This window comes from Oryza sativa, chromosome 11, assembly GCF_034140825.1.
Source record: "Oryza sativa Japonica Group chromosome 11, ASM3414082v1".
NCBI classification, from domain to species: domain Eukaryota; kingdom Viridiplantae; phylum Streptophyta; class Magnoliopsida; order Poales; family Poaceae; genus Oryza; species Oryza sativa.
This window is the reverse complement of record NC_089045.1, coordinates 17,552,497-17,624,410: the sequence shown is the minus strand read 5'-3', so window position 1 is coordinate 17,624,410 and position 71,914 is coordinate 17,552,497. Positions and strand designations below refer to the sequence as shown.

General features: G+C 43.1%; 4 protein-coding genes and 1 long non-coding RNA gene across 11 annotated transcripts; 1 reads left to right on the top strand and 4 right to left on the bottom strand.

The window, feature by feature from the left end:
- Positions 1-1,254: 1,254 nt before the first annotated feature.
- LOC4350476 (nod factor hydrolase protein 1) lies at positions 1,255-2,939 on the bottom strand. The gene is made up of 2 exons (XM_015761035.3): positions 1,615-2,939; positions 1,255-1,540 (listed from the first exon to the last, which is right to left on the bottom strand). Exons 1-2 carry the CDS (start codon positions 2,789-2,791, stop codon positions 1,362-1,364), a joined length of 1,356 nt encoding a protein of 451 aa, XP_015616521.1. The 5' UTR covers positions 2,792-2,939; the 3' UTR covers positions 1,255-1,361.
- A 12,786-nt stretch (positions 2,940-15,725) lies between these two features.
- On the top strand, positions 15,726-16,981 carry LOC112936987 (uncharacterized). Its single transcript, XR_010737808.1, has 2 exons — positions 15,726-16,342; positions 16,431-16,981. It is a non-coding gene; the product is annotated as an uncharacterized lncRNA (long non-coding RNA).
- A 2,303-nt stretch (positions 16,982-19,284) lies between these two features.
- LOC136351106 (anthocyanidin-3-O-glucoside rhamnosyltransferase-like) lies at positions 19,285-27,988 on the bottom strand. Its single transcript, XM_066305340.1, has 2 exons — positions 27,741-27,988; positions 19,285-21,009 (listed from the first exon to the last, which is right to left on the bottom strand). The coding sequence occupies exons 1-2, from the start codon at positions 27,854-27,856 to the stop codon at positions 19,593-19,595; spliced, it is 1,533 nt and encodes a 510-aa protein (XP_066161437.1). The 5' UTR covers positions 27,857-27,988; the 3' UTR covers positions 19,285-19,592.
- A 1,229-nt stretch (positions 27,989-29,217) lies between these two features.
- Positions 29,218-60,904, bottom strand: LOC4350473 (serine carboxypeptidase-like 7). 7 transcript variants are annotated; one of them, XM_066305339.1, is made up of 16 exons: positions 60,586-60,793; positions 60,088-60,496; positions 59,834-59,913; positions 54,450-54,595; positions 54,220-54,299; positions 53,975-54,097; positions 46,449-46,551; positions 45,576-45,613; positions 45,310-45,411; positions 32,813-32,893; positions 32,091-32,249; positions 31,898-31,969; positions 31,468-31,586; positions 31,034-31,147; positions 29,965-30,013; positions 29,218-29,773 (listed from the first exon to the last, which is right to left on the bottom strand). In XM_066305339.1, exons 3-16 carry the CDS (start codon positions 59,848-59,850, stop codon positions 29,690-29,692), a joined length of 1,287 nt encoding a protein of 428 aa, XP_066161436.1. In that variant the 5' UTR covers positions 59,851-59,913; positions 60,088-60,496; positions 60,586-60,793; the 3' UTR covers positions 29,218-29,689. The 7 variants fall into 7 exon arrangements, with proteins under 7 accessions (XP_066161436.1, XP_066161435.1, XP_015615663.1 ...); XM_066305338.1 differs by lacking the exon at positions 60,586-60,793 and adding an exon at positions 46,280-46,366 and having other exon boundaries at positions 60,088-60,304; XM_015760177.3 differs by lacking the exons at positions 59,834-59,913; positions 60,088-60,496 and adding an exon at positions 46,280-46,366 and having other exon boundaries at positions 53,975-54,034; positions 60,586-60,878.
- A 4,912-nt stretch (positions 60,905-65,816) lies between these two features.
- On the bottom strand, positions 65,817-66,688 carry LOC107276801 (uncharacterized). Its single transcript, XM_066305602.1, has 2 exons — positions 66,567-66,688; positions 65,817-66,460 (listed from the first exon to the last, which is right to left on the bottom strand). The coding sequence occupies exon 2, from the start codon at positions 66,381-66,383 to the stop codon at positions 66,003-66,005; it is 381 nt and encodes a 126-aa protein (XP_066161699.1). The 5' UTR covers positions 66,384-66,460; positions 66,567-66,688; the 3' UTR covers positions 65,817-66,002.
- Between the last annotated feature and the right edge of the window lie 5,226 nt (positions 66,689-71,914).

Below are 71,914 nucleotides of genomic sequence, written 5' to 3'. Positions count from 1 at the left end.
TGGAAAAAAGAGTAGGGGACATGGTGAGTTCTAGTAGCAGTGTCATGATGAGGATCTTCTTAACCAATCAACACCATGATCTTTTGCTTTAGGCCATCTCGGCTATCTATGACACAATCTCTTGCACATTTCAATAGCTTTGTAGATATATATATCTTTTAGAATTGGTGCTTGCTAAAAAGTCAACAATATTTTTTTTGACGGGTCACTAGGGGGGAATTGCCCACCTGAATATATTGCATCAAACGAACTTACATAGGGGAAAACTCCGATTGCGCAAGCGCATGAGCCTTGGAGAATAAGAGAGTGAGTACACGAGGGAATACAATGAAGAGAAACCAAAAGGGGAACACAACCACCCCCAAGGGCACTAAGGGCCACTATGAATCACAGGAATGAAAAAAAAAAATAGAGGAATAAAAAAAACATAGAATTCCGACATGAAAAACGTAGGAATGATTGTTTGATTGGACCACTGGAAAAACACAGGAATTTGAGGAGAGATAAAGACAGGATTTTTTTCCATGAGTTCTACCTCTTGTTAAATTTCCTCCAAAATTTATATGGGAAGAGACATTCCGTAGAAATTTCATAAAATTCCATAGGGTTCATTCCTTAATTCAAAGAGCTTTGTAGGAAAAATTCCTATATGAATGAAATCCTCTAAAATTCCTATGAATTTCTTTTGAATCAAAGGGGGCATAAAAGAAATGAGAGAGAGAGGGGGGGAGGTGCCTGATGTTTTCCACCAACAAGATCACATAACCAAACTCCTAATGAGAACTAAACCAGCTCGCTAGCTTAACACCATTTACTTCACATGCAACCTCGAAGCACTAGGAGTCGAGAATGTCAGAAGGTCTTCTTCCACACAAGCTGGCTCAGCTTCCGGAGATCAGAGGTTGTGATTGTCGAAGACCACCCACATAAGCCATCAAAAATCGTATTGCAAATTTTGATCAATGCCCATCAACGCCCTATGAGGGATGAAACCCCCATAGGACATTAAACAGGTTGCACAGGACATGTACATTAACAGGGCTTTTCAAGTCTTACCAACAAGTGGGGTTTCGGAAAAAATCTGTTTGATTTTACTTTTATGAGAAGAAGAAGTCAACAACATAAGCCGGAAAGTAAAATCAAATAGCTCTTTTCAAAACCTCACTTGTTGGTAAAACTTGAAAAGTCCTGGTAATGTACATGATCTGTGCAACCTGTTTATTTGAACTTCAGATAATGTCTCTGAACCACATGGAAGGCATAAAACAGAGCATCTGTTCATAAATGTAGTGTTATAAGCCTTATCATCTGAAACTATTTGTGCAATCTGGCCTGTTTACAAATTACGGCTGTTCTTGGTATTATAGAACCTCCAATACAAGTATTATTGACAATAACAAGTAGCTGAGAGTTTTTGAATACCAACTACTTGGTGACCCTGTTGATGCATGCAGATCTTGGATTATAGCTCCTTCTTGCATAATTCCAAAACTACCTTGCGCATATGAAGAAACATGATATTGATTCCAGGACTGTGATGCTGCATTACAAAATTTGGAAGGATTAGCTGAGGCATTTAATTACATCTGTGATGAGAATTTGACAATCACTAACCTTGCTTGGACAATGTGTAGTTTGAGTCATCAAAGCTGATGGTCGAGAGGAAGTACCCAAGCAACTGAGACTTCGCCACAAACTCCACCTTCTCCTGCACAACCACGGCACTGTCGAAGCTGACCCAGAGATCACCGCTGTAGAAGTAGTCTGCCACTGACTGGTTGTCATGAGTAACAAAAACACTCTGAGACTTCAGGTACTCTTCGATCTCTGCGTACGCGATTACGCCGATCTGGTTGCTCTTTCTCTGCTTTGTTCCAGCAGCTGCAGTTGGTGCTCCTAGCCCGTTCTTGTCCTTGTTTCTGAGGAACCAAGACCTTCCAAACAGAGGTATCCCCATCACAAGCTTGCATGGAGGGAGCCCTGCATCCAGCCACGAGATGACACCATAGCTAGCCGAGAAGTGAGAATCCTTGTCGTAGAGAGGCGCGTCAGCCGTGGTGACGTTGCTGTTCTTGTGCAGGCTGAACGTGATAATGTTCACCCAATCGAGGCTGCTCGACATGTCGTCTATCGGGTAGTTGAGGTTAGTGTCGGCCATGCCGAACAGGTGGTTCGAGAAGTAAACAGTAGCCGTCAGCAGGAGAGGCTCGGTCGATCTGGTCGTCGAATCCTCCATGATCTCGGCTCGCCATTCCGCGAGAAGATCTCCGAGGTTCTCCATGTCCAGCTGCGTTGCGGGAAACCTCCACGCCAAGTCGAGGCCATCGAAGCCATTGGCACGAGCCAATTCGATCGACGAGTTGATGAACGCTCTCCGAAGGTTCTTCTCCGAGGCCATCCTGGAGAAGGCGGCATTGGACACATCCTCCCTGAACTCATCCGTGCCAATGGACAAGATGGTCTTGACAGCGAAACCCCCACCGGAGGACTTGATGCTGCTCGAGAAATTGGAAAGAATGGAGCTCTCTTCACCGGAGGACGGCGGCGCGACGGCGCAGCGGGTCTCGTCGATGGAGAGCGAGCTGTAGTAGAGATGGCTGTACAGCGAGGTGTCGATGCTGCCGAGAGGCGAGTAGTGGCTCGAGGATGGCAGCCAGAAGCCAGCTCTCACTCCTGCAGACGATGCACCACCGCATTGCTGCTGCTGCTGCTGCGATATGGATGCAGAAACCTCTGACAGGAAAGCGAGGAGTAGGAAGATCATGGCTGAGCCAACGCGTGCCTGCTCCATCGGCGAGAGATGGTGGAGTGGTTGCGAATGCAATGTGGCTGTGATGAGGATGAAGTGGAGAAGGTGAGCATCTCCTTGCTGAAGCAGGGGTTAGGAGAGGGGGAGGAGAACAAGAATGAAGAATCTTCTGAGTTGTTGGGAGCAGATGGATTGTGATAATGCGTTTTGCATTGCAGGACTGCATGGTTGTCTGTCATGCATCCAGCTTCTGTAGACTGGTACAGTAGAGGTAATGTGCACTAAGCAAACCTCTGCTTTGGAGTGGTTAGCTTGTATAGGTAAAGTTTTATGGAGTAAAATTCTATTCTGGGATCTTAATCATCCTTTCTTTGACTCTGTGTGAGCAGTGCATGGACTTTCAGATGGTAGGGCATGCTTGGCTGCATCCCTCTGCTTGCAGTTTTTTCGAATTCTCACTGAATGCTTCTGGTTTAACCTATTGCTCTTTGTTCAAGCTCTGCTTTGGGTTCTGTGAACACCAGCCTGGTCCTTGTTAGGTAACAGTGGTAAACATTTGTCACACCGTAATTCCTATGCCTCTTGCTTCTTAATGAAGGTATTAGTGTTGGGACCATTTGTTGACTGTTTTTGGGGTACTACTACATAATGGAGTCGTTATTTATGAAAAAATACATAATGGAGTTGTTAAGTGGGGCTGTTACTGTTATGTGTTCCTAAAAAACAGAAAAAGTAGCTGGGATATTATATGATTGGTTCAAACGTTGACAACATGTACATAATTTTTTTTTCTTTGTAGGATCATTTAACTGCTCCACACATTATATTGCTACTTCTTGTACTAACTTTGACAACATAAATAAATTGTCCTCTTTGTAGGATCATTTAACTGCTTAACTACTCCACACATTGCTGCACCCCTGTGCTGGAGATCGGGTATCTGCAAACAGCCCATGTGCTGCCAGAGTTGAATTATGGTATCAGGGTGTTGAGGCTGTGTCTTCTTGTGCCTGGCTACTATTAGGAGGAGGAACATTTTTCTTGTAGAGAGATTAGATTCTGATGAAATGAATGGAGTTTACTATGGATCCACGGATACATGTCGGCCACAGTGCTGTAGAAGCTGCTGGCCATGTAATAGTTTCTTGCAGTTGCATTTTCAGCTCCTTTAGATAATGAAAAAACAAATATTCGCCGCAAATACTACGGAGATGACATTGACTAAAAAGGTTTATCTGTACTCTGAACTTTTTAAATTTTAACTGGTCTTTTATTGTAGGTCTGCAGCCAATTTTCCTCCAGGTGCTCCATGGAGATCACACGCTGGAGCTGAAAACAGTCATGAGGCAGGAAACTGTGTGCTGCGTTGCTGCTATCATACTAGCTAGATGGCTAAGGTTCTGTGTTTGAGATCTCAAGGAGTTCCCGGTGCCTACCAATCCTATGTTTTGAGGGAAGACTTGCATATGTCACACTGTCTCCAACTGAAGAAAGAGGTCCATATGATATTTGCCGTGCCTATCCGGAGCGTTTCCAGCTAGCTCTGCATTCCTGTTATATATAGGTGTCTGTTTCTCTTCTGTTTATGTACTGCGATGAAAATACTAAAGTTTTGTTTGGAATTGGACTTCAACAGGCTCACGTGAGAGTTTAATGTTCTCTTCCAAATGGGATCTAAGCATTTGGTGCACTCGATTTCTCTGCTCTTACTGTACAAATTATCTAAGTGGTCTTTAAAAAGCGATTCCTCCGTTTATATTTTTGTAAATGTGATTTTAATTCTGACCTTAGACATGACAAAGCCGAAAAACTTGAAACATTTGGCCTTGGCCATCGGTAGTATGTTCTGACAAAGTTCAAATTCTTATATTTGTCACTGCTGTCCAAATGTTTTAGTAGTACTCATGCGTATTTTTGGTGGACTTCATGGACTGGGTTGTTAGTGTCTCACAATTTCAGGCATGTGTAAAGGACTTGTACACAGGCTTGATTGCTGTCTCAAATGCCAGGAAAATTCAGATAATTCAGTTTCTACTTTAGTTCTGTTCGAACATTAGCATTCGGCAGTAGCCCATTGGGAGAAAAACTTCTTATTTTCTACGCACTCACTTTCCGACTTGCTAAACTGTATGTTTTTGAAAAAAAATGTTATATAAAATTTATTTTTAAAAAAGTCATATTAATCCTTTTTAAAATCTGAAATAATTAATACTCAATTAATCATATATTACTGTGCTCTCTATTTACACTATTATCATATTAACATGAATGATGATTTTGTAAATTTGCATATCAGTTAGAAACCCTGGGATTTTTGGGCCGAGCGTACATGATGCTGGCGTAGACGCGGGCGATGGCGGCGGCTGATCACCTATCGATGGTAGCTTATGTCTACGGTCGGCAATCTCCTGCCTGCGGAAAGAATCAGGGCTGAACATTATGCATGAAATTTACTAAGCCAACGACTAGGCTACAGTTGCTGACCAACAATTTATATCTTCTAGGAGTACTTCCTGTCTGAAACGGTGCAACGAATGGAGGATAAGAAGTGAAAAAGAACGGCCGTGTGAGCGTGACCACCGGAGCCGCCGCAATAGATTGCAGACCTATCATAAGTGCCCGTGTTTGAAAAAATTCGGTCCCCTATTTTCACATACGACTCCTTGAGAGAACTGCACGCGAAAATTTATTTTCGCAGACGGCCCTCCTAGGGAGCCATATGCAAAAAAACCGGGTAACTTTTCCATACGGGCCTCTTAAAGGTCCATCCAAATGTCTGAGTTACCTCCTCCTTTTTTTCATCTTTAACAATTCAATTTTTTCAATCATCCCCTCTCACCTTACCTCATACTTGTACTTATCTAGTTATCTCATCTCCTCTCCTCTCCTCATACTCCTCTCTCTCTCTCTCAAACTCTCTCCTAGACGAGTGGCGGCAGCCGACTGGAAAGCAACAAAGGCAGCGGCGGTGGCGGGAGGAGCACGGCGGCGTACATGCGGTGGCGGGTGGGCGGCAACGAATTCGGCAGGAGTCGACAGCCATCCTCCACACAGATCCGGCGGTGGCAGGAGGAGAACGGCCGCTGCGACGGGTGGAGACTGGCGGCGGCGGACAGACAGGGTCACCCGGATCCGGTGGCGAGGATGCGACTTTTATTTCTTTTTGGGTTTTTGTCTTCGCGTGCGGATGACATAATCATCTGCATGAAAAAATTGGATTTTCGTAGATGGGCCGGAGGTCCGCACACGAAAACTAATTTTGGCCCATCTGAACAAATAATTTTTTTTACTAGTGCGAGTACCCAAGCGATACTATCTAAGTAGATAAAAACTTTTTCTTAAGGATGTATAATATCCTAAATACCAACCTTACCACTAATCACTAGATGAATAAAATAAATGCCCTTACAAAACATCGGTTCAGATCGATTATACTGGTAATATAATACTCTCTCAATCCAATAACGTAGCACACGCGCGTATTTTAGATTTAACTTTGAAAACATTTGACGAAAAATTATTATAATATAAGGTGAATTTATATTTGCTAAAAAAACTATCAGTTAGATTGACATTTAAATTTATTTTCATATGGTTGTTGTTTTGTTGTTAGAGAACTTATTGTATATGGAAAATTATAAGTTAAACATTAGTTTTGGATACCGTGCCGAGTATAACTAGACCTATAATATATATAGGATAGAAAGAGTACTACCAATAAAGTACCGTAGTGATGCTCATAGTTTTTTGTCATGCTTAGACTCTGAGATGATATATGACAACTAGTGCAATAGGTTGTATGTATAATTATTTGTTTTAGGTTTGCATTTAATGATTGTACGACTGTCTGTTAACAAACCAACAAACTATCTATGTCTTATAAAAACTTAAACCATATTCTCCCCATCCTAAAATGTAAGAAATTTTAGATGGATTTTAGATGGTTTCATTGGAACTAAGCAAGCAGGTAAAATTGAATGGGGGTGGAAGATGAATGGTGGTGGAAGATTGTGAATGACTGAGATGAGAAAGCTGTGAAGAATTAAATAGGAGATATCTCGTGCGGTCCACTTAATCTGACTGATCCCGTGCGGTTGGGCCGCCCGCACGAGATAAAGTTGATTTTTCGCAGACATATGGGTGCAGACGGGCGCTACCTCCGTATGGAAAAATCGATTTTGATCGCACAGGAAAATGTTTTCTGTACTAGTGGATGACTCTCGTTAGTTGAGATGAGGGGTGGATGGAGAAATAAACTTGAACTTCATAAATAGCTCTATTTTTGGGATGGAGGGAGTATAATAGAACAATGTAGAATAGCAAACCGTGGTAAAAGCAGGAGTATTAACTATTTGTCCCCTATAGAGTAGTCTAACAATTCTTGGTCCAGATCCTGTCAAAATTCATTATTTTGCCGTATGTGCATTAGGCCTTCTGCTCCTGTCAAAAATTTTGTACATTTTTTCCTGTAGTTCTTCCTATGCTTAGTTGCAACTTTAAAAAAAAACAAGGGAAAATACAAAAACCACCTCATAAGTCGCTTGAGGTTTCATATTCCACCTTATAAGTCATTTTGTCAGTGAGAGCTTAAACATTATGATACTTAGTTTCGCTATATGCGCAAAAATAAAGTTCAACCAAACATGAAAAATAAATCTAATTCAAGCACTTGGACAAAATTAACTCAACTAACTTAGCTAGTGGTATAACTCTACATCAACGATAACGGGCTGATTCAGTTAAGCATGTGTGCGGTTTTTCAACAAAACTAAGTTGAGATAGATAACTAGGTATTTACAATAAAATGACTTATAGGATGAAATATGAAACTTCAAGTTTTACAATTTTTCGTAAACCAAAATGTCCAGGTTCTTTAGTATCTCCAGCTCTATGCTCATTTTGATGGTATGTCCCAACCGTAGCGTGCCATGCTTTACCGGATGAAGATTGAACTATAGGTACTCTTCGGGGCTTCCTAGTTGGCGTGTGCGTGCCGGCAACGCGCACGCAGCCCTAGGTAGGTTTTCTTTTTTTTTTCTTTCTATTACTTTTATTTCACTTTTGGATTTTCATTTTTTTCGTGGTTTTTTTTATCGCGTATGCCGGTGGATTTTTTTCCGTAGAATTTTTTTCGACGAGTATATCTAACGTAACTAACATGTTAGTTTTAGATAACGACGGTAATTAAGATAAGACTTTTTTTCTAGAACATATTTGTAAGTAACAGATTGAAAACAAATCTATATGTGAAGTCAAATTTTGAAAACATTCAGTCTAGATTTAAAAGCTTTTCAACTCGAAAATTGAATTTTTGAAGCCAAAATTTGAAAATTTTCAACTTTTCATCTCAAATTTGAAAAAACTTTCCACTATGGTTTAAAAACTTTCAACTCGAGATTTTGAAAACTTTTAACTCGGGTTTGAAAACTTTCAATTCGAGATTTTGAACACTTTCAACTCAAGATTTTGAAAACTTTTAACTCAGGTTTGAAAACTTTCAACTCGGATTTAAAAACTTTCAACTCAGATTTGAAAACTTTCAACCTAGATATGGAAACTTTCAATTCAAATTTAAAATTTTCAACCCAGATTTGAAAACTTTCAACATAAAATTTTAAAACTTTCAAGTCAAATTTGAAAACTTTCATGTTTGAGTTGGAAGTTTTTAAATTTGAGTTGAAAGTTTAAAGTTTTGACTTGAATGTTTTAAAAATTCGGGTTGAAAGTTTTTGAAATTCGGGTTGAAAGTTTTCAAAACTGAAGTTAAAAGTTTCAAATTTTACGTAGAGATTTTTAAACTTTTAGTAAAAGAAGAAAAAACCTCCTGAAAAAAAGTTAACTAATATGTGATTATCGGAAGAAAAGATTAAACTAATCACGTTTTCTCTTAATCCTCTTCACGATTTTTTTCTCTTAGTCATCATGCATGCGCGCGTGCCGCGAAAAAAAAGACCCGCTTCCTCGCTGGTGCGCTGGTGGGCCGGAACAACATGGGCCAAAAACGCTCGCTAGATCGCTAGCTAGCGCGTCTGCGCTAATTAGCGTTTCCGGTACTCATCAATCTACTATAGTTCATTTAGCGTTTCGAAAAAAAATGATTCATTTAGCGTGCCATGCTTTACCTAAAAGATATTACATGTTTTTCAGTTGAAAACATGCATCTTAGAAGGACATGAGGATGGTCATCGGAATGGGCAGCAGCGAGCTAGAGGAAGATTAGGAAAAGGAAGAGAAGCAACATCATGAGGGATGGAGAAAAAATGGACTAAAGAATGAAAGAGAAACATGAAGGAAAAGAACTCAAACTCCCTTATCAAAATAATGAAGAAGTGTAAAAACTAATTGTGAGAACTCCAATTTTGTACCTGAGGGCAAACAAATGAGGGGAGAGGCCGCCACTACCTGTTTTCTCCTCTATTATCTTTTCTACTTCTCTTCTCTTCTCTTCTCTTTAGCGATGGCACAGAGGGGAGAGGCGGCCCGCAAGCCCGGCCAAGGTCACTACAAGAAAACGGAGTGCCTCCGCCACCACCGCCGTCTCGAGCGCCTCCCAACTGGAGGAGGGAAAGTGTCACGACCGAGAAAATTTGCATTTTCCCGAACGCTAGTGTATTAATCCCTGTCCCAAGAAAAGCCGGGGTACACCACACAAACATGATATAAAAAACACATCTTTATTCCATCGATAATATTTACATTATTACAAAGGCGCTTCAGGCCTGACAATCAAAAATAAACAGCAGCAGACTAGCGGGCCTACGGCTCCATCTTCACAGGTGCTCAACTGGGGTATAAGCCAGGGCTCTACCTAGGACTTCTTCTCCAAAGCTTCTGTTACTAAAGGGGGGAGAGATAGAGCAAAAATGATTACAACCATAGTACTCAGCAAGCCACACCGGGAGATGCATGATTAATGCAATGGGGTACAAGGGGTAATAATATAAGGGTTAAGTTTTGCAGTAAACAACATTTAAAAGTCACTTAGTTGCCCAAAGCTATTTTATAAAGACGATCCTAGAGCTACACAGTATTATTAATCAAGGCCGTGAACCCACACGGACCTGCCTTAATCCAAGGCCTACGATGATTCAGACCGAACTGGCAACCTGACCTGGGTCCCAGCTCGTCCCAAGCAAACCCAGGCCAACCATTCCACATTTTAGTTGTTAAGCAAGTTTTAAGAATTAAACCACTAACTTGGGTACATTGCTAGGCTTGCCCATAACCGAGGGCGTGGCTATTCGAATAGATTATACTCTGATCAGAGGTGTACATCTTTACCCACAAGACACATCTTTACTCCGCATTCCACGGCCGTGGAACCCCGTCGTAAAGGATGTGACATAACCCCTTTACCCATCCTAGTCGTGACAAAAGCACTGACCCAACCTCGCCTACGGCCGGAATCCCGAGATAGGTAGGTAAGATTGAGCCCCTAGCAGCAGGACACCGGCCCTATGCCATGACATCTCGACTACCGAGCCGCAGCCCGTGTAGCCTTCATTTGCCCTAGAGATGTCCATCGAGCCCCGACTTCGTCCATCTCCATCCGTGTACTCTTGCTAGGACTAGACTGAGCACTGAGTTAAGCCTTACCCATTAGACATGTGGTTAGTACGGTAGTGTTTTGCAACAGAGGCCCGAAGACCGGTCCTTATAGTGGCCGAGGTGCTACTAGCAGAACCATGCACCTCGAGCCTAGCCTAAAACCATTTTGGGAGTTTTGAATAAAGGGGGGGGGAAGGTGTGTGTTCAATTCCATCACAAGCCAACCATTCCACAATGTCCAAATGATATGAGAACTCCCAAAGTCTAAAGTTATAAAACCACCTAGTGTTGCCTAATTAATCAGCGAAGCATCTACCTAAATTCATACTAGTGGAACCATTAATAGAGTACCCACTAGTTGGGATTTTGTTTATCCTAGGGTGAACAAGGTAATAATAACAATAGCAATAATAATAAGGTCATAACAAAGGTAAATAGGCATGGCTAAATAAAATAGTGATAACGCGGAAATTTAAGTAAAGCGGTAATGCAATAATTTAAATCAAAATAATTTTATAAACTGGGATTCAATATGCTTAAGGGTGATGCGACTTGCCTTGCTCAGAGAGAACGGCCTTCCGAACCTTCGGCGATGACAGCGAAGCACGCTTCAGAAACCTCCAGAACAATAGAAGCTACGCGAAGTACACAAGCAAAGCTACAAGCCTAAAAAGAAGCAATAACAATACATAAAAAGAAAGCACACGGTTCTTTAGGTTATAACAAACATTAAGAGACTTGAATGGGTCGATTCAGAGTTCGTATGACCAAGATATGGTCATCCGAAGTTTAATGCTGTTACATGGAGATTTACGAATTATTGTAATTAGGCTTTGCAACTATAAAACATGTGTAAGCGCTAGCCCGGAAAAGACAGGAAGGCTGCGCTATTGACATGCGGACCCCACATGTCAACCTAAGGGACCACGGTAGACCGAGTACACAGAGACGGTCCACGGGTCGACGGAAGCGGATCCCGTGTGTCAACCGAGGCAAGTGGCTGACAAACGGACTCCACTAGACACCACGCGGGATGCACACGTGGAAACCACACGGCTACCGAGCGGGCACACTAACAGGTCACCACACGCACACATGAACGACTGCCCACACCGATACACGGGTACCGGGGCCGACAACCGCACAACGGGCATGGGCGACACCGAAAGGACGAGGACGGGGCAACGAGGGAGAGGGATCCTTACCACCACGCGACGAGGCGTGGGAACGGAGACAGCTCAGGGACGACAGAAGCAAACGGCGAGGGAACGACTTCGGCGGCTATCCTTGGACGAAGGCGAGACGCGGCCGGCGCAACGCTTGACGATGCGGAGCTGAGGACGAAGACGACGACGGGGCTGCAGCAACCTTGACGAAAGGCGGGCGACGAACAGCACGGCTTGACGGAGGGACGAATACCACGACTACCAGGAACAACGGGAGGACGACGACGAAGACCGGCGGGGTTCGGATGGAGGGGAGGCGAGGCCGAGGACGACCTTGCCACTGCGATGCCGAAGGTGGAGACGGCGACGTCGGCTGGCGCATTGGCACGGTGGAAGGGGCTGCCGGAGTGGGTGCCGACGTGACCGAAGGAGGGGCGGCGCGGACGACGGTGTTCCGACGAATCTGAGGGCAGGCCGGGGCGGAGGGCGACGCTACGACGTCGACGAAGGAGACAACGGCGTTGATCGGCGTACCGGCGATGAACAGCAGCCGGCCGGAGATGGTGCAGTGGCGGCAACGCCACTGGACGCCGGCAGGAACGCGCCTCCGGTGCTCTCGGGTGGCGACGGCACGGCCGGCACACGGGCGAGGCGGTAGAGGCGGCTGGAGGTGGCCGGCGGCACGGGAGAGAGAGGTGGAAGGCAGGGAGAGGCGGGGTGGCCACGGGGGAGCTCGGGAAGAGGCAAAAACGAGAGAACGCACAGAGGGGGTTCCATTTTATAGCGGAGGGAAGAGAGCCGGCCACGGGATAGGGCGGAACGGCACCGAGAATGGCGGCCGGGGATGGCACGGCTGTTCCGGGCAATTAATGGTGCTATTCAAGGGGGTAATTAGGGGGAAAGAGAGAGGAATCAATGGGGTTTAATTCCCCCTAATCAATTTTGTAATTAGCCATTTGAATCGAGCGGATTGGAGGGAGGAACGGCGCTAGGGTTCACAGGAGAGAGAGGAAGGAGGCCGGCGGCTGGAGGTCGGGGACGCCTGAAGGGCGGGACCCACGCGGAAGGCGCGCGGTCAACGCGCGTGCGCGGGAGGGCTGCGGCTCGGCTTGGGCCGGGGCAGGCCCAGGCGGGAGGAGGAGAGGAGGGAGCTGGGCCGAGGGGAGGGGAGGCCCGGGAGAGGAGGGAAAAGGGAGGGAGGAGAGAGGGACTTCAGCCGCGGGCTGAGGGAGAGAGAGAGAGGGGAAGACTTTGGGCTAGACTCGGCCCAAAGGAGGAAGGAGGATTATTTTTAGTTTTCTTTTTTTAAAAACTCTGATAATTGTTGTTGTTGCTTAATATTTATTTCCGGTGTTCTAAAAATTAAAGTAAAATTTGAGGGCTCCTTTTAGACCAAGGAGAATTTAACAAAAATTCTTCGGGCCACATTCGAATTTTTCTTGTACGCATTTTAATGTTTGCTAATTTCTTTTTAAATTTTAATTAATTCTATTATTCCTTTTAGAGAATGATTTTTATTTCGGGATGAATTTATCAGGACGTGACAGAAAGTAGGAGACAGGAGGCGCCCGGCGGGAGATGGGGGAGGGGAGAGGCGTGGCGACGGCGCCACAACCGGCATCGCGGCCTATGCGTCTGCAGCATAGGGAGCGCATCCGCCGCCACTCCTGCCGCCTCCGGATGACGACTTGGACTGCCCCGACGAGGCGCCTCCCGACGCCCTCGCCTTCCTCGTCGTGCCGCACGAGGTCCCTTCCGCGAGTTGAGGGCACGACAGGCAGAGAAAGCCAGTGTCTCTGCCATTGCCGTCACCGCGATCAGGTACCTCCTCGTCGACAAGGGCCTCGACGAGGACCTGCTAGTGTCGGTCAACTCTGGCAAGAGCTCGCCTACATGTGCGACGAGTACGACCACCTCAGGGCGACACGGCCATCCACGAGCTTCCAGGTGTTCGTCTCGACCATCGTTGCTGTCATTGGCATCCAGCAGCGGGACCGCCCACACCCACCCGTCGTCGTGCCCCCGGTGATGTGGCGCGCGTGGAGCGAGCTTGAGCTTGCTGGGCTCCTGTTAACGACCAAGTTTGGTAAATCATAAATTAGATTTGAAGTCAAAACCAAAGCGGATTTGGGAGGAAATCGTTATTCACGGAAACAGAGTGCGCATTGGCTATTGTCTGCATCGGCTGACACCGAATTGGATACGGGGAAGCCGATGTAGCCGATTTCGGCAAGATAATCATAGAATCATTGTCGGTATCGGTCGAAGTGTTGTACAATTATTGCCAAGTATGGATTGAGTCTGAAGAAGGCAATTGTATATATTAATTAGGATATTTTGGTAGTTTCCTTATAGATATTTTCAGTAAGAGTCTGCCTAAGGGACTTGTTCGTATTTTCAAGTTGTAATAGAAGTGGAGTCATCTCTGGCAAGGACATTCTATGTATTTTGGGTATAAATATGATCCGAGACCGTGTAAACAAAAAACATCAAGTTTAGTACACTCTCGGCGCATCGCCACCATTTACTTTTCTTTGTTTTTGATGAGTACTTGCTTTCGAGTTGGGCTGCATTAGTTTCGATCTCCGGCAAGAGGTAAAGCTTGTTATGGTGGCTTGTGTTCTTGGGACTAGTGCTTACATCGTTACGACACTCTAGTCCTGATTACACAAATCGTCGAGTTATCATGTATGCTTATCGACTTTTCTATGTGACATTGTCAGCCCGCCTCTATCATCAAAAACAGTCAACGGGACCTCATATCATCGTTGAATTAGATTATATAGGATACCTACCATCCCAAAAAGGCTCTCATTAACTTATTTAGATTTTGTGTTTCTCTTTATGCTTAATGTTAAATCAGTTGAGTTTGATCTATTAAGTAATATCTAGAACCATAATATATAGCTTGTTCCATGATAGCTAATAAGGATAGCATTGGGGTTTCAGCCGATCTTACATGGTTTAGTTGTCTTGTTTTCTTGATATACTGAATCTGCCTTTTATATTAGGATCTCACTTGGATAAAATATATTAAGCTCGATGTCAGTCTATTAGGCTATCCTAACACTGGATTGACTCTTGATTAGAATATTTGATATATATTGATATATTAGTATAAAGTAGTATCGGAGCACTAGTAGTTACACGTCAGATTTGCCTATCGACTATGCTGTGAATATATATAATCTTCGCTTTGAAGTATCTCTAAACTTGAGTGGTTTATAATGTCTCTCGGTATCCTGACCGATCTATCCTAATCACTTGGTTTAAACGTACTCTGAAGTGTAGATTACATATTATTGATATCTACAGCCCATAGAGCAGGTTTAACTCCTCCTTTGCTGCATACTTCGTTGCTGATCTGATCCATATCACATCGGCCTAGGATAAACGATACGTCATCGGCAACCCATCCGATCGGCTATCATTTACGGATTTAACTTTGTTTGCGATGTTTCTTGTTGGTTGTAGGATCAAACCAACTGGCACGCCCTGAACCCAAAAGTAAGATTTAGGACCTGCACTAAAGTATGCAAATCTCTAAGGCCAGTGTGTGTTTTTCGCATCGACAGCTCCCTACCACGCCACCGCCCATGCAGCAAGTACATAGCACGCAGGAGCTCGCCACCATGGGCACCACTCGCGATGCCCGCCCGCTCCGCTCCACATCCCCCATTGCCTCACTGTCCCCATCACCACACCTCTCCCCTCCCTCATTTCATGCCGGTTGCCCCACCTCTCCCCCTTTCCCTCCTCCCATCAGGGCAGCGACGGCGGAGCTTGGTCGGGATCACCAGCCGCCTCTTCCCTCTCTGAAATCGCTGAAGAGAAGAGGAGAAGAAAAGAGGAAAAGAGATGAGAGGAGAGAAGAAAGAAGAGATGTGGGTGTCACACTTTTTCTTTCCACTTATATTTGGGTCCCACAACTTTTTTATTTTTTTTCACTAACTACGATGCCACGTAAGCAAATGCAGAGATCCATACTACCATAGGACCAAAATTGCACGGTTTTATATAGGTTACGGGTGAAGATTTTGGTATAGGGGATCAGGGATATAATGCAAACTCGATGTAAAGTTGATGGACTACTGGTAAACTTATTCCTTTCTTTTATTTTCTATCGCCTCCCAGTATACCGAATGTCCCTCAACTTGACATCGAGTTACAAAATCGTCCCCCAACCGTAAAACCGATACAGCGCATCCTACAACTTACAAAACCAATGCAAACTAAGTTCCTTAGTGGTTTTGACCCCGATTTTATCCGACGTGACGACTAAGTCAGCGTGGGACCTACGTGGGCCTCACATGTCAGGATGCCACGTCAGCACGCCGGCCTATCTGTTCCTCTCCTTTCTCCCCTCTCTCTCTCTCACACACTCTTCTCTCTAGACTAGACAGGCCGGCCAGCCCGCGGTGGGGAGGAGGTCACCGGCGCGAGGAGGTCCGACGGCCAGCCGGCGATACGGCGGCGGCGACGCGGCAGGGCAGAGACACGGGACAGGGGAGGGCAGCGCCACGGCCGCAGCTGGTTCAAGCTGCCGATGCTGTCGTCGCAGCAGGCTTCGTATGTGAGCAAGGACCAACAGGGCGAAGAAGACGACGGCCACGACGAGGAGGTCCTCATCCCCGGGTTGCCGGCGAGGTTCACGTACGCGCGCGGAGCTTGAGGTTCACGAACTGTTCTCTCTATAAGAAAATCTAACAAGTCACTGTTAGATCTGGTACTGCCAATATATAAACACTCTTCAGCTTAGCTCACAAAAGGGCACATCCAATCCAAAAAGTCCAAATAGATGGAGTTCTTCAAGCCTTTGACGACAATGGCTGCTGACAGATTCTTGCACTTCGCCTCGCTCGTTTCCATGGTGGTCTTGGTACGTGCATTTTCTTTTCGGATCGTCTCTCTGCTCTGCTGTGACCTGTGAGTTGATCTGACCATGTTAATTGCATACGCGCGCGCAGGCCGCCGGATCGAGATCGCTGGACGGCATGGCAGCGCTGCCGCGCCGTGGCCAGCTGGTTGCCGGTGGGGACAACGACAAGAACGAGTGCGTGTACACGCTGTACGTGGAGACCGGGTGGATCTGGATGGCCGGCACGGACGCGGCGATTGGCGTGGAGCTCGCAGCGGTGGACAGCAGCGGCTTCGCTGTTGGGGACCTGGAGCGGTGGGGTAGGCTCATGGGCGCCGGGCACGACTAGTACGAGCGCGCCGCCGCCGCATCGCCTGCCGACCGTCGGACCTCCTTACGCCGGTGACCTCCTCCCCACCGCCAGCCGGCCTGCGTCCAGAGAGAAGAGTGTGAGAGAGAGAGGAGAAAAGGAGAGGAAGGGATATGCCGGCGTGCTGATGTGGCATCCTGACATGCGGGGCCAATGTGGATTCTACGCTGACTCAGCTACCACGTCAGAAAAAATCGGGGTGAAAACCGCTGAGGGAGCTAGTTTGCACAGGTTTTGTATGTTGGGAGATACGCTGTATGTGGTTTTACAGTTGAGGGACAATTCTTTAACTCGATAACAAGTTGAGGTACCTTCGGCGTACTTTTTCCAATTTTCCTCCTCTTCTTCCCTCGGCTAGGCGGCCCAACCAGCCAACCGGCCGATATCGCGGTCGAGCCCACCAGGCAGGACGCACGCGCCGATGCGCGTCGCCTGCTCCCACCCGCTGCTCGCGCAGCCCAATCGCGAGCCACGCCACGCCGCGGGCACCAGCACGCCAAGACAAAGCGAGTCGCGCTGTGCCAACTCGTGTGCCGCTCCGCTTCACACAATCCTTGAAACATGACCGGCAAGATCATCATGCCATCGTTTCATGCAACGCTCTGTACATCTCGATGCCCAACTGCCTACTCCGACTGAGCTGCAGCGACGCCACCGCACACAAAGACTTCATCGTCTTCTCGTACCGTTGCACAGCGCAACAAAGGGTTCACGTACTCGTGGCTGCAATTCGCGACGACCGCGCTTGACTTCCCGCGCGGTAACACATCGACGCCTCACGCACCGCCCAAGAAACCGCAGCACTACACTTAGGCAAGCCGTGTGCCATACCACCAAAACGATGGGCTCAGCAAGCAAGCAAGCCGGCCACCACCACCATCACCACCACCTCCAATGGCACCTCACGCGCGACGCATCGTGCGTGCCAGGAGGGGTCATCACCCCTTCACACCGCGCCGGGTCGCCACAACCGCAAATACGAGGGAATCAAAAGTACACGCCCTGTGTGCCTACACGGAGACTTACGTGCCGACGATATTATTTTGCGCGCATCGCAACTTCGCCTGTGCCCGTTTACCATGGGGGAATTTAACTATTTACCACTTTTAGGTTGGACAATTATCCAAATGCCCCTTTTAGGTTTGGACATAATTTTTTGCCACTTTTACGAGATGCCTTCTTAACTATTTGCCACTTTTGCTCACATGGCATGCCAACATGGCAATGGAAGGTAGAAACCAGTGTGGGTCACACTTGTCAGCCTCTCCTCTCTCTCCTTCTTCTCTCCCTCCGGTCCGATGTGGCGAAGGACGAGGCAGAGCGACGGCGCCGGCGGAGAACGAGGCAGAGCGGCGGCGGACGGGCTCCTCGCAGTCGCCGGCTAGGATGAGCCCCCGGCGAGATGCGCCGGTCGTCATGGGAGCGAAGACGGCAACGAGGTGGGAGCGTGTGACGGCGGCGTGGACGGGCAGTGGGGGCGAGCGGAGGAGGAGGCAGCAGCGCACAGCACCTGCGGTTGCAGACGAGGGCGGCGCAAATGAGGTCGGGCGGAGGGAGGCGGCAGAGAATGTCGTGGAGGGCATGGTTGGCGAGCACTGTGGTGGGGGAAATTTAACCGCTGCCACGCCTCCTCCTCCATCGGCGCCGCCGCCACGCCTCCTCCTCCGGTGGCGCTCCTCCGTCGGCGCCGCCGCTATGCCTCCTAGGCCGTCGCGAGGAGCCCATCCGCTGCCGCTATGCCTTCTCCTCCACCAGTGCCGCTGCTACTACTCCTTCTCCACCGACGCCGCCGTTCCGCCTTCTCCGTTTCCGCGAGAAGCCCGTCCACCGTCGCTACACCTCCTCTTCCGCCGCCGCCGCTGCTCGCCTCCGCGAGGAGCCTGTCCGCCGCCGCTCTGCTTCGACCTCCGCCGGCACCGCCGCTCTACCTCGTCCGCTGCCACATCGGACCGAAGGGAGAGAGGAAGGAGAGAGAGGAGAGGCTGACTAGTGGGTCCCACACCGGTTTCTACCCTCCGTTGCCATGTTGGCATGCCACGTGGGCAAAAGTGGCAAATAGTTAAGAAGTCATCTCGTAAAAGTGGCAAAAAATTATGTGTAAATCTAAAAGGAGTATTTGGATAATTGCCCAACCTAAAAATAGCAAATAGTTAAATTCCCCGTTTACCATGCGGTACCTAACGGACATGCCGAGCTCTCCCGACGATCCTTCACGCGCGCGACCAAAGCCGTGTACGCCGCTTCCTTCCATCGTCAATCAGCCCACGCGTGCACGTTGCCGCGCCCACACCCCCGTTGCTCCCGTGCCCATAATTAACCTGCTCGATCGACACCGTGTCCTTCGGCACAAGTGGCGCCACGTCGCGTCGCGTTTAAGTGATGACACGACTTATCTTCTTCTCCACTCCACGTTGGGACCACTACCACTGGTCAGTGACATACACGACTGAAGGCCGTGCTCGAGGGCTCGCCCATGAACGCCACGCCGCCACCACACCAGAACTCACCTTATAAATATATACCACCTAAAATATGAAGATTAATAGCTAAAAATACTTACATTTTTTATATGAAGATTCATAACTAAATATACTTACGTTTTAAGCTGTGTGTACAGATTTATAACTAAGTACTTATATTTTAGGACAAGGAGTACTTTGATACGAAGTATCAACAAAGACTTAGAAAAAAAAAAGAGACTAAAATCAAACAATAACATGACACCATATTTTTACACGCCTTATTTCACGACAGACTTTTAGGTGTGTTTAGTTTACATTAAAATTGGAACGATGTGACAGAAAAGTTGAAAATTTATGTGTAAGAAAAGTTTTGATGTGATGGAAAGTTACAAGTTTGAAAAAAAAGTTTGTAACTAAACTCGGCCAAAGTTGATTTTCTTCAGAGGACGAGTTTTCTCAGCTCCCTGACGAACTCCTCCACGAATCTCCTTTGCACGGCGTCATCCGTCAAGAACTCCCGCCACTTCCTCTCGTCGTCGTCCCCTCCACCGGCGTCGGCGACCGCCGCGTTCACCGCGTCACGCACCGCGTCATGGCCAAACCATCCGTCGCCATCTCGCCGCGCAACCTCGGTACCCACGCGGAGCTCGCGCGCGAGCAGCGCGGCGTTGAAGAACTGGTCGCTCTTCATCGGCAGCAGAACCAGCCGGCAGCCGGCGACGAGCCCCTCCACGACGGAGCTGAAACCGGCGTGGTTGACGTAGCAGCCGACGCTGCGGTGCCGCAGGATGTGCTGCTGCTGCACCCACCCCGAGTGGACGACACCCCTCCCCTTCACCCTCTCCTCGAACCCCGGCGCCATGCACTTCTTCACCTCCGCCTCGGCGTCCACGCTCCTAGGGAAGTTGAGCACGGCGACGAACGGCTGGCCGGTGGCCTCCAGTCCGAGGAGGAGCTCCGTCGCGGCGGCGGTTGGAAGGAACGTCTCGCTGCCGAAGGAGGCGAAGACGACGGCGTTGTCCGGGAAGGAGGAGAGCCATGTCTCCCACCGCTCCTCCAGCTCGCCATGCGGCGGCTCCGGCACGAGGGGACCCGTGACGAGAATGGGCTTGTCGTATTGCGTGGCGACGTATTCGATGTAGGGGCCTTCCATCTCGGCGCAGGTCTTGAAGACGAGGACGTCGCTGGCCTTGTCGCAGGCGGCGACGCGGTCGTACGCGCTGGGCATGCCGTGGAAGCTGGTGAACACGTAGGTGAAGTCGGCGGCCTGGTAGGTCGGCACGGTGGCCAGCGACGACGACGGCGGGAACCCCACGGGCGCCGTGGCGAGGTCGTCGACGGTCGGGCACGACGCCGCCCCGTGGTGGAGACGACGGCGCGCGGGGACCGTCAGGTACGCGCTGGTGACCGCGGTGAAGACGGAGAAGTGCGCCGCCCTAGCGCCGAGCTGCCTGGCGACGTCGGCGACCCACGGCGTGGCGAAGTCGAAGAGCACGACGTCCGGGCGGAGCCTCGCGAGCAGCGCCTCCACCTGAGGCCGTGTGCCGTCGAGGGCGAGCTTGAGCAGCTCGGCGCCGTCCGCGTCGACCTCCGCCGTGCTCTCGGCGCCCACGGGGAGCCCCGGCACGCGCGGCAGATGCAGCGCCGCGACGACGGCCGTGCCGTCCGCGGGCAGCATGGCCTCGACGCGGGCCACGTTGGCCGCCGCCGACAGGAACGTGACGCGCACCCCGCCGACGGCGCCGAGGCTACGGGCCAGCTGCGCGAACGGGCTGATGTGGCCGAAGGCAAGGAACGGGAACAGCGCGACGTGCATCGCTTCGTCGTCGGCCTCGACAACGGCGGCGGCCATGGCACTGCAGGCATCCACACGTATCATGCTTAGTTTGAGGATCGCTTTTCACTACGCAGCATTTTACACCCCATTGCCTTATATTAAGCCGTACTGCACAAGGTCAACCACTAAGTATTTCATTAATCATTATGCAAGTGTTTGCTTGGCAAATGAGATTAAGAATGCATCTATCAGTTTTTGTTAAACTTGTCTATCGAAATGAATTGAGCCCATCTTTTAAAAATCTTCTGCACTAGCTCGTGCCACTCGTGTCCAGGTCGCAAGCATGGATCTATCAGTTTTGGGTGAAATGATCTATTCAAGTAATTTACTTAAAAACTCGTTGTTGTATTATGTAATATTTAAAAACTAGCATAGTGGCCCGCGCAGATTGCGTTATATTTTCTCTCATATAATAGTATATATGTTTTCTCATTATATTATTCAAATATATTAAAATAAGAACATAATTTTAAATTTTGCAATAACTTTAGAAAACTACTAATGTATAATATTCATATTATATTTTATATACGTGTTAGTTACTAATTATTTTTAATATCAAATTTTAGTTATTTATAAATTATATATATTCCTATATGGACTATAGACTCATATTTTAATATTTTTTTAAGAGTAAAATGCACCAGCGGTCCTTAAACTTGTCGTGAGGTTTCACTTAGGTCCACGAACTTGCAAAGCGCACATCGAGATCTCTAAACTTGGTTTATTGTATCATCCCGGTCCAAATCCACGTTTAACCGTGGTCTTGCCTACGTGGCATGCCACGTGAACGATGATATGGATTTTTATATTTATTTTTTTCTCCCTTCTTCCTTCTTTTTTCACCACTGTGACAACCCCTCCCCTCGTGCCGCCTCTCACCACCAAGAAAAAAGAAGGAAGAAAGAGAGAAAAGAATGAAGAAGGGAGAAAAAAATAAAAAAAAATTCCATGTCATTGTCCACGTGACGTGCCACGTAGGCAAGACCACAGTCAAACGCGGCTTTGGACCGGGATGATACAATAAACCAAGTTTAGGGACCTCGATGTGCGTTTTACAAGTTAGTGAACCTAAGTGAAACCTCACGACAAGTTTAAGGACCGCTGGTGTATTTTACTCTTTTTTTAATTCCGAATTTTCTGTAAATTGTATTTCTATATAAACACTATGCTCTTCTTCCAATATTATTTATTTTTATTTCTGAATTTTCATATTATATTTTATATACGTGTTAGTTTTTAATTATCTTTAATATCAAATTTTATTTATTTGTAAATTATGTATATTCCTATATGGACTATAGACTCGTCTTTTAATATTTCTTTTTTTAATTCCGAATTTTCTGTAAATTGTATTCCTATATAGATCTATGCTCTTCTTCCAATATTATTTATTTTTATTTCTGAATTTTTATTATTTCTAATTGTATTTCTCCGTGGACTCTAAACTCATCTTTCAATATTATTTAATTTTTAATTTCGAATTTCAGTTACTTCTAAATTGTATTCCTATATTGACCTTAAACTCTTCTTCCCATGTTTTTCTTAATTTCAAATTTTAGTTATTTGTAAATTGTATTTTTATACGTACTCTAAACTCTACTTTTAATTTTATTATGTTTATTCTAAATTTTAGTTAGTTTTAAATTCCTATATAGACTCTATACTCTACTTTTAATATTCCTTATTTTTTAATTCCGAATTTCTATTTTTTTTCTTAATTGTATTTCTATATGGACTCTATACTCTACTTATAATATTCCTTTTTTTCAATTCCAAATTTCAGTTATTTCCTAATTGTATTTCTATATGGACTCTATACTCTACTTCTAATATTCCTTATTTTTAATTACGAATTTCAGTTATTTCCTAATTGTATTTCTATATGGACTCTAGTCTCCTCTTCTAATATTCCTTATTTTTTAATTCCGAATTTCAGTTATTTCCTAATTGTATTTTCTATATGGACTCTAGTCTCCTCTTCTAATATTGCTTATTTTTTAATTCCGAATTTCAAACTATTTCTAAATTGTATTTCTATATGAACTCTAGTCTACTCTTCTAATATTTCTTATTTTTTAATTTCGAATTTCAGCTATTTCTAAATTGTATTTCTATATGGACTCTGCCTTTTCTTTTTCTCCGATTAATGTGAGAATTTCTAGGCCATGAGAGCGAACGTGGAGACACATTTTTCTATTGCTTTAATTATATAATAGATTTATCATAGGATATGATCTGCCAATCGTCGTTAGTGGTCCCGAGCCGCCACCTACTCCTGGCTGCTTGGAGCAGAGGAGAGGAGAGGAGAGGGAGAGAGAGAGGAGAAACAAAGAGAGAAGAGGTGAGAGCAGTGGAAGAGAGAGAGGATGGGAGGTGAAAAAAAATGAAGTGGCCTAGAGGGAAAAGAGAAAGGAGGGGAGAAAAAAAATATGTGAAGGAGAGGGGTATTTTCGCACAGGGATCACTTAAGAGGCCGGCGAAAATAGATTCATTTTGGCATGTGGCCCATTAAGAGGCCCACTTGCAAAAATAGATTTTGGTATTAGTGTCTCTTAAAGAGCCGTATGCGAAAATAGAGATCGAATTTTTGCAGATGTGACCAATTAAGATCCATGTGTAACCTATAGGGGTCTTCGTACAGAAAAGTCGTTTTTGTAGTTCAATGATCATAGATAACAGTTATTTAAACTCATTTTATCTTAGTTTGAGCCTAAGTGATGAGAAGTTAGCAAATCTTGTATTTCAAGGATTGTTGGCACCTATCAAGGTCATATTATTATGTCACGAGTTTGACAGTATGGTTCATCTAATTGTTAACGACCAAATTTGGTAAGTTATGAACCAGGTTCGGCATTTGAATCGAAGTGGATTCGACAAAGAATTGGATTCGAAGATCATTAATCTAGATTATATAGCATATCTACCATCTCTTAGAGGTTTTGATCACCTTGTCTAGATCTTATATTTATCTTTATGCTTAATGCTGCATCCGATCTATAATTATAATATCTAGCTTGTTTTATAATTATTGAAGGAGATAGCATCGGAGTTTCAGCCGATCTTATCTGATTTAGCTATTTTACCTTATATGTTTGATTGTTATGCTAAATCTGCCCTTTATGTTAGGATCTTATTGCATTAGAGTATATTATACTTGTTGTTTAATATATTTTGCCTGTTTTGATATCTTAATACAGAGTGGTATCGTAGTATTAGCCGATACATGCTAGATTTATCTGATTGGCTATGCTATAAACGTTCGTATAATCGTTATCTTAATATATCTTTAGGCTTAAGTGATTTATACTGTCTCAACATGATGTTCGATTTATCCCAATCACTTAGTTTAAATATACATGGATAGAAGGATTATATGTCGCTGATACCTATAGCCGATTGAATAGATTTAGTTTTACATTGCTTCATTATTCGTTGCCGATCTAATGCCAATAACATCGGCTCAACGATTGACGATATGTCATCGGCTCCTAGCCGATCGGCTATCGTTTATGGATTTAACCTCGTTTTTCTTGTCTTTCTTTCTTGTTGATTGCATGATCAAATCAACTGGCATGCGTTTGAACCTAAATGCAAGATTTTGGACCTGCACATGAGTTAAGCAGATCTTCTAGGCTAGTGTGTGTTTTTCGCATCAACATTAATGCAGACAATATCAACTCACGAAAGCCGATTAAATGATGTAAAAGAAGAAAAAATTTAGAGTTATCAAAGTCAGCAAAATGAAAATAATTTTGAAGCATGAGACCTCATACTCCAAATTTGGGGTCATGAATTAACACCTAAATTTAGTAAGCCCAAAATTCATTATCGGTCTAGAATTAGTATCGGCCTTATGGTACTGGAATTGGCTGATGGAAATTATCAGTCGCTAGTAGTCAGGTTCTTAGTGGATTCTGTTAAGGAAATTAGTCAATTACAGAAAACTTTTCTGGAAGATGCCGAGTTCAAGAAAGATCGTCGGGTTGGATGAGAATTTGATGATAGCCAGAATAGCCATCATGGAAACAGTAAAAGGAGTGATTCGCTAGCCGCTCTAGTATTTCTTCAATAAAGGGCAGCGGGAAGTGGTCCTTCCTGGTAGCCTTGTTGAACTATCTATAGTCTATGCACATTCTCCACCCCATGACGGTATGTTGTGGAAATAACTTGTTTTTTTGAGTTTTCAACATCTGTCATACTTTCCTTTTTAGGAACAACCTGGACTGGGTTGACCCACTCACTATCTTACATGTAAGAGTTTTAAGACATCTTTTTTCATGACCTCTCTCACAGCATTATTTAGGTTTTGTTGTGGCTCTCAAGAGGACGCACAAGAATGATCTAAAGGAATATGATGAGTATAGAGGGCCAGACTAATCCCCTTAAGATCTTGAAGTGAGTAGCCTAGAATAGAGCGATGCGTTTCTAACACAGCTGTGAGTTTTGAGGTCTCGCCATCGAAAGCCTGACGCTTATGATGACGAGTGAATCCATAGCACCATACAAGAAGGCATAGCGAAGGCCTAAAGGAAGTGGTTTGAGCTCAACCGGAGGTCGTGAGGATGGATCAGCTTTGGGTAACTCGATCAGCTCTCCAGGATTGTCCTCCGATCCTCTTCAATAAATGGATTGTCATCATCTTCGACGAGGGATTCATTGGACTCGAAAGGAGAGATGGCCAACAATTCCTCAGTTGACTCGGAATTGGCAATGGGTTACGTCCAACAAATTTTCAATCGTAACATCGGGATGGAAAACACCATTTTCCCAAGTTTGATGTTGAGGACTCTTGTATGCGGCACATCAATGCGAAGTTTCTCTATGGGATGGCCCATGAGAAGATCGAAGTCAAAGACTTCTAAAACATGGAAGTCCAAGATAGCCTCGACATCATTGTGCCGGATTGGCATCTACAAAGAATCCCATAACCTTCGATGATAGGACCAGATAGGATCTGAAAGTGTTTTTTCTATTGGTGCCAATGGTTCATCCCCTAAGCAATTTAATGCAAAGATTGTAGACATAATGTTTGCGCCAATAGTTGGATTATAAAGAGTTTGCACCATGGCCTCTCTCATGAGACATGTAATAGTTAAGGATGGGGTGTTAATCCGAATTACTTCAGAAGAAAGCTCCACCTCCCTTAACCACTCATCCCTCATGATGGTAGTTAATTCCTGTTGCATCTCTTTGAACAGAATCTCCTTGAGTGGCATGGGAGAACTACGCAGGACCGGTGCACTCTTTTGGCATGAATAGTTTGAGGGGCTTCCATAATCTTCAAAAAGATCACCCTCAAACTGGAATGGAAATTCCGAAGGCTGAATTTCTACCTTCGGTTCCCGTGGTTCGGGTGATGATTCAACGGTCGAATCATGGGATGTAGAGGTTGTATTCTCCGATTTGGCCATCGGAGGTTCCTCATGCGTATCCTCGATTTCCAGGACAGTTTCACAACAAACGAAGGAGGTGTTCTCCATGATACAATCCAAGAGTTCCCTATCTTCTAACGTCATTTTGTGTGCAAACAAACCTCCGGCAAAAATATTGAGATACATGACAAACTCCTTGTCTAAGCCCAAGTGGAAATGTTACAAGAACCCGTGATCGGGTAGAGACAAGTTAGGGCCATCTTGAATTAACATGGAGAAACGAGCCCAGACTGCACCAATGGATTCCTTCTTATTCTTTTGAAAGCTGAGAACCTTCTTACATTAAGAGACTACAGTGGTTAATGGGAAGAAAACAAGGCAGAGCTAGCTTTTAATTCCTCCCATTCACCATGCAGTTTTCTCACAGTATGGACGTACCATTGCTTCATCCTCTCTATAATAGAGAAGAAAAACAATTTCCACTTTAAGATTTCTTATGTCATGTCCACTATTTTTAGGCACGAGAACAATTGCTCAAACTCATGTAGATGATGGTAGGTATTTCGCTTTCATGTCTTTAGAAGTTATTGTTCACGAACCATGGCTAAAAAGCTAGGATGAAGTTCATGGCCAAATGAACGGATAGGTCTTGAAGAAAAAGGTGGCTCACAGAACTCGCCCCATGGAGTAGTAATGTTTTGAATAGAAAGGTGCTCCATGGTAAGAATAGAAAGGAAGAAGAGATACGAGGATGACTCAGGTTCGGAGATGACACATCAACCGTTTCCCGGCAATAGCGCCAAAAATGCTTGTTGGTAATTGATACGGTCATTGATTAATCCGCAAGCGCATGGATATCGCTGTAGTACTTCACCACAGAGTATTCCAAGGTTATCGAATCACGGGGAACGTGTGTATATATGTAAGAACATAATTCTATCTAAGGGCAACAACTAATGGTAGGCTAAGGTTAAAGATGTTACCTATGGGTTAATTTACTATACTTGAGTTAAAGGTAAAACCCTGTTGATTGCTTTGGGCACCTGCTCTCCCCTAGTCTGCCAAGCTGAGTCCGACCTATGGCTCTATGATGTACCCGAACGTGGAGGGATACAAAGGACGAACCAGGCTATCACCACCTATCGCATACCTCACTTATTGTGGAGCATACAACAAACGAAGGTAACCGCTAACCTAGACACCACGTCTAAGTTATTGATTTCTACTCTAGCCTCATTTAGAAACTTCCTTCTTTATCCAGAGTCCTAGTATTATAGCACTTAATAAATCAACTAAGCGATGAGCCCACAACGGTGGGAATATATCTGATTCAAGCAAATAAATTAAATATCATAAGGAGATCTGGTATACTTACTTTATTGAAGGAAGCATCCGCCGAGGTACAAGCAAGAGAAAAAGACCGACAACTCTGGCGCTTCTCCTTAACTCCAGTGGAAGAATGTCAACAAACCCGACACTCCTCCTAAACATCCCGAAGTGAACTCCGATTTTTGGGACACTCTTTCCGGAGCTTCCTCTCACTCTCTACCTAATTCCACATACTAAAGTGATGCCTAAAATATGAAAGTGAGTTGTACTTCCCTTGAGTTGTATGTTTTCGAAGTGAGTTGAGCTCCTTCTTTTATAGCCTCCATATGACGGTTTGTGGAGGTCGGTGCACCCACAACCACCATTACCAACCAATAGGGGGTCACCACGTGCGAGCAGGTGAACATGGGGGTTAGCCTTGGTTCGGTCGAACAGGCATACCGCCTCTTGCCACAGACGCTCTCCACTCTATGACTGGTGGGCCCTGATGCCGGTTAGTAGTGGATTAGCTAAAATTCAGTCGATTTTGACTGACATGTGGGCCCGGCAATCCTTGTTCTTGTGTATAATTGGTCGGAGATACATTTTGTCGCATGGCGAGTGTATTTTCCTTCAGAAATCACCTGCATACTAATATTTACCAAGACTAGTGGAAAAGGTTAGTAAAAAAACACTATCACTAAGTTTGATATTATATTTTATATTCTTTTATGCAGAAGTTGACGGTGGAAGTTTGCACTTAACCACTGTCAACAACTACTAAGTCTAAGGACTTTGCCATAGTCTGGTGAGTTCAACTAGGTAATATCCACTTACAAGTTACAACCTGCTACATGGGGTGTTGACGATTGTTCAAGGCCAGCTGCAACAGATCGGCGAGGAGAACGATGACTACCACATCTAGATCGATGACGATTGATGCTGGTGCTGATGAAGTACAATGTTGGCATGTTGCTGTTGTGTGGACAACATGACGAAGAACAAGGCATGCCTAGGAGATCACGATCAATCCCCTAGGTAAGGCATGACGGCAACAAAGAAAAACATAAACGGGTGGTTGCCTCCGAGAGATCAGAACCATCCCAAGGGCGATGACGGCGGAAGCCTAAGCAGTGGCTGGCATAGGTCGCCTACTCTGATGCCATGTTGAATATTATAAGAAGAGATAGATGTATTGAAGATATTGGACACATTGTATCGTGCTTCGGAGGGCTAATATATATAGATTACATGGCTTGGATACATATCTCAGACACACACACACACACACACACACACACACACACACACACACACACACACACACACACACACACACACACACACACACACATATATATATATATATATAGATAGATAGAAACTAATCATATCTGACCATAACAACACAATACATTATGGTCATATCCATACACTCATTATGTCGGGCAAAGAAGATGAGCTGAGCTAGCCTTGTGTGTGTGTCATCTAAGCTATGCGTTGGGGGAAAATGGGAATGGGCTGGAGGGGAAAATAAGGGGGTGTTTGCCACAATGTTCTTTGCTATATTTTTTAGCCTTTGTATAGGAAAGGATAATTGATCAAATTTTTGTTTGGTACAGATGCATGCTGATCCAATGGTTTGTACCTGTAAATGACACGAAGTGAGTTGTACATATATAGGAAGAAAATATATCTTCATGTATGCTGGATTGCATGCGTGAAGCCCATCATAGATGACCTGTGTCGGGCCACAACTGAATCCCATCACCGATGAGGGGACAACGGTGACGGGCATGGCCGTGAAGCCCAATCTTCAACGGGATTATTTTCGGCCCAACACAGATGAATGCCCCTTTTATGGACCACTGGTCTCCGTCATAGATATCTATGTACTAGTGAGAGTTCTTAAGGTTTTCCAAAATATTACATGCAGCAAATGTTTTTCTTCATATCTCTGATGTTATCATTTACTCATGTTTTCATAGTTGACTTGATCTGATTGAGGAATATACATCAGAGAGTATTGCCTGAAATCCATCTAGCAAACATCTCGAGACACTCCTTAGGTTTATACTCTGGAGCAGTGTGCCCAGCACCCTGAAGTATTGGTGTACACATAAGTGAAGGTTATAAATCTCTTATTATTACCAGCAGTCACAAGTGTAAATATTTTGGACATGGAGATAATCTTGAAAAAGCAACTTGTCAATTTTTTTTGCAAAAGCTCAATAAGTACAATATTACAAAAATGTAAAAATACTAATAACTTGCATGTATGAAAAACACACCTTCACAGTTGCATATATCAGGTTATTATTCGCATAGCTTCTCGTGAATCTATAAAACAAAGTAACCATATTAGGCGAAGATATAGGCAATGGCCGCAATGCATATCGGCAGATGTCCCAAGCAGCTCGGATGTAGTGAATTGGAATATTTATGTTGCATAAAATAAGAGATAGCAATATCAACATGCGCCAAATATAGGAAAAGCATATATATATTGCCAGCGATGTTGGGAGTGAAATATTGGACGCTAATTCAAAGATGCTTTTGTGGTCTGAGGAAGACAAGGACTATCTACAACTTGTGAGCCGTTGGGAGAGAAATTTCGTCTTTTGAGGTGATATTGTTAGTAGTTTTCTTGTTTTTAGTCAAACCATAATTTTCTAATTCGCAGTAATTCGTCCGGTTTGAATTCTATAATAGTTGGTTGTAGCTTCATTGTAATAAAGAACAGAATAAATTCTATTGTATTAAAAAATAACTGTAAATACATATTCCACTCATCAGCCACTTTCCCAACTGGCCTTCATGATATGTCAGAACTTATTAGTTATAAGTATGATAATCTTCACATTTATTAATTTTTACGATTGTTAAGAAGCTATTGAAAGATACTCCCTTTGTTTCATATTGTAAGTTATTTTGGGAGTCAAACTTCATCAAGCTTGTTCAAATTTATAATGCGATGGAGTATAATTATTTCTAGTGCTAATATATTTGCACCTCATGGTAGGTTAACTGTAGAAACAATGGTATTTCCTTAACGGCTAACCAAAATCGTCTAATTTGTGGCATTGTGTTCTGTTTCGGAGGTACCAGTAGACACCAAATTAATACTAGAAATATTCGTGTTTTGCATGATATTTGCTTGGTAATGGGGTTATCATAATTTTTGACGTTAATTTGGGATTCCATCACATGATTTTTATGAAGGCACTGAATACACCAAAATTTACTCCAAACATATCTCATGCTACAAAATGCAGTAGCTCACACTAGAAAGTGCAATATATCCACTGAAATTATAATCACTCTTGAAATTGACTGTCAACGGAAATATTTACTTCTTACCCGGCAACTTGTCCAGCAGCATACCATGGTCGCCAATCATCAATTACAGAAAGGTTCAGAAATCTAATCCATGCTTGTGTACCAGTGAAGGGAACTTGACAATCATGATCACCGCTGCATCATTAATTAATTAAATGAAAAAAACAATCCATGGATTAGCTTGTTTGCTGTCGACGAGAAGAGCAGTTTGGTGGATTTGAACCGCAGGGTTGCAATCAAATTTAATATATAAAGGAACATGGCATGATGATGTAGCCGAGGATTCCATAATCTTATAAAATAATTTTAATTTCCATTATGTATATATAGTAGTTGAGTTCCACGTAAGTATATATAACTGCATGTATATTTTGTGAATAAGAGAAACGCAACAGTTCGGTATCAGAGGACTTAAGTATAAATGTTGATCAATTATTTGTTCGATATATAATTACCTGTATATCAATGCTCGGTATCCTTTTCTCATTAGCGTCAAATGATACTCCACTGTACTATACACATCTGCAATGTAATCTACATCGAAATTGCATCTTATCCACTCTCCAACTGTTCCCTGAATTGTATTGCAACTTCTATGAATTAAACTCGTATATATGCACAACTATCATGCAATGCAAATTAGTACTTTCCCTTGGACTTCACAGCGGATCGGCCGAGATTTCAGTTCAAAGAATTATTCTGATATAAAAGGATTCAAAGAATGACTAGCCTTTTGTAAGGACAATGCAGAATTTGTAATATGATAATCGGCCTAATTTCATGCGGAAAGCCACCCAAATTTACTGTAACCACAAAATATATGCACTTTGCTACTGGTGGATGGAAATCCAAATATATGTATACGTAGTACCATAGTAGAAATACCTTGTGCACACCAAGACTCTCCCTTACAGTTTTATCATTTGCCCATATTTGTAAAACCACATAAGAAGCTTTCTGCAGTAAATAAGCAAAATTAGACTTTCTTAGGTCAAGTGCTATCCAAGGAAAATGGGAAAACAGATAAATTGGAATTCAATGGGATGCAGTAATGTTGTATTGTTTTTATGCACTCAACTCTACACTTGAATTCAATAATGTCATCATTAGCAGCAGAAGCAGACTCCAGCATGAGCCTAATCATTCCATCTGTCGCTTCATTGTTATGGATCCCGGGGCTCCCGACGTCTTCACAAAATGGCTCAAGAACATGTAGCATGTTGATGTCCTTTGTGCACTGATTAATTTGTAAATTATGTAATTAGGCCACAGAAGACAGAACAGAGAACTATATAGATTAATTTCAATTAAATTATTGACAATTGTACACACACAAACAGTAGTACTGATACTCGCTATGTCCCAAAATGTACGACGCCGTCCACTTTTAACATAATATTTGACAGTTCATTTTATAAAAAATATATATAAAAATTTCATTGTTTTGTTTTGTTTTGACATGTCTTATTATCAAAAGAAACTATAATGTTATCTTATAATTTTACGTATTTATATTAAATTCTTTAAATAAGACGAATGGTAAAAAATTATATAAAAAATCAACAATGTTGTATATTTTGGAATGGACAGAGTACTCCCTCCGTCCCAAATTATAGGGCATCCCCTTTTTAAGAAAATTTAAATCGGTAGATTCATATTTTGAAGTTGCTAATTTCATATTTGTTGGGATTATAGAATGAAATAAAATATTGGTAAAAGTATGTTATTGAAGACCGTGTAAAAAAGTATAGTCTTTATAATTTGGGACAGAAGGAGTATAATTTTTCTTGGGATACTTACATCGTGTATAACTTTCATAGACTGCTCACATCGAGCGTTCCCTGGGGCATTGTATTTCCCTCTGCAGGTTTCCTTAGCATGCTGGTAGAAAATTTGTTTTTGTAGTCAATATATAAAATGTTAGAAATATTACAAGAAATTTTGCACGTACGCGATAACAAATAGTACCTTTTGCCCTGTTCGAATGTCATGAATGAATAAATATTTTGGGCAGCACACTTCGCAAGCTAAACGTTATGATTTTATAAAACAAATTCTATATATACACGGTTAGTAGAATATGTTTTTAAAAAACAACTTTTCAACTTTGTAATATAGTTAATTGACAGTTTCAGGTTATAAGATATTTTGACTTTAGTCAAAGTTAAACTGCTTCAAGTTGTATTACATTACCAATTAATTTTTATTAAATTAATAATTAAATATATTTTATAATAACTTTATCTTGGGTCGAAAAAATTATTATTTTTTTTATAAACTTGGTTAGTTTAATTTTAACCAAAGCCAAAACATTTTATAACACTGGTGGAGAAACCATCTTTCGTCGGTCGGCCGAATTCCACAATAGTCCCCGATACAAACAAAACCGGGGCTAAAGATGATCTTTAGTCCTAGTTAAAAAGGGTAACGGGCATATTTGATCTTTAGCCCCGGTTGGTAACTAAAGATCATCTTTAGTCCCGGTTCAAATGCTGCCAGCGCCTGTCAGGCCCCCCGGGATCTTTAGTCCCGGTTGGTGTTACTAACCTTCGTAACTTTAGTCCCGGTTGGTACCAACCGGGACTAAAGATCTCGGGGATCTTTAGCCCCGGTTGGTAACACCAACCGGGACTAAAGTCCGACCCCTATATATATGTCTTCTTTCTCCTCCAGCTGCCCGAGCAAGCTTCAAAATTTCTTTAAAAAAGAGGGGAGGTCATGCCAAAATTTCTAGTGAATTTATTTTGGTGATTACGTACAAATCGGAGGTGCCTAAAAGGTTTGTAACTTCATCCTCCAATATTTTTTTTGTCATGTTACATTTGCAACTATGTTTTGCACACTTTTTTGTCTCCAAAATTTAGTTGTAAGTTGATGAGGGAGAAAATTTGTGTGGGGAAGAAAGAATATATAGAAATTTAGTTGATTTGCTAAAGAAGGTTTTATAAAATAGTTGAGAAGGAAAACTATAGTGAAAGTTGTCACGTCCCAAAACGACTCTAAAATACATCCTCTAAATTATGCCTAGAATAATTAAAATCCGTGTGAAAGCCTCCAACAATTTAAAATATGCAAAGTTAAAAGTCAAATAAGGCTTGGAGGATTTTTGTATATTTCCTAAAAAGCCTAAAATGCGTAAATAAATTTTAGTGGAATTTTCAGAGCACAAATAATAATTATTAAGAAATAAACAAAGTTAAAATGATTTTATAAAAAGAAAAACTCTAAAAAGTCCCCTTTCCCTCCCTCTCCCTCTTGGGCCGGCTCGGCCCATCTCCCTCCCCCTCTCTCTCCTCTCCCCGCGGCCCATCCGGCCTCTCCCCGCGCGCGTGCCGCTGAAGGGCGGGCCCGCCCGCCACCCTCGCTGACGGGTGGGGCCCACCCGTCATCCCCTTCCTCCCGCCGCTCCCGCCGCCTCGCCCGCGCCCTAGCGCCGCCGCCGCCGCGAATCCCGCCGCCTCCCGCCGTCCCCGCGTGCAATAAAGAGGGGGAAATCACTCCCCGTGATCCCCTCTCCCTTTCCCCCCATTTTTTCCCTCTCTCTCTCGCGTTCAAACGGGCGGATTTGCCCCCGCAAATCTCGCCGGCGCCATTGATGACGGACGACCTCCCGCGCCAGTTTCCTCCCTTCCCCGGCCGCCCTCTCTCGCCCCGGCTCTATTTAAACCCTCCCCGCACCTCCTCCGTCCGTTTCCGCCTCTCGCCGCCCTTCCTCCTCGCCGGAATCGAGCTCGCGCCGTCGCTCTCTCTCTCCGCCGTCGCCGCCGAGCTCCGGTCCGCCGCCGTCGTCGCCCCGGACCACCTCCCACCTTGGCGCCGCCTCCTTCGGCTTCGCCGTATCCTCGCCGACCTCGTCCATCCCTCCGTTTCGCTTGCCGACCGCCGGAACGCCTTCGACCCCTTCGACCCGAGCCACGCCGCCGCCTTCCTCCGCTCCGGCCGCCTTTTTCGTCGTCGCCGTCGACCTAGGGTGAGCCGTGGACCGCCGCCTCTTTTCCCCCTTCCCTTCCCCACTTTCGGCCGCCGCTCCGCCGTGCCTATGGCCGCCGCCGACGACCATAGGGGTGCGGGCGCCGCCTCCCGCCGGCTGCGCCGGCTTGGCCGCCCTCGGGCGCGCCGAGTGGCTGCCTTGTGGGGCCCGGCCGTCAGCCGCCCGCGCCCTTAGGTGCGGCTGACGCGTGGGACCCACGGCGCCGGCCGGTGCGAGCCCGGGTGCGCCCGGTCCACCGTGGACCGTTAGGCTGCCGCGTGGGCCCCACTCCCGTGGACATGGTCCGCGCGCCCCCTCCCCTCGGCTGACGCAATAAACCCTTTTAATATTAAAATTTAAATGAAGAAATTCACAAATATTCATTTAAAGAGCATATAAACTTCAAATGACCATAACTTGGCCATTTGAACTCAGAATTAGACCGTTCAAGTCTCTAATTTTTCCTTAAGAAGTCAAGAACCCATTTTTGTGCTTTGTTCCTGCTTGTTATATGGAGTTTATTAGAGTAAAAGCCTTTTCTTTTCCGTTGGTCGTGTAGACGCTGCAGCTTCGGAAGATCCGCTCTTCGTGGAGGTTGAAGCCGACGTTTGGGAAAGCGAGCAAGGCAAGTCACATCATCCTTGAACATATCGAATCCCAGTTTATAAAATTATTTTGATTTAAATTATTGCATTATCGCTTTATTTAAATTCCCGCGTTATCACTGTTTTATCTAGCCATGCCTATGTACCTTTGTTATGACCTTATTGTTGTTATTGTTATTATTTCCTTTTTCACCCTAGAATAAACAAAACCCCAACTAGTGGAAACTCTACTCATGGTACCACTAGTATGATTTTAGGTAGATGCTTCGCTGATTAATTAGGCAACATTAGGTGGTTTTACAACTCTAGACTTTGGGAACACTCTTATCACCTGGACACTATGGAATGGTTGGATTATTGTGGAATTGGATTCACACCTCCCCCTCTATTCAAAATCCCCAAAATGGTTTTAGGTTGGGCTCGGGGTGCATGGTTTTGATAGTAGCACCTCGGCCATATAAGGACCGGTCTTCGGGCCTCTGTTGCAAAGCACTACCGTACCTCCACATGTCTAGTGGGTAAGGCTTAGTTTGTGGCTCAGTCTGGTTATAAACAAAAGTACACGGATGGAGATGGATGAAGTCGGGGGTCGATGGACATCTCTAGGACAAATGAAGGCTACACAAGCTGCGGCCCGGTAGTCGAGATGTCATGGCACAGGGCCGGTGTCCTGCTGCTAGGGGCTCAGTCCTGCCTACCTGTCCCGGAGGTTCCGGCCGTAGGTGGGGTTGGGTCGGTACTCTTGTCTATGGCTAGGATGGGTTGGAAACTATGTCACGTCTTCCGTCCGTATACCGTGGTGGTATGTGGCACGTGGTTACACGTGAGGAAGATGTGTCTTGTGGGTAAAGATGTACACCTTTGATCAGAGTTTAATCTATTCGAATAGCCGCGCCCTCGGTTATGGGCAAGCCGAGCAATGTACCCAAGTTAGTGTTTAATTCTTAAAACCTGCTTAACAACTAAAATGTGGAATGGTTGGCCTGGGTTGGCTTGGGACGAGCTGGGACCCAGGGTCGGGTTGCCAGTTCGGTCTGAATCATCGTAGGCCTTGGGTTAAGGCAGGTTCGTGTGGGTTCACGGCCTTGATTAATAATATTGTATAGCAATGTACCCAACTACGGGGAAAGGGAACTCTCGGAAGGAAAGCAATAATGACGGTAGACAACAATTTATTCCGTAAAGCCCATTCCACGGTTCTGCAACAATCTTCATTGGTAGCTCCTTACATCGAGGAGCACTTGGCTCTAGTTCGCGCCAGGAACATCGGTAAGTCTGATGCATGGATTACACGGCATCACATTGATACTTTCCCCGCGTGGATACGACAACATCTCATGGGTAACGAGTCGATCAACCAACAACTTGCCTTCCTGGCGAGGGGACCGTCTGGGTCGATCGCGACATTCCAAGGATATGAGATCAATGGGTACACATTCTACACGAGAGCCCAAGACATGAAGAGCACGAACCAAAACCGCGCTATTCGTGTCGATGCCATGGGACACGATGGAACAACTAGCACGTATTACGGTGCCATCGAGGACATATGGGAACTTGACTATGGTCCTCTCAAGGTCCCTCTGTTCCGGTGCCAATGGGTTAGGTTGACTGGTGGAGGCGTAATGATTGATGACAGTGGGATGACAACGGTTGACCTTAACAAGGTTGGATACTCGGACGAACCTTTTGTCCTTGCCAATGATATAACGCAAGTCTTTTTCGTGAAGGACATGTCTAGCAAAGGAAAGAAGGGCAGAGGGCCTGACGAGCCTAAGCGTCACGTGGTTCTCCTAGGCAAAAGAAAAATCATCGAAGTTGAGGACAAGACTGACGAGGATTACGATCAGTTGGATGGGCAACCCCCTTTCACGGTGACGATTGACCCTAGCATCCTCCTATCAAATGAAGACACCCCTTACTCACGTAGCGATCACAAGGAGGGAACAATAGTGAGGAGAAAGTACGTGCGGTCAACTGTCACCGCCGATGTATTACCGTAATTATTATTGTGTACACGATGTAAACTATTTTGGATGTATTGATTATCCATATAAATCAATTGATGTATGGCATATGTTAATTACGCACGATTATTAGAGGTTTTAACAAGTTTAAATCATGTATATGCTAGTTATATGCGATACTTACAATTTTTAAAAGTTTTAAATCACGCAGGTGGCAATTTCATATGTTAATTAGAGTTTTTAACATTTAATTTACTATCATTCATATGCTAATTATAATTGACTAGAGAATTTTTAAAAGTTTCAAATCATGCATGTGGCATTTACATATGTTAATTAGAGTTTTTCACAATTTAATTTACTATCATTCATATGCTAATTATATATGACTATTCGAATTTTTAAAATTTTTAAATCATGCATGTGGCATTTACATATGTTAATTAGAGTTTTTCACAATTTAATTTCATATAATTCCTATGCTAAGTATATATGATGATTACAATTTTTATTAATTTTAAATCATGTCGTATGTATATACATATGTTAATTAGAGTTTTTACCAATTTAATAATATCATTCATATGCTAAGAATATATGATTATTAGAATTTTTATTAATTTTAAATCATATATTTGCTTATTACGTTTTATCCACTTAAGTTATTACAGACAACAATAATTTTTCGAAGTAATTGTCATTAATCTTTTTACTTTAAACAATTGTAATGCATTATCTTCTATTTTAGAAACACATATATAATGGAAAATAATATTCAGTGCGCTTATCAGTAGTCCCGGTTCTTAACCCTAACCAGGTTTAAAAAGAATTTGGAAATAGCGGGAAGTCCCGGTTGATGAGAACAACCGGGAGTAAAGATATCTTTACTCCCGGTTGTTCTCATCAACCGGGACTAAAGATCTAGGGCTATATATATTCCCGATGCGCGCCCTCGTCTTCTCCACCAACACTTAGAAGTTTTTGCCCGATCGATCTCTCTCGGCTTCTCCTTCGCCGCCACTGCCTAGGGCATCCTCGCGCCGACGCCGCCGCCGTATCTCGCCGTCGTCTCGCGCTCGTTGTCGTCGCCGCCGCCTCCGCCTCCTCCGCCGCCGCCGCATCTCTGGGGTGAGAGCCGCCGCGCGCCGCCTCCCTCTTGATCTCTCTCTCCGATCTCGATCTCTCTCTCTCTCCCTCTCGGTTGCCGCCGGCCACCGAGTTTCAGACGCTGACGCCGACCTCGTCACGACACGACGCCGCACCACGACGACGCCGCGCCACGAAACGCCACGACGCCGCACACTGCCGCCGTGCCACGCCAATGCCGCGCGCGGCGCCACGCTGCTGCCGCGCCATCCCGCCGCCGCTCCGCTGCCGCCACACCGCCGTCCCGCTACCGCCACACCGAGAACGTGAACGAGCGAACGAACGTGAATGAGAACGAGCGAACGAACATGAACGATAACAAGGTGAATGAACGTGAACGAGAACGAGCGAACGAACGTGAACGAGCCAACGAACGTGAATGAGAACGAGAGAACGAACGTGAACGACAACAAGGTGAATGAACGTGAACTAGAACGTTGTCGGACGAACGTGAACGAGCCAACGAACATGAACGTGAAATGCAATTATAGGTAAGTTAATGAACGTGAACGAACAAACGTAGGTGAATGAAACGTGACCTTAACGAGAATGCGAACATGAACGATATCGTGAACGAAACGTGAACGTCAAATGCAATATATGTTACTTCGCGTTTATCCTAATACATCTTTTTGTATCTTGCAGAAAAGACGTTGTCGGAGTCGTCCCTCAAGCCGGACTGGTAGAGCTAGCCCTCGAAGGAATTCGCCCAGGCAAGTGACGTAATTATATATATATGATTGTTATATTTGTAATGCAATTAAGATTATTAGATTTTTAATTAGACTTAATTAGCATATAAGATTGTGTAGTGTTCTAATATACGACAGCTACACTTAGAATACATGACTATTTGAGTTTTAGTATAAGATTATTGGAGTTTTAATATAAGATTATTATATTTGTAATTAGACTTAGTATATAATTATTGACTAGCTAGGGTCCTATAATATACGTCACCAAGACTTAGCATATATATTACTATTTGAGTTTTAGTATAAGATTATTAGATTTGTAATTAGACTTAGCATGTAAGATTGTGTAGGGTTCTAATATACGACAGTTACATTTAGCAAACATGGCTATTTTTGTCTTAGCATATAAGATTATTGGAGTTTTAATATAAGATTATTATATTTGTAATCAGACTTAGTATATAATTATTGACTAGCTAGGGTTCGATAATATACGTCACCTAGACTTAGCATATATATCACTATTTGAGTTTTAGTATAAGATTATTAGATTTGTAATTAGACTTAGCATGTAAGATTGTGTAGGGTTCTAATATACGACAGTTACACTTAGCATACATGGCTATTTTTGTCTTAGCATATAAGATTATTTGAGTTTTAATATAAGATTATTATATTTCTAATTAGACTTAGTATATAATAATTGACTAGCTAGGGTCCTACAATATACATCACCTAGACTTAGCATATATCATCACTATTTGAGTTTTAGTATAAGATTATTAGATTTGTAATTAGACTTAGCATGTAAGATTGTGTAGGGTTCTAATATATGACAGTTACACTTAGCATACATGGCTATTTTTGTCTTAGTATATAAGATTATTTGAGTTTTAATATAAGATTATTATATTTCTAATTAGACTTAGTATATAATAATTGACTAGCTAGGGTCCTATAACATACATCAGCTAGACTTAGCATATATCATCGCTATTTGAGTTTTAGTATAAGATTATTAGATTTGTAATTAGACTTAGCATGTAAGATTGTGTAGGGTTCTAATATACGACAGTTACACTTAGCATACATGGCTATTTTTGTCTTAGCATATAAGATTATTTGAGTTTTAATATAAGATTATTATATTTCTAATTAGACTTAGTATATAATAATTGACTAGCTAGGGTCCTACAATATACATCACCTAGACTTAGCATATATTATCACTATTTGAGTTTTAGTATACGATTATTAGATTTGTAATTAGACTTAGCATGTAAGATTGTGTAGGGTTCTAATATATGAGAGTTACACTTAGCATACGAAGAAGAGAGGAACGAGGATCCAAACCAGTATTTGAATGAGGAAGGGAACGTGGAGAGGGATGCGGAGGGGAACCAGGAGGGGCACGTGGAAAGGGATGTGGAGGGGAACCAGGAGGAGGAGGCTAGTGGAAGTCAACCCTCCGTTGGACAGAAGAGGGCACGTGGGCAACGAGGTGCCGCGAAGAAGCTTGAGGGTCGGCACATCATAACGAAAGTGGAAGAAGATGGACGACCTAGTGCTCCGGCAGAAGCCGCCAAGAACTATGTACGTCACAGCGGTTGGGTTGTGCGGGATAACGTGCCTGTCAGTACGGTGTACTGGCGAAGAACAAGGGCACGCGGAGATCATGAGAGCTTTGTCCCAGATTCGGAGAAAGAGATTCTGTGGACCACAATGCTCGAGACATTCACCCTTCCCGCGGGTACAGAGGACAAAGTGAAAAGGTGGACTCTGAAGAAAATAGCAGAACAGATTCAGAGCTTCAAGGGAGAGCTGTACAAGAAATATATCCTGAAGGGGCAGACACCGAACTTCGACACATTCCCAAAGCTAAGGGATCACTGGGACAAGTTCGTTGCATATAAGACAGGTGAACAAGGGCAGGCGATGATGGAAAGAAACAAAGAAAATGCCGCCAAGAAGAAGTACCATCACCACTTGGGGTCAGGCGGCTATAGCGTCGCGATGCCGAAGTGGGAGGAGATGGAGGCTAGCTTGCTTGAGAGGGGTATCGAACCGGCCACCGCTAATTGGCCGGAACGATCGAAGTTCTGCTACTATGCTCATGCGCTCAACCCAGCTGATGGCTCACTGGTCTTCGGCGATCAGATACGAGAGGCTGCGCGTCGACTAACAGACACAGTGGAAGCCTCTTCTCAGGGCACATTCCGACTGGATAGAGAGAGGGACGAGCTGTCACTCGCCCTGCAGACTCCAGAGCATCCAGGACGAACTCGAGGGAAAGGGGTGATTCCTTGGAAGATTGGGTTCAAGGAGGACATCTACACGTACAGGAGTCGGATGAGGAGCAAGAGAGATACCGAGGCAAAGATTGCAGATCTTGAGTTCAGGGTATCGAGCTACGAGCTCAGCATTCAAGAGGAGGTGGCAAGGAAGGTTGATGAACGCATGGCTGCACATCGGTCCAATGATCCCCAGCCGACCATTCCTCCTGCAATGGTGAGCCCGTCAGGAAACCGTAGCAGCTGCGCCTCAACGGGGCAGGTAGGATCACAGAGCATGGACGCCATGCAAACCCAGGACGAATCCACCTGCCCCGTTGATGACATCACTCAGCGGACACCATGTGAGCTGCATATTCCTTTCAAGAACTTATCAATAAAGGTAAGCTCATAGTTTATATATTTTAGATTTGCCCATTCCGCTAGTTGCTGCTTATATATGTTGATTACTAATAAATAACCTCTCACCACATGAAGGTGGCGTCGGGCATGGCCATCCCAACGGACCCTTCAGGTACTTACCACTGCAGGCCGATTCCAGTAGGATACTCCAAGGTCGAAGTTGAGTTGGTCGAAGGTGCGTATGACGACCTCGAACTGGATTACCCTGGAGGAGACCGTGAGATGCATCTACGAGACACAAGCCATGCCATTATTCTATGGCGTAGGCGGTACATCATCCTCCTTGGGCGACAAGCGGCGTCTCGTGCACCATCTCCTCCGGCTCCGCCATCTCCTCCTTAGGATCCTGCACCGTCTCCTCCTCATGCTCCAGCACCGTCTCCACCTCAGGCTCCTGCACCGTCTCCTCCTCATGCTCCAGCACCGTCTCCACCTCATGCTCCTACACCGTCTCCTCATGCTCCAGCACCGTCTCCACCTCAGGCTCCTGCACCGACTCCTCCTCGGGCTCCTCCTACTCAAGCTTCTGCAGTGACTCCTCCTCAGGCTCCTGCGCCGACTCCTCCTCAAGCTCCTTGTCCGGCTCCTTCCAAGTCAAGGTCCCACCAAGCTCCACCGCTTGTCCGCACAAGGGCAACAAAGAAGGTGAAAGTTGACGCCGCCGAAAACAAGGACCCGGGGTACGATTGCACGCAAGAGGAGCTTGACGCTTACATGGCATCAGAAGTCAAGAGACAATTCAAGCCTCGAAGTCTAGAAAAGAAGATTCCTATAGACCCGAGTGTCATGAACTTCTTCAGGGGTATGTCTGCACCTGCCAAGGAGGCCATTAAGCTATCGGACTATGAGCGAACGCTGAAGAAAGCATCTTCTGGAAAGTCCAAACCAGTCCCTCAGCTTGGAGAGCAACCAAACCAGGAGATCGAGCCGTTGGTGACCGGTAAAGAAATGATGATAGAAGAATTTATTACTGACACCGGTCTAACTACGGATCAATTGCTAGGAGTTGCACCAATCGAAAAGGCGAAAGTGAAATACATGTACGAACTCGGTAAACCGCTTGTCAAGCCTGAGCTGCTGCAGTCCCTACCCACACAAATGTACAAGTTCCATCAGCTGTACATGGAGATGAGCGCCACCGGTAGAGAGATGATTGGAGCGAGGATCAGGGACACGGACTTCTTGAAAGGAGATGACATTCTCTGGATCAATTTCAAGGGAATCTACGAATTATACCAGCTGGACGCCCTCGACGTCTCTATTATGAGTTGCTGGATTTTGTAAGTATATCGTTCAGTTAGATTTCTTACTACGTATCCTTTAATTAATTAGGTCCTTGTATATAAGTAGACTATAGAAAATAATATACTCCCTTTTATTGTTGTAGAATGGAGATTCAAAGGGCCCGACGGTGGGGGGTTTTCGATACTGGATTCATCGACCCTCGGAAAGTAAACGTCGCAATGCTCGACCAATATCCGCAAGCCACAGAGGACAATCTCGTCCATCTCCTGAAGGCGCAGCATTACAAGACGTTCATACTGTTGCCGTACAACACAGAGTTAGTTTAATTTACTGTCTTCCTATACCAAATTTCATTCCCGTACGAACTTGCTAAGTGTTTCATATGTAATGCATCCCACGCACATTGCAGATTCCACTGGGTGCTTTTAGTCTTCGACCTGTCGGCCTGCACCGTCAACGTATATGACTCAATGGATAAAAAAGAGTCTACGTTTGACAAGGTTTTTGAACTTATAGACAGGTACCGTCATAAATTCCTCTGTTAATTAAGAAAATCTTGTTATGTTAATTGCTACTACGAATCATAGCTTTAAACTCTATGTAGGGCTTGGTATCGGTTCCGTCATTTGGTCCGCGGCAAATGGAGAGAAAGACTTAGGCGGAAGTTCAAATTTCCTGTGAGTACACATGCTCTACATTTATATTTCTCCGATTCAAATACATACAAGTGTATATTAATTAGATCTCTCGTTGTTTGTCATTTATTTGTAGTGCGCAAAGCAAAAGAAGGGAACTAACTTGTGCGGCTATTACGTGTGCGAGTATTGCCACTGCCTTGCAGACCAAATCATCACCACAAGAGAGCTCGATGTACGTACAAATAAATTCAAAATTTCATTACGTATCGATTTCTTGTTTAATTACTAATCAATTTCATACATTCATATAGTTTATTCGCATGAGGGATAACCTGACCACGCACAAGGAATTTATCGCGGCGGTTCAAGAACAACTCATAGGATTCATCAACGAACAAATCCTTGATCCCAAGGGTAAATTCTACTACGACGGAAACACAATTCATAGATCCTTAGCTTCTGAGCAAGCGACTACTACTACGTCGAAATCGTAGCTAGCTAGGACATATAATGGATTGTAATTAATACATGACTACATATGTTTCTATATGCATGTGTACACATTTTCTATAATGTAAACATATTTTGGTCATATATATATATATATATATATATATATATGCATATGCATTTGCATAACATATATATGTATAAATACATATATATTATGCATGTACATATGTATTGAAACATATATAAATATAATATAATATATATATATATGCATATATTATATATGCATATATGTACTGAAACATATATATGCATGGTTTATATATATATATAAACCATGCAGCAATAGGGCCATGCAAAAAAAAAAAGGTCAGCTCGATCTTTAGTCCTGGTTGGTAACACCAACCGGGACGGCTGAGCCATCTTTAGTCCTGATTATTTTACCCGGATTGGTAGTCCCGGTTTGAAAACCTATTTTACCCGGGACTAAAGATAGCGATCTTTAGTCCCGGATTGATAGTCCCGGTTTGAAAACCGGGACTAAAGAGGGGTTACGAATCGGGACTACAAAGGGTTTCTCCACCAGTGTAACCTGAAACGGAAGCGAGTAGAATTTTGTCTAGTAGGTCAGACATATACTGTTGGCCCAAAACCGGGAGAAACCCTTACTACACCCCAAAAGCAAGCTTAAGAGGTGAGGGACTCCCCCACTTTTAAGTTGGTTCAACTCCGCCTAAATAAGCAATGTGGGACTATTCACAACATATACTGCCGTGATCTGTTATTCATACTGAAACAGGTGCTTTTTTTTGGAATTAATGCCTACAAATATTTGCTGAATGTACTATAGGAAACATATAATGTTATTACTGGATTATGGATTACCTCATAAAGTTCATTGGATATAAGTCCCATGCCATGGAGAAATGGAATTTTACCACCTTCATCAAATTGGCGTTCGGTCCTTGGATTGCCAGCAACGTACCCCTGCGTCATGTACACAAGGTAAAGAAATTGGTGGAAGGCAAAAGTTAATTGCAGGCCACATTGGTACTACACATTAGCAAGCAATTTATGTAGACTATTGACGTAATTAAGATTCCAAATATAAAATTTCATGATTGATATTTATCTGATAAGATCGATCAGACCATGAGATTCAAAATTGGTTTATCTCCTGAATCATTGCCTGAAAAATATAGACACATGGTCCGTAGTTAGTAGTTGGAAACACACACAATATTAATCCACGCAGAAAATGAACAACAAATTTGTTTTAATAATTCATGAATAAAAAATATATATCTCAGTCCTAATATTTAGATGGAGAGAATTCCATATATATCACTTGAAATTGGCTCATTCTCTTATATACCATTCGAAATTAGCTCTTTCCATCTATGCCACTGGTTTAAATTTCTCGACCCTCTTGTGCTGTTACCACCACTCCATTATCTGTCCATAGTTTAATTCCTCTTTTTCGTTTCCTTGTGCATCTTCTGCCTAAAATCCAATATTGCCCTCTAACAATGCTGGATCCATCAAACAAAAGTTGCCAAACTAGGAAAAAAGCAGGACCTCGCTGAAACTTCGTCACGGTCACAACCAACTTGTTCTATAGCAACTTTCAAGGGCAACTGCATCTTTCTACAATGGAATTAATTGTGAATAGACGATGGAGTGATGGTAGTGGCAAAAAAGAGGATAAATTCGAACCAATGGCATAGATGGAAAGAGCTAATTTTGAGTGGCATATAAGAGAACGAGCTAATTTTGAGTGGCATATAAGGATTTCTCTCATTTAGATGATTGCCAAAACAATAGTATTTAGTTAGTAACAAAAGAAAAATCTTACTAGTAATTGTTGTGATAGTAATTGATATATGGTGATCACCATTACCCATATGAGAGATGGTATTATTTACTGAAATATATTCCGAAACTGCAAGGTGATCAAATTTAATGTTGTGTAACACTGTGAGGATGTCTAAGGAAATTATCCATTCACAATGCAAGAAGCTTACTTTCATCAATCGCTAGCGCAAGTGTAGGTACAATATAACCACTATATGAGTCACCTCCAATATACAGCGGATTCAGCAAGAACTGGGGATGATCATGAAGCCACTGTATAAATTAAAGCAAATATTTTAGAACAATATAATGAGCACTGGAAGATCTGCTATACACCGAGGGGCAAAATAAATGAATATGAGAAAAAAAAAACCCTCAGTCTTAAGCTGTGATAGCGCATCATATCAAAAGTACATAACTTGCTACTGCATTCGCATTTTCAAGCTGTGATTTATTCTCAATCAAAGCAGAGTTTTGCTTCACAGACTCCGTACATCAAAGAGAAAGATTCAGTATCTCCAGGAGAGATAATTCCTTGATTAGTTAATTATGAATCTTATACCTTAGCTATGAAAAAGAAAATGGTCTATGGCCTCATAACATGTGTTTTATATTCACAGCACCATATTTCAAATAGAAACTAAATGTCATAATAATATTGTTTTTTCATAATTAACATGATGCATACCAACAAAAATAATTTATGAAAAAAATATTGTAACTGCTAGTATGCATTTATCTGGCATGTGTAGCGTCCTCCAACCGGATGGGAGTAGAAAGGCAATAATGAAAAGAGTGTTAAAAATTCTTAAGAATATAATAACTGTATGATGCATCATTACTGATTTACTTACTATATACACATAATATCAAACTTAATATTGTATTTGGAAACTCTTTTATATGGTACGACACAATAAGCAAGAAAACTTGAAAATGGCCATATAGTCAGCTACAATGGGCAAATAAAGAATTTACTCATTTTAATTCAGAGCTTCTTAGATTACAGGATTAACTTAATTCACAGGTTGGTCTGTATAGCTTGAGAGAAATTGTTGCACATATATATAGGTTTGGAAACTAGAATTGCAAAATCTAAATTTTGTCTACAAGCGCCAAATCTAGAATAGCAAATTCTGCAAACAAACCCAATTAAGGTGAACAAAGGATAAATTTTCATTGGAAGAAAGTCTAACAATAAATTTTAATGGACATGGCAGTAAAGCACGAGCTACATGCAAAAACAACTTGTCTCAAGCAGTCGATATAGCGCTGCTATAAAGCCTCTATTTCCACAGATGGTTGCATGTAGCTGGCCGCGTGTGAATGCCTTTTTCGTAGGTGTACACCTGTGATAGACCTTTTGCACATGCCTTCTTATATTGTTATGTTGTGCCTTGTGCGGGTATTGTGTTTGCTATCGAAGGAAAGTAACATGACTTTCTCACTGGAAAATTCAGCATTTGAATAGAATTATACATTGGGGATAATTTGACACGAAGGACTACTATGTCTGATGTATACACGAACTTTTGTTCCCCTAGAGAACATAAATCACACTTTTATTTTATTATAAAACTTTTTTTTCTTTTTATGATGTTTATATTTATGAAAAAGTCAAGTTTACTCCCTCGGACTATTTCGTGAAAGTAGTAAACACCCTAAACTATCTGCAGCTCATTTCACACTCCTAACGAGTGAAATTAGTTCAGTTTACTTCGTAACGATATTTCTCTTTTTTCCCTCTTCTCTCTACATACCGAAATAGATGCAGTACAGCTTATGTCTTAACATTTTTTTTATACTTTTCTATCACTGTTTACATATGTTGGAACCACCTAATACTGAACTAAACACAGAGATTTTAAAGATCACGCAAACATTCATGAAAAGATTTTGAAAATAATTTTAACTTTTGATAATGGTTTCATATGCAGCTTATAACTTTTCAGATTAAAATACATCTTGTATAAAGAGGAACCAAAACATAAATTAATCTTATTAAGAAGTAAAGTGAAACATTTTCAATTGTATTAAAGTGAGGCAAAAAATAGTTTAGATGATTAAGTGATCCATTGAAGTAGATTAGGGGAGTAAATTGGACAATTTTCATTATTTGTTACATCTATATAAAATTTGCAGCATTTCAAACAGTACCAGAATATTTTTGTTGCAGAATTCGCTACCTCCTATTAGCTGCTAGTTACTAAATGGTAAATGTGGTACCTCCTGATACATCCAATAGGGTGAAATCTATCTATCTATACCTATACTAATCGGGCACTTTTTAGAAGCTCTCACGTTAATCAGAAAGATCTAACCGTTGATTTGATGGATTGTAAGATCATAACCGTAGATTAATTAATATAACAACCGTGGATTATTAATCGTAGTTTAGGCCACCACCTAATCTATCTTGATGTCGAACCAATATCTAACATGATCTCAGGTGATGTAGTTAGCACCTTGGCCTAGCTTGCATATAGCTGACGGCTGCACCAGTTAGTTATACAATTAATCAATTGATTGCCACGCCGTACCATCAATCTAGCGTTTGTATTTTTAGGGCTGTGGCAACAGCAATATTGACGCTACCTACCACGCCGTAGTCATCCGAGAACATACGGAACTTCAGCGAGCAATCCAATGACGACATCGATTCCCATCGGCAAAGGCAACAGCATGCGTGTGAACGGATCGAGTCTGATGGCCGGCGACAGCGATTGCAGAAGCCACGTTTTCTTTTTTAGGTAAAGATCAGTCGAATCCCATCTAGCTTGAGCAATCCAGCTAAACCGTGTGATTGTGTGTATATGCATGTATCTAGGCAACGGACCGAGAGTCATCGGAGATATAAGTAGCAGTTAACAAGCTATCAAGCAAATTTGATCAAATCATACTCATGCATATGATGCATGCCGCGAAGAACAGGGATTAAACTCACGTATTTGACAATGCCAATTTGATTCAAAACTGAGATTTAACGAGAGATTATATCTTCAGTACACATGATTTGATGGATGCAGGGAGTTTGTACACCAATTTGCAGAGATAAGAAGGAAAGGCTGGTATCAGATTAATTCCATGGAGCAAATCAACGACTGAAGAAAGAAAGGGAAATAGCAGCTTAGTGTATATCGATCTCCCAAGAAAGCAGATGGGCAAAAGCAATGGCCGGCCACAACTCGATATGGGAATGACTGAAGAAAGGGAAATAGCATGCTTTCAGGTTTGCACTGAACTTGATTGTTATTATTTGTTAAATTTTTGTGCAAAATAAATACATTTAGAAATATGTAGTCAAATTATATAAAAATTAATTAGATGCCGATAAATGTCTTTCCTAAGTACACAATATAGTTAAATCATGCGTATTGCGTGCTATAATATATGATGCACACCAGTTCACAAAACACACGGTTAGAAAAAAAGTTTATGCTCATGTTGTACACGGACATTGTATAAGATATAAAACTTCGTTTCTTCATTTTTCGTTTGTCCTAAGTCAAACTTTTTTCATCTAACCAAGATTTTAAAGAAAACATGCTAACACCTACAACACCAAATTAATATCATTAAATCTATCCTTAAATATATTTCTATAGTATATTTATTTCGTGTTGAAAATGTTGCTATATTTTTTATAAAGTTAGTCAAACTTGAAGAGGTTTGAATTAGTACAATGCACTTGGTGTAGTATGACAGTTCTAATATATTTGATACATATTATCCACCAATGTTTTGTTTTGGGGAGGGGACGTATTGCTTCGGTTACTATAGAGCATGTGAAACATTGAAAGTCTTGATTTCTCTTTCACAAATTTTGTAAGTCATTTCGTTATATTTTACATAGATCATAGCAAATTGAATGAAAATTTTGCGCATTCAATGATGTGGATATTTAAATTTCTACATAGTAAATGTTAGTCAATTTTAAATATATTTTTTGCATATTTTCCAATTTGCAGGTTTAAAGTTCAACATTATTTTGTAGCCCTTGCCAACCATCTAGGTGCTCAGATATTTGTCCACAGATCATCAAGTTCATTTGTACCTAAGAAGTCCATCCATGATCGCCACATATGTGAAGGTATCCTACTCAGCGTACCTACAATGCACATAGGTATTCCGATCCATCGATTTGTACAGTCTTAATAATATTTAGATACTCTAATTAACTTTATGGTTCTTAAGGTTTGTTCTAGAATACTTTTCTAAATAAATATAAAGTCGTTATTATTAGGTTAAAATTTTCATATTTGACTTATAATAAGTGGCATGAAGAATGAATTAAATAATTCCTGACAATGAATGGAAAGTAAAAAAGGGAATTGATATGCATCCAAAACAATTTTGGATTACAACATATTTCAGAGATGCAAATCCAAAATAAGAACTATACAGTATGTCCTACACCTATCTCATAATAATACATCTAATACTCCAATTTTTAAATTCTAAGCAATATTATAATTAATATGGGGTCAAATAACTATAGTTAAGAATCCATGAAGGTATTCACAGGCGTAGGACAATTTAAAATGCTCATTTGCCCCAACAAACTAATCTAAGTTTAGTATATAGTATATGCTTACTATTGATGTAGAGGTGGTGAGACTTTGAATCTTTATGTCAATTTTATATGATAATTAATAGTTTTTTACATCGTTCTATACTATTAGTTTAGTCAAATAATTTATCATTTAATTAATATTCATTGTCTTAGTGACTACATGATTTCGCGAGCAAATATAATTTAGCAATATAATTTTTATAAAAGTTGAATAATAAACACAATAAAAAATGTTGATGTTTATATATAATATCAACATTCAACAATAGTACAAAAATGTAAAGAATGTTGGGTCTCCCGTTTTTTGTTTACCAGTATGTCACAATTAATAAGTTGAAATTAAATATAAAGTAATAATTGTGAAGTTGTATCAATATTAATTTTAATCCAAAAATAAGGTCATCATCACGTCATTATTAACTTGAAATTTTTTTCTAAGTCCAATATGTATGTCAAATATTTTATATTCATGTTATGTATAAATAAATAGCCCGTGCACGGATTGGCGACTAGTCTATGCTAATCGGGCGCTCTGAGGAAGCTCTCACGTTAACTACAAGAATCTGGTCGCTGATTATTTAGATCGTTCAATCATGACCATAGATGTTAAAATTTTATCTATTGGGCCTGTTATAAATTCTCATGATACTGTATATATTTTATCCTCTATCTAGCAATTCTACATCATACGAGAGAGAGCACAGATCGGAATGATTCTACAATTGTAATGATACAGAACAGATGCGATCTCAAGGAGATGTGGAACGCGGCGCGTGAGACTTTGCCTGCAACTAGCTTCTCCGGTCATCGTGCCTGAGCTTCTCCAGTCATCGATTGCTCATGCTGATCGGCGGCGATTGGAAATTAAGAACACTTGCAGGCCGCTGGTGTAGCTCAATCATTGTTTGGCGTACCTTATGTTGCTTCTAAATTAATTCCTTGCAGGATTGTGACATATATGTGCACAACCTGGCTTATTGACTATAATTAAGATGGTGATTTTCTGCTGCTGTTGCCGTTCCTGCCGAACCAACAAACCATGCAATTGCCACAACCGCACTTTATCGGTGTTTCTTATAACAGTACAATTCTTGCCTGTTTTTCTTTTTTTTTTATTTGTTATCTTGCTTTAGACAACGATATTTAATTTCCTTTTTAGAACCAGTATTTTAGCAGGATAGAGTACAAGCTAGATGTGCTGCAAGAGGTAAAACTAATATTTCACTCTGTATCTTAATTAGACCTTCTTGGTTAACTCCTTTTTTTTTTTGCCTATTTACCGAAGAAGCACGAATGACTAAACTTCCCGTTTCATTAATTAGAAGCTTACAAAATCATAATAGTACTCTCTTTGTCCCACTGAATATGGCGTTCACAAGATTCAAATTTTAAGACTGAGTTCTTTTATTGAGGTTGAAAACTAACCTTTCACTTACGCAAAACATAGTTACTTATTAGCACATTATTAATTAAGTATTATCATTTTTTAAAAAATAGATTAATATGATTTTCAAAGAAACTTTACTATATAATTTTTTTTTGCAAAAAATACACTGTTTAGTAGTTTGAAAAGTGTGCACATGGAAAAAGAGAAATGAGTGGGAAAGTAAATGAACGAACTCAACCTAAATGTTGGACCAATAATTATTTTATTAGGAATTAAATTTTTTTATGAAAATAATATGATTAGATTAACCTTTGGATTTACAACTTTTGTTTATAATATATAATAAATTTAAAGTCAAATACTAGTTTTGAAGAGCGCGCATTAGTCAGTGGACGGAGGGATTACAAATCAACCTCGCTCAATCTTCAGCATGCACTTAAATATTTTCCACCTGTCCAGGCAGCATCTTTAAACGGCCAGTAAGTGAATCTTTTCTTAATTATATTTTATATATCGCTAAGTTACACATATTTCATTTCAATTGGCATCATATTGAATAATCACGAGAAAATAACAAACACACGAATACATCTTTTATATTATATTCCACTAGTAGTTAATTTGAAAATTAAGGCCATTAGTTAGTTGGATGGTATTATTTACTATAGAACAGGATCAGAATTTGTTTTAAAATAAATATACCTTTGGCGAAAACAAATTAGTGATTAATTATTCACAGTGGAACTATTAAATCATGGAAATTCTATAATTGGGGCTCCAAACTGAATACATATGTGGATACTCACTAATATCGAATTTCAGAATGATTAAAACATGAAAAACTACAATTGAGACTCTTAATCAAGTACAACTCGATAGTTGATAATTAACAAATTTTGGAATTATTAAACCATAAATGGCTATAATTGTGATCCCAAACCAAAAATGCAGTTCAATACACTTATTAATTATGAGCTTTAGAATTATTAAACCATGTAAAAGATAATCGAGGCACAATCAAAGTACAACTTGATATCTCTTATTTATATGTTTTGGTATTATTAAATTTAAAATGATATCTAAACTGGGTTTACTGATACTCACTAATTCTAAATTTCTATATTACATGATAGCAAATGCTGCGGACCCAACATCAGCAATGTAACAGCAGAAACATAAGGATCCATTCTATATAAGTATTTCTAATTAATAATTTTGATTTTTGGAACATAATAACAAAGTAAATTGTTCCTTCTTCAGAAATAAAAAAAGTCCAAGTGTTCGTTCACCGAAATATTGCCAACTTATTCAACATATTATTTAAAATATAATATTTACAATTTCAGTAGTAATAACCAGTGCAACTTAATTACGTGCCGTACAAGCACTTTCTCATTCTCTCTCCATTTCAAAATATAAGTATCTCTAGGATTCCAATTTTATATCACCAATCAGATGTTTGGAAAGGAAATCTAAGATATATATTTAAACTTTAAAAATTGATAACTCAAGTGACAGAAAAGAAATCTTTCGTCCTAACTGTAGTATTTTCTAAGCAACCTAAAAAAACATAATATTTTGTAACGGATGGTGGATGTTACTGAAATGGCATTCGAAGCCTGCGGATGTTCTCGAAGAAAACCATAAGGCAAACAAAAAATATATTAAACCAATTCCATACAAGATAGGTGGTGTAAAAATCTGAAATTCTGGGGCATTGGTCAGCACCGAGTTACCTTTCTGAGGAAAATAACAAGCTGTTTCACTGTCTTGGTATCGCTAGTCTTGGAGCCTTCCTGTGTTGCCGCGTATGAGAATCCTGCCCCTACGGGAGAATCCACAAAAATTATGTTGCTCACCTGCAAAACCATGCAAAATTCATCCATTAAAACCTGGATATGGGCACATGCCTTTTTTTCATTTGAGACAGAGATACAAATAATTTGCTTTGTTGCCACGTCCATTAAATAATGTAAGCAACCTTAGTCCAAGTCTCTGGTTGATAGATAATTTTCGGCAATCCTCCACTGTAATACCGTTTTGCGGCGAATTGGAATGGTCCTATAAATGTATGCACATGAATAATCTGTTAAATACAACAAACGTTATTGTAACATGACCTATAAGCATGGTTTACCATATTGTTTATCCGAAGGAACTCGGTGGAATTTTTTCAATAATCTGAAAAAAATAACCTGCTAGTTAATTTACCTATCTCGTGGGTTAGGCCAGAGAGACTAGAACAGCCAGGCCCACCTGATAGCCACAATAAAAGTGGGTCTACATCAGGATCCTTCTCTGACTGGACAAAGTAGTAGAAGAGACGCACGCCCGTACTCTCGTTCACCTCCACGTATCTGCAAGAGTCATATGTGTGCACACATGATATATATGGATGCCTGGAATTGAATAGCCAATAAGTTTTTATTTCTTTGTACCTAGGGTGTAACCACAATCATTGAAGGAGAAACATATACAGCTAACCACCCATTTTGGTTTAGAAAAAAAATGGTAGGTGCTACTTTGAGCCACATGATTAAATAAAAGTGGCATTGATTTCATTAGAAATGCATATAAAGCTCTACGAATACGGCATTTTGGAATATATTGGAACTATCATTTGGAGGCTATTGTGGCAATTCGTAGTTTGGAGAAGATCATTATATTGGTGTTCATCTCACATAGGTGAAAGACTAGCACTATGATGTACGTATACGTGAATAAAATAATTTATAACTATTATGATCGTTATTGCCTGCACACACATTTTTATGATGCATAACTCTGTCAATGTGTTGAGGCTATTGGATTTTTTAAAAATAATATTATTTGATGGAAAATGGTAAACAATAATTTCTGCCTCATTATAATCGTGAAAGTAGAAGCCAATCGAACTCGTGTCGTGATAGGAGGCTTGTCGAACAGCACAAGTTCGACCGAGCCATATTGACCGTTGGAAACACGGCGAGCCAGACCAATCAAACTACGAGTGGTACAATAGGGGCTTATCGAACTTTGATAGTTCTACTGGGCCCACAACTAACAGCCGCAGGCCCTGTCGAACCACAGTAGCTCGACTGGCCCCAGCATATCCCATATCGAACAATGGGCATTCAGTACAACCCTTTAAATTCCTTCCCCACAGCTCGACAAGGGTCATTTTGATCTGTAGAGGGAGGACTAGTTAGAGGGCAGATCGGCATCTGCAGGGGATGGGGAGTGAGGAGACCACACCTGCGGATAGCGGGAGAGGAGCGGCGGTGGAGGCCCTTCCTCAAGTGATATTAAATTCCCAATCCCTAAGTTACATGTTTGATGTTAGCACAGGTTTAAATTAGTTTTACTAGATTAGTTAGAGTAGTTAAATTTGAAGTTAGTACTTGGTGAGTACATATCTTTTTTAGTTAGTATTAATTTATTATTATAGTGAAAAAGGTTTTTGTTAGCACGTATGTGACTTTGTGCTTAGTTGGTGGTAGTAAAAATTGACACGGAGTATTAAGTTGAAGTTGAACGTATTTTAATGAAGTTGTATTGCATGAGTAAAAACCACATGTGAAATTATTGGGTAGTACCATGGTAAGACAATTTTTCATGTTCTATCAAGAATAGATTTAGAATGATTTAGGCCAAAAGCTTGCTCTAGTTATAGGATAATAGGATGGCAATTCAAAGCTTTCAATCTCAGCCTCGCTCAAACGAAAAATCCTTTTTGCATACGGCCAGATCAATTTTTCGCATGCTCATGTGGACCGCATGCAAAGATAAAAAACCAAAAAAATTGCAAAAAAAAAATCACGCCGGCCGCTCCCGCTGTCGGTGACGTGCCAGTGTCGCGCCGTCCGGTCCCGCCGTCGAATCTGGGTAGGAGGAGCCCTACCGCCCGCTGTCAACCGCTGCTACCGAGCCGCCATTGCGCCGTCCACTTCCGCCGCCGGATCTGGGTGGAAGGAGCCCCGCCGCTCGCCATCGCCCACTGCTGCCGAGCGGGGGATGGCCGCTGCCACCGGATCCGGGAGGGAGAAGCCCTGCCTCCCGCCATCGACCATTGCTGCTAAGCTGCTGTTTCACCGTCTGCTCTCGCCATCACGGGAGCCGCTGCGGACACCGCTCCCGTCGCCGAATTCGGGCAGGAAGAGTCCTACCGCCAGCCATCAATCGTTGTTGCCACCTCGTCGTCATCGTTGTCGGTGGCTCCAGGTGAGGAAAGGGATGGTGGCGGCGGCGCGGCCCCTAGCCACCGCCTTGTCATTGTCCTCGGAGATGAGGAAGGGGATGGCAGGCGGCGGCGCTGCCGTCCGCCGGCCGCCCACTCGAAGGGAGAGAGAGAGATTGAGGAGAGGAAGAGAGAGGAGGAGAGGAGAGAGAAATATCTGGAGAGGGAGAGAGCGGAGAGGGGTGAAAAAAATTTGAAGTGGTGAGGAGGGAAAGAAAGAGGAGTGGAGAAAAAAGAGCAGATATTTTTGCATGCGGACCATTTTAAGGGCCCGCATGCGCATGCGGCCCTTCAGGAGGACTGCATGCAAAAAAATATTCATTTTCGCACGCGGCTCCTTAAGACGTTTGCTTGCAAATATTGATTTTTGTATGTGGATCTCTTAAAAAGCTGTATGAGAAAATAAATGTTGATTTTTGTAGACACGGTCAGTTATGGTTCATCTGCACCCTAACGTGGATCTCGTCCAGGAAATTCGTCTAAGTAGTAGTGTATTGCTACTGATAGTAGTGTCAATTGTTCTGCCAATGCTGTCGCCGCTGTTGTTTGTGAAGGTTAATAACTTATATTTCTGTTAAACAGTTTTGTCACCTGTGTTGTTATTTGTCACTTTGTCAATCGTGTTGGGTGCTGGTCGTGGTCGGTATCGTGAACTATGTTGGGTTGTAAGTGAATTTTTTGTCATATTTCTTTTTAGTATTCTTAACATCACAACTGGAGAACTGATCTTTCGTGGGTCATGCAAAAACCACATTAGTCCCGGTTCCTATTCGAACCGGGACTAAAGATCATCATTTTTAGTCCCAGTTAAAAAGCGCAACGGGACTTTATGATCTTTAGTGGGACTAAATATCATTTTTAGTCTCAGTTAGAAAAGACGTCAGGCTACAGGATGTAGCGTGTCAGGCCCCAATATCTTTAGTCCCGGTTGTTTACACCAATCGGGACGAAACATCGAGAAAATCACGCCGAGCCACACGCCTCCCCGCCTCATCTTATCTCCTTCACACGTCTCCTCCTCCTTAACTCTTTCGCACGCCTCCTCCTCCTCCTCCCCCTCCTTATCTCCTTCGTCGCTCCACCTCCACTCCTCCTCCCGGCCCGCTTCACACGCCTCCCCTCCTCCCCTTCCCCTTTCCGTCGGCGGCATGCGAGGCGGAAGGCGCCAGCGGGCAGCAAGATCTCTCCTCCCCCTCTCCTCTCCTCCCCCTCATCCCCTTCCCCTCTCCGTCGGCAAAGACGACGGCGGCGGCATCAGGCGGAACAGCGTTGGTGGCGGGTGGCTTGCCAAGCCGCCGGGGCCCTCCTCCTCCTCTCCCCCATCTATTGTCGGCGAGGAGGATGAGAAGCAAGAGCAAGGAAAGAAGAGAATAAAGAAAAAAAATTGTGAATGATTTTGTTGTAGATTTTGTGGATGATTTTGTTGTTGCATTCGATCTGTGATGTTAATTTTGATGTTGTTGCATTCAATATGTGGCATTGGAAAAAAACAATATGCAAGCAACAAAAAAGCAATGGAAAAAAAGAAAAAAAAACTATAGTCCGGGTTAGTGTTACCAACCGGGACTATAAATGGTAGCGCTAGCCACGTGGCGCTACTATCTTTAGTTCAGATTGAAGTTACTAACCGGGACGTCCCGGATTCGGGGTCCCAGTTTACAACCAGGGACGAAAGGGAGTTATAAACCGGGACTAAAAACCACATCCCCAATATTCATCTTCCCCAACTGTCAATATTTTGCATTTACATGAACTTAAGGATGATGCTACAAGCTGGTGCTAAATGTGTTGAATGTTTGCAACAGCCAACAATGCAAAGAATATAGTACTAGTCGATCTTTTGTCGGTAATCTCATTGTTTTACCCAGTTATAGTCCTCATATTTTTTTATAATATATTCCCTCCATTCTAAAATATAAGGCACAACCACCCTTAATCTAAAGGCCAAGAAATAATTATTATCAGCTTGTAGTTTGGATCACTCTAATAAATATAATGCATGCATCCAATAGAATTAGAGAATGTGAGAGTAAAGGATTTAAAAATGTAATAATTTAATGGAGAAGATGCCATAATTAATTGCATGCATGCATGCCTTATACTATGGAACATCTTAAAAAAAGTGGTTGTGCCTTGTATTATAGAATTGAGGGAGTAATATATAGATAGCTACATATAGATATCGTATAATCTAAACGGAGAGGCCTCTCCGTTTAGTCATATCGCGAGACACGCATGGGAGCCGTCGATCGGTGCGCGGGCGACGTGGCTTTCATCCGGCGCGCGCGCGTGTCCCGACCGCGTGTCGGCGTCCCAATCGAGCGCACCCGCACCGCTTTTCTGTCCAACCGCAAGAGAGAGAGAGGGCTTTCACTGTTCAAAATTTTGGGTGGCGCTCGAGAGGGAGAGGGGTGGAGAGAGGGAGAGAGGCGGAGGCGGCGAGAATCTCTAGCGAAATCATCGGTGGAGGCAGCGGAGACGTTGCCGCAGCGGCGGTGTGGGAGGCGGGAAGGTGCGCTTGTTTTCATGGCGTCGCGCCGGCGGCGGACGGAGGCAGCGGTTTTTTTCTCCACATCTCGCCGGCAGTTGTGGGGGGAAGCGGAGGCTGCGGCTTAGGTGGTTTTCTGTCCACCAAATCCGGCGGCTGTGCTGTAAGGTGAGGCGTGCATAGAGGTGGTTGCCATTTTTTTTTCAGCTGGGGAGAGGTCGATTGATTTTTTTTTGTGCGATTTTTGTGCCGGGAGAGGTGGAGAGACTTTTGGTAGTTTCACTGCACAATTTTTGTGCGCGATTTGTGTGTGATTTTTGCGCCGGGAGAGGTGGAGAGATTTTGGTAGTTTTCGCTTCCCATGTGTGCGATTTTTTGTGCTCCACAAACGGCCTCTTGGTTTGTTTTCTCCCCCTATAATAGCTCTATCCCCTCATTTCCCCTCTCTAGCTCTCCCTCATTTCACTCCCTCTCTATCTCAGCTAAGTTACTTCCAAAATGTACTGACTTACTTCTAAACACATAAATGTTACTTCCTACTAGTTGTTAAGTTGTAATTTGGTTAGTTTTTGGTGAAACTAATATTTAAAATGATTTTATAGGAATGGCTAGGAAGAAATCCAGTACTGTTAACAAGTAATTCAGTACATATTGTCATTCTGGAAGTAAGTTAGTACTGTTTAGAAGTAACTCACACATTACTAGGAAGTAAGTTGACACATTTGCAGAGTAACTAATTACAGTTTTGTGTTGCTGAAAGTAAATCAGTTTTGTTTTTGAAGTAATTCAGCACATATTGTGATTTTCTAGAAGTAAGTTAGTGTATTTCTAGAAGTAACTTACACACTACTAGAAAGTAACTTTGCATAAAACAAATACCAACAGAAGTACCTGAATAGATTGCCCATGTCTGTTTTTTTCGAAGTAAGTCAGTGTAGTTTGGGAGGTACTTCTGAATAGATTGTCCATATCTGTTTTTTTCGAAGTAAGTCAGTATAGTTTAGGAAGTAAGTCAGTGCAGTTTGGGAAAGTAAGTCCATGCAAATTATGGAAGTAAGTCAGTGTAGTTTGGGAAGTAAGTCAGTGCAGTTTCTATGGTTTTTTGGATGGATCTCAAAAAAACAGAGGATGAACTTTATGTGTACCTGTGATCTTTTTTTTTTGGATCTACTATACTTTCTTCTCCTCATCAACTTCCAAGTTGATGGTTTCCTCTTCCTCTCCCCTGTTCGTGCTTTTCTGATTTTTTTTTCACCATGGCGGCTGCGTGTGGATTGACGCCGCCGGCTGTCCGGATTTGATGGGTTGGAGGGGGGAAGGAGGCGCGCAGCGCTCTGTCCTAGCCGGGCCCATGCCAGCTATACCATGCGAAGCGAGAGCCGTGCGTTGCACGCTTTCCTCTTTTGGTAGGGGCGCGCGGTTGCTTTTTCTGGCAGGGGCGCGCGTCGCGCGATAGAGCTATCGCGAGACCGATTTCGGTCTAGTCGCGTCCTATAGATATATATACTCGCCGTATTGACGTATTGATGCTTTTGAGACCCGTAACGCGTATCTCTGCATATCGCGAATCAATAAGAAAAAAAAGAAGAGGCATATCGCGATCGGAACAACAGTCATGCGCGCATTGTATACAGTATACATACCCGGTCTCGAGGGAGAATGGCAGTGGGCCGTCGAATCCAGGAAGGCTCGTCACGGCGACACCGGCCGCCGGCGCCACCGTCGCCGCCGACGAGGCAACCCAACAAACGAAGCAGCAGGCGAGAGGCAGCAGCCACCACCACCACCTCCTCCAATCACGGCGGCTGGTGCTTCTCCTCGCAACCATCGCGCTTGCTTCCTTTCCCATCTCGGCTCCGTAAGTACAAGCAACTCTATGTCCTCATGCTAACGATATAGGAGTATAAAAATAATGCCAGGTTACCCAAATCGAATTTATGGTATCGAATTGTATTTATTTGTTGTATTGATTACGTTGGACACGTAGCTGTATTGTATTTATATCGTATACGATAGTGTTGCTGTCAGCTTTGATTAGGCGTTCTTTTCAGATTTCAGACAGCTACATTATGGATGTTCAGGCCCTGCTTAGATAGTAACTGAAAATTTTTCACCCTGTCAAATCGAACGTTTGAACCCCTTTATGAAATATTAAATATAGATTAAAAAATAACTGATTATACATATTGCGACTAATTTACGGGACAAATCTTTTAAGACTAATTGCTCCATAATTTGACAATGTGGTGCTATAGTAAATATTTGCTAATAACAGATTAATTAGGCTTAATAAATTTGTCTCGCGGTTTACTGACGGATTCTGTAATAATTTTTTTATTAGTGCCCAAACACCCCATGTGACACACCCTATATAGTACTCGATGTGGCACCTGCCGTCACGATCGACATTTCTAGACAATTTCAAATGCACTGTTCACGTTTCATATTTATGCTGTGAAGATTTGATGCATGGGAGGATCGAAGGGACTATTGGAGTGTATAAAGTAAATTGCCCGTCTTTCCCTATCAGCTTAGGCTTTTAAGTGCAACTGGCTGGTGCATGCAACTTAATATGGTATCAGAGCCAGAGGTCTCGAGTTCGAATCCTGGCTGGCGCACAATTAAATAAATAATTGCAGCCCACTCCAATATTCCACGCTTAAGACTTGAGAGGGTCTCGTGTGAGGGGGAGTGTTGGAGTGTATAAAGTAAATTGCCCGCCTTTCCCTATCAGCTTAGGCTTTTAGGTGCAACTGGCTGGTGCATGCAACTTGGCGGACCTGACAATGACGGTGAGGGAGACAGCCAATCGGAGACGATCTCCCCCAGAGCGGCGGCGACCTAGGCGGAGACAAGGCCGTCCGTCAGCCGCGGAGCCCGGCGGAGGTCGATAAGCTGACGGTTGCCATCGGAGGTAGGGGCGGTGGAGGTAGGACGACGAGCAAACCGATGATGACCGGACCTGACAATGACGGTGAGGGAGACAGCCAATCGGAGACGATCTCCCCCAGAGCGGCGGCGACCTAGGCGGAGACAAGGCCGTCCGTCAGCCGCGGAGCCCGGCGGAGGTCGATAAGCTGACGGTTGCCATCGGAGGTAGGGGCGGTGGAGGTAGGACGACGAGCAAACCGATGATGACCGGAGACTCAGCTACTGCTGCTTGATGACGATGCAAACGCCCAAGAGATCGATCTCTCTCAGGACATCGACTTGACAACGCGAAGGAAAAAAAAACGGTGGCCGCCCCCAGGAGATTGAAACCCTCCTGGGGGCGACGAGTGGAAGCGTGAGAGAGAGGCGACTAGATCGCCCGCTCTGATACTATGTTGGATAGTATAGGAGAGGTATACTGCGTATCGTGGAACGATTGTATTGAGCCTCAAGGAGCCGGTATATATAAAAGTACATGGGGAGGAGATAAGGAAGGATTACAGATATGGAAGGAGTCCACACAAATCAATCCTATCCTAATATGACTCTAACTACCATATACTCTAACAAGAAGACATTGGCATTCGAATATTTGTTCCAGACTGACGAACACTGCTATTCTCCAAGTCGCAATCGATCATCAGTTTATCAATCTCTTGTACGTTGTCATATTGGCACACCAGTTTTTGAGGTTTCCTTCGGTTTGAAATACCCTCTGTTTTATACTCCCTCCATCCCACTATATAAGCGAGCAATTTTAGAGGGGTGTAACACATCTTACAACTACAAATATCTAAATTCGTAGTACTAGGATGTGTCACATCCCTCAAAAATCAGGACGGAGGGAGTATTAAAAGTCATTTTGACTTTTTTAACCAAATTTTGTTAAGTTTGATCACATGGGAAACATTAACAAAATCTAAAACACTAAATTAGTTTTATTCAATTTAACATTAAATATATTTTGATAATATGTTTGTTTTGTGTTGAATTTACTAACTACATTTTATATAAGCTTATCAAACTTACTAAAAATTGGTCAACAAAAAATCAAAATGAGTTGTAATATGAACGAGGGAAGTGTTATACTAGATCACCATAGAAGTTTGTTGAATCTCTCTCTTATACCTATTGGAAATAAAGATTTGTTATATGACCCATGTCATAAATGTAGTTAGTATATGGCATGGATGAGAGTCCACATGCTATATACTATGAGTAAAAAAAGTTAAATATCCCCTCGGAAGTTGATGAGGAGAACAACCACTAGCGCATCAATCTTTTGTCGGTGGCCGCCGCCCCCCGACAGTGAACTTTTATGATGCTGGTTGGCCCGTATTAAATTGCACATGTGTACTGTGTACTGCAACGGGAAAGACCAGCGCTAACCAGCATCATTGCCAATTTTTGGATCGGCTGTGCACAGCCACCAGTGTAATCTTTCATCCATGCAAACCTGTATTCTCGAACAAGAGTCAAATCATTTCTTCCTACTATATAGTAGTTGGTAGAAGTTTTACGGTGTTAAGAGATGTAGAGGTATTAAAAAATAGAGAAACGTAAAGTAATTAACTTGTAAAACAAGTGTATTTCATTGAAGGGGATTATTGTCAACTCAATCTAATCGGTAGTAGGTAAACGCAATGTAAATCACTCAATCAGTTATTTAGATCGGTAGGGGAAAGAAAGAACAAAGATCTTGCATTTAGTTTGTTAGAGTGCGTAGCCCGGCTCACCAACCGTGGGCCACACAGGTCATATTGGGCCTGCTCCACCACAGGCCCAACCGGAGCCATAACTTTAGATCCTGGACCTACACAACCTAAAAGACTAGTCTGATGGGTGAGGACCGCCCCCACCTTTTAAATCGTGCTCCCCCATCATCAATTACCGATGTGGGACTAAACCCAACTTTCCCCCCATCACACATCGGGCCCAACAATCTCCACCATGTGACCCATGGAAATTGTTCCGGGTTTCAAACCTTTGGCTCTGATACCACTTGTTATAAAAGTTAGTTGATATAGCGGAACGACGACTAACCTTCCCGATCGCTTCAATCATTATTCACCCAAGACATGCCAGATGACGACACAGGAAAACAAAAATATTTGTTAACGAGGTTTAGTCGAAGCCTACATCCCCGGAGCTCTGATTATGCGCGCTCCTCCCCAACCAATATAGCTTCTAGCCGCTACGAGTCCATGGCCATGCCGCCATCGTCTCCCTGTGTGTCTACGCTACATTGTAGTCGCCATGGTTATATTGTGGTGCGCCCCTCTCTATTTAAGAGAGATGCCGGATTACAGAGTCCGACTGTAACTCCACCCCCTAACACCTATTACAACTCTAAGTCCAACTGTAATCAAATAGGACTAGTATATTCGACACCTATTCTAACAACACCTATTCTAACATAGTTGTGTTGAAGTGGGTTAAAATCTTTACTTGTTTGTGGCTAAAAACCATAACTCCCGAATTCCTGTTTCCCTTATCTACCATTGCGGTCTGTGTCAAGTGCGGAGACTCGAACGGTATCTGTATGACAGCGGGAGACGACCAACGATAGCAAACACCAAGTAGGCGTGGACTGGCGATGGCAACTGGCATGTGCTTGTTCAACGGTGAGGGCTTTGGCAACTAACAGGGCAGCCGGCGGCAACTAGCAGTGAGGCAAAGGCCCAGCCAAGCAAGATTCAGTCATATTTTAACTGATGCAATCACTTATATTATAATCTATCATATTTTTAGGCACAATACATAAATCTGAAAAAATCACGCAAATAATGTAATGGATATGAGGACGAATTAACCCATACTGAAGAATTACCAATACTACCCTTACCTATGTATCTATCACTACTGTCAAAGACAATCCTACTCTTACTTATTGACCAGTAAAATTATCTTTTTATCCTTCCTATCTAAGTATCTCAATCAAGTATAAGTATCTTTTGCATACTACCTTTCACTACGAAGTGTTGGTTCTTTACTTTTTATTTTTATGCAAACACCATTAAACTTCTTCATAGTTGGAACCCACTGTAGAGATTATGCCAACCGTTTGATTGATACATCTTTCTTCTCAGCCATTAGGTTAACAGAAAAGTACGAATTGCCCCTGAACTATCACGGCCAATCGATTTACCCCTGTCGATGTTTGATAGTCACGACTAGGGTATTTGGATGTATGGGGATCGTTGGTACTAGGGTATATGCGAGATTGAGGTAAAAGAGATGGAGATATGGATTTTTATATAGGTTCGGGCCCCTTATTTGACAGGTAATAGCCCTACATCCTGTTGGCCGAAGCCGGTGTTGCTTCTTTATTCATCTGAATCATACAAGTACAACAATTGGGATAACCCATCTAGCTGTTGTTGACTTGGCGGCTAGATAACCAACTCGTAGTCGACGACAAGGTAGTCTTCCTCCTCGAATATGAACTCGTCGAGATCAGAGATGGCGCTAGATCCCTCTTTCTGGCCTTCGTAGGCACCGGATGGGGTATGTCTAGGCTAATCTCTGATGTCGAGATCTGGCGGCGTGTGTTGGCTTTGTGTATGTTGCGTCTTGTGGCTTTGTGGCATCTTGTGGCTTCGTAGATTATGGTGGGTGTGTCCTCTCTCCTCCTAGAGGGGCTTGTATTTATACCATGGTTGCCCACTTGTCCATGTAAGACTAGAGAGACCAATATGGATACAATCCGATTAGTCTTTATCGTTTCCATGTAGAACTATATTTGTCATTTCTTATCCGAAACTCCTTTTATATACGAGGTTTGTTTCCGTATAAGACATGGTATGTGGTGGGCCCTGCCAAGTTTAGTTAACTACTATTAGGTTTGTGGTATCCATAAACATGACAATCCCCTTAAACTCGAAAATCAGACATCGATTACCCTGAACTTTCAATATCGAATAAAACACCCTTTTGCGAGCGGTTTGGGGTTCAACTAGCATACGTGACAGTCTAGTCAGTAATTTTTTATTTTAAAAAATAGTGGAGCCCACCTATCATATTCTCTGTTCTCTCTATCCCCTCTCACCTATATGTGTCTCTCGTCGCCTCGTCGGAGGCTCAGCACTCTGCTTAATTACACACTAATTCCAAATTAAGTTGTAAGTAATCACGCAAGGCAATGAGCATCTCTAATCGCTTCAGCTGGAGAGCTCGGGAGCTTGGACACGATGCTGGACATGGCGAAGGTGGCGGAGCCACCAACGACGCAGGCGAGGGCGACCACGGCCTGGACGGCGACCTCCCTTGGGTACTCCTCCGTGACGAGGTAGACAACGGCGGGGCCGGCGGCGAGCAGCAGCAGCGCGACGCCGAGCAGCGCGCCGGGTGTCCCGTGGTCGGTCGCCGCCGATAGCACCTCCAGCTCTTCCGCCTTGTAGAGCAAACCCAGCCACTCCACCGCCGACAGTGACAGCCCGGCGCGCTCCGCTGCCGACAGGAGCACCGTCGTCCCCGCCTTCGTCAGCAGCCGTAGCTTCTCCACGTTCATTAGCAGCTTCACCGGCGGCGCCGCCGCCTTCCAGCTCGTCGTCTGGCGTGGCCCCGGCTCTCCCAACGGGAAGTACACTGTCGTCCCTTGCACCGCCGCTCGCCGCTGTTAGCTAGCTCGATCGATCTACAAGCTCACACACCATGGGGAAGAAGAAAAATCGCTAGTCGGTCAGTCACTTACCCTTCTTGTGCCGGAGGTGGGCTTCTGGTGGCCATGGTGGCGACCTTGTGAATGCGGCGGTGGCTGCTCAGCCTCGCCGCGGTTGCCACGACTTTGGCCGACGACAGTGACGGCATCGCCTCTCACCTCTCTGTCTCAGTTAGAATTTGTGTCGAATATGTGTACGTAGTGAGTTACAATTTAGGACTTGGAGTTGTAATAGGTATTAGGACTAGAGTATGAGTCGGACTCTATCCTAGGATCTCTCATAAATAGAGGAGCGTGCCTGTTGTAACCGCATGGCGACTTAGCATTGCTGTAACTCTGATACGCACGGCTGCCGGCGGCGACCGGCCGTGAGTCGTTGTAACTTTGATACGCTGTATATGCTGGATCGGGGAGGAACGCCCGTAATCTGTGCCCCGGAGATGTAGGCCTCGGCTGAACTCCGTTATCAAATATCGTGCCTCGGTGCCGTCATCGTGTTTGGATCTCCTATGGTGTTTATTCCGTGTTTTGTTTCCGATGTGATTTCGGGCCGGTTTTAAAAACAAGTGGTATCAGAGCCTGTGGGAGATCCATGGTAACGGTCGGAAAAACGGCAATAAGCGATACTCTCGGAGACACGGGCATGGCAAATCCGAAACAATACCAAATATTCCGGACTTGGGGGGCATGTGTTAATAACCAAATTTGGTAATCCAAGTATCGGAGATGAAGATAGGGTCAAAGCGGAATTTGAGATGGAAATCGTTCCGGAAACAGAGTAAGGATCGGCTGGAGTCTGAATCGGCTGCGACTGGGATCGGCAGAGTCCGAGTTGGACAAAGTTAGCCGATTGAGCCGAATCCAACAATGTGACATGGTATATGTTGTCAGGTTGGGTTAACGTGCTTCATGAGGATTGCTACGCACGGATTGAGTCCTGAGAAGGCAATTGTATCTACTAATTAGGATATTTCATGTAATTTCCTTAGAGATATGTTTGGGCAAAAGTCTGCCGCAAAGACTTATGGTATCTTAGAGTTTGTTAGAGATAAGAGTCATGTCCGACACGGACATATTTTGTAATCTCGGGTATAAATAGACCCCAAGCCCCATGTAATATAACAACACACGTTCAATACAATCTTTGCGCATCGCCACCCTTTACTTTCATTTTGTTTCGACGAGTTCTTGCTTTCGGGTTGAGCTGCAACGGTTTCGATCTTCAACTACAAGTAAAACTTGTTATGGCGGTTTGCGTTCTCGGGATTAGTGCTTCCATCTTTATGATACTCTAATCTTGTTTATGTAATTCGTCGAGTTATCATATATTCTATATAATCTCTACCAATATTGTCATCTAACCTCCAATCGGCTAACGTCTGCAACTAGAAGGTAGCCGATCAGGTTAAATACTAATGTTGACTTAGATTATATAGGATATCCACCACTCTATGAAACAACCAGCGGCTTGATTGTCTATATATTGTTCTTCTTTTCATACTTATAGCTCCATCAGTTGAGTTTGACCTTATAAGTCGTGATTAGAATCTCAATCTCTAGCCTGCTTTTGGTTGCCGATTAGGGTAGCATCAGGGTTTCAGCCAATCTTACCTGATTTAACTACTTTTATCCTATATGCTTGATTGACATGTTAAATCTGCCCTTTATATTAAGATCTTATTGCATTTAAGTATATTTAGGCTTTTGTTTAGTATATTCTACTTGCTTTAATATCTTAATATAGAGTAGTATCGGAGTATTAGCCGATACATGCTAGATCTATCTGATCAGCTATGCTATGAACATATATAGTCTTGTTGTTAATATATATTTCGATCTAAGTGATTTATACTGTCTCGGCATGGTAACTGATCTATCCCAATCACTTGATTTAAGTATATATCGACATAAGAATTATATATTGTTAACATCTATAGCCGATCGAATAGATTTAGTTCTTTCTTATTTATCCATGATTGCCGATTAATTCACATATGACATCGTCTCAAAAATAAATGATATGTCATCGGCAACTAGCCGATCGGCTATCGTTTATGGATTTAACCGCGGTTTCTTTGTCTTTATTTCTTGTTGATTGCAGGATCAAATCAACTGGCACACTCACACACCTAAAGGCAAGCTTTTGGGCCTGCATTGGAGTTAAGCAGATCTCCTAGGCCTCGTGTTTTTACATCAACAGGCTATAGCGTCACAATGCCGAAGTGGGAGGAGATGGAGGCCAGCTTGATTGAGAGGGGTATCAAACCGGCCACCGCTAAATGGCCGGATCGATCGAAGTTCTAATACTATGCTCACGGTGGAACGCTTAACCCCGTTGATGGCTCCCTGGTGTTCAGCGATCAGATACGCGAGGCTGCCAGTCGACTAACGGACGCAGTGGAAGCCTCTTCTCAGGGCACGTTCCGACCCGACAGAGAGAAGGACGAGCTGTCACTCGCCTTGAAGACTCCCGAGCATTCGGGAAGAACACGAGGAAAAGGCATGGTTCCTTGGAAGATTGGATTCAAGGAGGACATCCACACGTACAGGAGTCGGATGAGGAGCAAGAGAGATACTGAGGTGAAGATTGCAGATCTTGAGTACAGGGTATCGAGCTACGAGCTCAGCATGAAAGAGGAGGTGGAAAGGAAGATGGATGAACACATGGCCGCACATCGGTGCCAGGATCCCCAGTCGTACATTCCTCCTATAATGGTCAGCCCCTCAGGGCAATCGTAGCAACTACGCCTCAACGGGGCAGGTAGGATCACAGAGCATGGATGCCATGCAAACTCAGGATGAAACCACCTGCCCCGTTGATGAAATCATGCAGCGGACACCATGTGAGCTGCATATTCCCTTCAAGAACTTATCAATCAAGGTATGCCCGTAGTATTATGTTTTTTGGACTTGTACATTCCGCAAGTTTCTGCCTAGGTTGATTACTAATAGATAACCTCTCATCACGTGAAGGTTGCATCAGGAATGGCCATCCCAACGGACCCTTCAGGGACTTACCACTGCAGGCCGATTCCTGCAGGATACTTGAGGGTCGAAATTGAGCTGGTGGAAGCCACGTACGAGGACCTCGAGTTGGAGTACCCTAGAGGAGACGGTGAGACGTATCTACGCGACACAAGCCACGCCATTATACTATGGCGCAAGCGCTACATCATCCTCCCTAGGCGACAAGCGGCGTTTCGTGCACCATCCCCTCTGGCTCCACCGTCTCCTCCTCAGGCTCCTCCACCGTCTCCTCCTCAGGCTCCTGCACTGTCTCCTCATGATTAGGCTCCTGCACCGACTCCTCCTCAGGCTCCTGCACCGACTTCTCCTCAGGCTCCCGCGCCGTGTCCTCCAGCACCTTCCAAGTCAAGAACTCACCAAGCTCCACCACCTGCCCGCACAAGGGCAACGAAGAAGGCGAAAGTTGATGCCGCCGAGAACAAGGAGCCACCTTACGACTGCACGCAAGAGGAGCTTGACGCTTACGTGGCAGCAGAAGTGAAGAGGCAATTGAAGCCTCGGAGTCTAGAAAAGAAGATTCCTATACACCCGAGTGCCAAGAAGTTCTTCAGGGGTATGTCGGCACCAGTCAAGGAGGCCATAAAGCTAACGGACTACAAGCGAACACTAAAGAAAGCATATTATGGGAAGTCCAAAAAAGTCCCTCAGCTTGGAGAGCAACCAAGCCAGGAGGTCGAGCCGTTGGTGACCTGGCAAGAAATTGGAATAAAAGAATTCATTTCTGACACTGGGCTAACTAGGGCTCAGTTGCTTAAAGGCGAACCAATCCCAAAGGCGGAAGTGAGACACCAGTACGAACTCGGTAAACCGCTTGTAAAGCCTGAGCAGCTGCAGTCCCTACCAACACAGATGTACAAATTCCATCAACGGTACATGGAGATGAGCGCCAGCGGTAGGGAGATTATCGGAGCGAGGATCAAGAACACTGACTTCTTACAAGGGGAAGATGTTCTCTGGATCAATTTCAAGGATATCTACAAACTATACCAGCTGGACGCCCTCGACGTCTCTATTCTGAGCGCATGGATTTTCTAGGTATCGTTGAGTTATATTTCTTACATTCCTTTAATTAGCTCCTTGTATATATGTACACCTCATATAACAATTCCTTTATATCGTTGTAGAATGGAGATTCAAAGGGCCCGACGGCGGGGGGTTTTTGATACTAGATTCATCGACCCTCGGAAAATAAACGTCGAAATGGTCACCAAGTATCCGCAAGCCACAGAGGACAATCTTGACCATCTCCTCAAGGAGTAGCATTTCAAGACGTTCATACTACTGTCGTACAGCACAACGTTAGTTTTTACTGTCTACCGAACAAATTTCGTTCCTGTACAAATAGATGTACAGTGTTTCATATATCACCTCACACAAATTGCAGATTCCACTAGGTCCTTTTACTCTTTGACTTGGAGGAATGCAGAGTCAATGTCTATGACTCAATGAATAAAGATGAGTCTACTTTTGACCAAGTTTTTGAACTTATAGACAGGTAATGTCATATATTCCAGTGTTATTATTACGAATTTTGCTATTGCTAGTACGAATCATATCTTTAAACTCCATGTAGGGCTTGGTATCGGTTCCGTCATTTGGTCTGCGACACTTGGAAAGAAAATTTTTCGCCGGAGGTTCAAATTTGCATTGAGTACATGATCTAAATTTATATTCAATCTATAATTCAAATATAAGTGTATATTAATTAAATCTCTCGTCGTTTGTGATGTATGTAGTGTGCAAAGCAGGAAGAGGGAACTAACTTGTGCGGATACTATGAATGCTAGTATTGCCACTGCCTTACAACCCAAATCATTGCCACAAGAGAGCTCGATGTACGTAAAAATAAATCATTCAAAATTTCATTGCGTACGTATTGATTTCTTTTATCCTAATTAATTTCATACATTCATAGGTTATTCGCATGAGGGATAACCTCACACACAAGGAATTTATCGCGGCGGTTCAAGAACAACTCATGGGATTCATCAACGAACGAGTCCTTGATCCCGAGGGTAAATTCTACTACGATGAAAATACAATTCATAAGTCGTTAGCTTCTGAGATAACGACTACTACGTCGAAGTCGAAGCTAGCTAGGACATAATGAATTGTAATTAATACATGTCTATTTTTACATATGTACACATTTACTTTAATGTAAATATATATTTTGGTTATATATGCACATAAAATATTAAGTGCTTTAATATATACATATATATATATATATATAACCATGCAGCAACAAGCCCATGCAAATAAAAAAAAGGTAGCTCGATATTTAGTCCCAGTTGGTAATACCAACCGGGACTAAAGACGACTCAGCCAGCCACATGGCTAACCCATCTTTA

Coding starts and splice junctions, on each gene's coding strand:
- LOC107276801 (XM_066305602.1), bottom strand. CDS start 66,383: ATGAACGTGGAGAAGCTACGGCTGCTGACGAAGGCGGGGACGACGGTG.
- LOC136351106 (XM_066305340.1), bottom strand. CDS start 27,856: ATGTTTAGGAGGAGTGTCGGGTTTGTTGACATTCTTCCACTGGAGTTA. Junction 21,010..27,740: donor CGGATGCTTCCTTCAATAAA/GTAAGTATACCA, acceptor GGATGCCTGCAG/TGCCATGGCCGCCGCCGTTG.
- LOC4350476 (XM_015761035.3), bottom strand. CDS start 2,791: ATGGAGCAGGCACGCGTTGGCTCAGCCATGATCTTCCTACTCCTCGCT. Junction 1,541..1,614: donor CTACACATTGTCCAAGCAAG/GTTAGTGATTGT, acceptor TTTGTAATGCAG/CATCACAGTCCTGGAATCAA.
- LOC4350473 (XM_015760176.3), bottom strand. CDS start 60,791: ATGGGAAAGGAAGCAAGCGCGATGGTTGCGAGGAGAAGCACCAGCCGC. Junction 32,894..45,309: donor TATCCAATGAACTTTATGAG/GTAATCCATAAT, acceptor ATTTTCTACCAG/CATGCTAAGGAAACCTGCAG. Junction 31,587..31,897: donor AGAGTCTTGGTGTGCACAAG/GTATTTCTACTA, acceptor AATACAATTCAG/GGAACAGTTGGAGAGTGGAT.